General features: G+C 53.7%; 2 protein-coding genes across 4 annotated transcripts; one reads left to right on the top strand and one right to left on the bottom strand.

Moving 5' to 3' along the window:
• The first annotated feature begins 11,234 nt into the window (after positions 1-11,234).
• LOC133362908 (alkaline ceramidase 3-like) lies at positions 11,235-56,715 on the top strand. Of its 3 annotated transcripts, XR_009757545.1 has the most exons (12): positions 11,235-11,367; positions 26,655-26,765; positions 26,938-26,990; positions 30,446-30,498; positions 34,703-34,784; positions 37,595-37,630; positions 41,092-41,150; positions 49,686-49,787; positions 51,247-51,354; positions 54,592-54,637; positions 55,350-56,311; positions 56,388-56,715. XR_009757545.1 is itself a non-coding variant. In XM_061581877.1 (11 exons), the coding sequence occupies exons 1-11, from the start codon at positions 11,277-11,279 to the stop codon at positions 55,401-55,403; spliced, it is 795 nt and encodes a 264-aa protein (XP_061437861.1). In that variant the 5' UTR covers positions 11,235-11,276; the 3' UTR covers positions 55,404-56,715. The 3 variants fall into 3 exon arrangements, 2 of the variants coding, with proteins under 2 accessions (XP_061437861.1, XP_061437860.1); XM_061581877.1 differs by having other exon boundaries at positions 55,350-56,715; XM_061581876.1 differs by lacking the exons at positions 51,247-51,354; positions 54,592-54,637; positions 55,350-56,311; positions 56,388-56,715 and having other exon boundaries at positions 49,686-51,235.
• A 240-nt stretch (positions 56,716-56,955) lies between these two features.
• TRAPPC1 (trafficking protein particle complex subunit 1) lies at positions 56,956-68,834 on the bottom strand. Its single transcript, XM_061581910.1, has 3 exons — positions 68,658-68,834; positions 67,926-68,064; positions 56,956-57,508 (listed from the first exon to the last, which is right to left on the bottom strand). The coding sequence occupies exons 1-3, from the start codon at positions 68,714-68,716 to the stop codon at positions 57,380-57,382; spliced, it is 327 nt and encodes a 108-aa protein (XP_061437894.1). The 5' UTR covers positions 68,717-68,834; the 3' UTR covers positions 56,956-57,379.
• Positions 68,835-69,770: the final 936 nt, after the last annotated feature.

Genomic DNA, 69,770 nt, shown 5'->3' with positions numbered 1-69,770 from the left:
TGGGGGGGGGGGGGGGAACCACGTGGGGGGTGGGGGCCACGTGGGGGTGGGGGATATGTGAGGGGGTTTGAGCACGTGGGGGTGGTTGAGCATGTCGGGGGGGGGGGGCACGTGGGGGGGGTTGAGCATGTCGGGGGGGGGGGGCACGTGGGGGTGGTTGAGCATGTCGGGGGGGGGGGGCACGTGGGGGGGGGGGGGAGCACGTGGGGGTGGTTGAGCATGTCGGGGGGGGGGGCACGTGGGGGGGGTTGAGCATGTCGGGGGGGGGGCACGTGGGGGGGGGGGAGCACGTGGGGGTGGTTGAGCATGTGGGGGGGGGGGGCACGTGTGGGGGGGGGGGGAGCACGTGGGGGTGGTTGAGCATGTCGGGGGGGGGCACGTGGGGGGGGGGGCACGGGGGGCGGGGGAGTACGGGGGAGAGGGGTCACGTGGGAGGGGTCGAGCACCTGGGGCGGGATCACGGGGGGGGGAGCACGTGGGGGGGGGGCACGTGGGGGGGGGGGGGAACCACGTGGGGGGTGGGGGCCACGTGGGGGTGGGGGATATGTGAGGGGGTTTGAGCACGTGGGGGTGGTTGAGCATGTCGGGGGGGGGGGGCACGTGGGGGGGGTTTGAGCATGTCGGGGGGGGGGGCACGTGGGGGTGGTTGAGCATGTCGGGGGGGGGGGGCACGTGGGGGGGGGGGGAGCACGTGGGGGTGGTTGAGCATGTCGGGGGGGGGGGGCACGTGGGGGGGGTTTGAGCATGTCGGGGGGGGGGGGCACGTGGGGGGGGGGGGAGCACGTGGGGGTGGTTGAGCATGTGGGGGGGGGCACGTGTGGGGGGGGGGGAGCACGTGGGGTGGTTGAGCATGTCGGGGGGGGGGGCACGTGGGGGGGGGGGGCACGTGGGGGGGGTTGAGCATGTGGGGGGGGGGGGCACGTGGGGGGGGGGGGGGAGCACGTGGGGGTGGTTGAGCATGTGGGGGGGGGGGGCACGTGGGGGGGGGGGCACGTGGGGGGGGTTGAGCATGTCGGGGGGGGGGCACGTGGGGGTGGTTGAGCATGTCGGGGGGGGGGGGGCACGTGGGGGGGGGGGGGAGCACGTGGGGGTGGTTGAGCATGTCGGGGGGGGGCACGTGGGGGGGGGTTGAGCATGTCGGGGGGGGGGCACGTGGGGGGGGGGGGGAGCACGTGGGGGTGGTTGAGCATGTCGGGGGGGGGGGCACGTGGGGGTGGTTGAGCATGTCGGGGGGGGGCACGTGGGGGGGGGGGGCAAGTGGGGATGGTTGAGCATGTCGGGGGGGGGCACGTGGGGGGGGGGGGGGAGCACGTGGGGGTGGTTGAGCATGTGGGGGGGGGGGCACGTGGGGGTGGTTGAGCATGTCGGGTGGGGGGCACGTGGGGTGGTTGAGCATGTCGGGGGGGGGGGGCACGTGGGGGTGGTTGAGCATGTCGGGGGGAAGGGCACGTGGGGGGGGGGGAGCACGTGGGGGTGGTTTGAGCATGTCGGGGGGGGGGCACGTGGGGGGGGGGAGCACGTGGGGGTGGTTGAGCATGTCGGGGGGGGGGCACGTGGGGGGGGGGGGAGCACGTGGGGGTGGTTGAGCATGTCGGGGGGGGGCACGTGGGGGGGGGGGGAGCACGTGGGGGTGGTTGAGCATGGTCGGGGGGGGGGGCACGTGGGGGGGGGGGGGAGCACGTGGGGGTGGTTGAGCATGTCGGGGGGGGCCGGGGTTGGGGGCACGTGGGGGGGGGGGGGAGGCACGTGGGGGTGGTTGAGCATGTCGGGGGGGGGGCACGTGGGGGTGGTTGAGCATGTCGGGGGGGGGGCACGTGGGGGGGGGGGGGGGGAGCACGTGGGGGTGGTTGAGCCTGTCGGGGGGGGGGCACGTGGGGGGGGGGGGAGCACGTGGGGGTGGTTGAGCATGCGGGGGGGGGGGCACGTGGGGGTGGTTGAGCATGTCGGGGGGGGGGGGCACGTGGGGGGGGGGAGCACGTGGGGGTGGTTGAGCATGTCGGGGGGGGGGGGCACGTGGGGGGGGGGGAGCACGTGGGGGTGGTTGAGCATGTCGGGGGGGGGGCACGTGGGGGGGGGGGAGCACGTGGGGGTGGTTGAGCATGTCGGGGGGGGGCACGTGGGGGGGGGGGGGAGCCGTGGGGGTGGTTTGAGCATGTCGGGGGGGGGGGCACGTGGGGGGGGGGGGGGCACGTGGGGGTGGTTGAGCATGTCGGGGGGGGGGCACGTGGGGGGGGGGGGAGCACGTGGGGGTGGTTGAGCATGTCGGGGGGGGGGGCACGTGGGGGGGGGGAGCACGTGGGGGTGGTTGAGCATGTCGGGGGGGGGGGCACGTGGGGGTGGTTGAGCATGTCGGGGGGGGGGCACGTGGGGGGGGGGAGCACGTGGGGGTGGTTGAGCATGTCGGGGGGGGGGGCACGTGGGGGGGGGGGAGCACGTGGGGGTGGTTGAGCATGTCGGGGGGGGGGGGCACGTGGGGGGGGGGGCACGTGGGGTGGTTGAGCATGTCGGGGGGGGGGCACGTGGGGGGGGGGGGGGAGCACGTGGGGGTGGTTGAGCATGTCGGGGGGGGGGCACGTGGGGGGGGGGGGGAGCACGTGGGGGTGGTTGAGCATGTCGGGGGGGGGGCACGTGGGGGGGGGGGGGCACGTGGGGGTGGTTGAGCATGTCGGGGGGGGGGGCACGTGGGGGTGGTTGAGCATGTCGGGGGGGGGCACGTGGGGGGGGGGAGCACGTGGGGGTGGTTGAGCATGTCGGGGGGGGGGCACGTGGGGGGGGGGGGCACGTGGGGGTGGTTGAGCATGTCGGGGGGGGGGCACGTGGGGGGGGGGGCACGTGGGGGTGGTTGAGCATGTCGGGGGGGGGGGCACGTGGGGGTGGTTGAGCATGTCGGGGGGGGGGGCACGTGGGGGTGGTTGAGCATGTCGGGGGGGGGGGGCACGTGGGGGGGGGGGAGCACGTGGGGGTGGTGAGCATGTCGGGGGGGGGGGCACGTGGGGGGGGGGCACTTGGGGGGTGGTTGAGCATGTCGGGGGGGGGGGCACGTGGGGGGGGGGGCACGTGGGGGTGGTTGAGCATGTCGGGGGGGGGGGCACGTGGGGGTGGTTGAGCATGTCGGGGGGGGGCACGTGGGGGGGGGGGAGCACGTGGGGGTGGTTGAGCATGTCGGGGGGGGGGCACGTGGGGGGGGGGGGAGCACGTGGGAGTGGTTGAGCATGTGGGGGGGGGCACGTGGGTGGGGGGTAGCACGTGGGGGTGGTTGAGCATGTCGGGGGGGGGGGCACGTGGGGGTGGTTGAGCACGTGGGGGGGGGGGGCACGTGGGGGGGGGGGGAGCACGTGGGGGTGGTTGAGCATGTGGGGGGGGGGGGGCACGTGGGGGTGCTGTATATTTGGAGTCTGCGTTTCTCTTCTCCGTGGGCGCGTGGATTTTCCTCCGGGTCCTCCGTTTTTCCCTCCATATTTAGAATCAACATCACCACGCGTCTTTAGAGTGATGTGGCGGCTACTGTAAATTTCATGTGATGATGATGATGCTTTGGTTGAGCTGCTATCATTTGTGGTGGCCAGGTCGCTTCTGAACAAGAGATACACAGCTCAGTGGGGCCTTTTAAAGTGGTAAAAAAAATTAACCCGTAAAAACAAAGTTTTTCACTATAAATCCTTTATATGCGTGGCGGCGAGAGTCCTCTCGTCCTCTGGCTTGAGATGGCTGCCACCTATGGGTCAGATGATTGCCTGCCACCATTAAGCAATTGGTAATTAAATATTTAAAAAATCCTAAAAAGGGTAAAAATTTGGAAAAAATGTTTCACGAACATTAATTGTCTCGCACAACGAGTCTGTGTGCATAATGTCAGCTCGATTGGATCACGGGAAGTGGGTTAAAAAACGACCGAAAGATTTGCACGGTCGTAAGCGCGCAAGCAAGCAAGCAAGTGAACTTAATATAAAGGATTTAATAAAACAATGTTACTCGTCGTTTCAGTTGAATAGTTTTGCGCAGACTAAGGCTGATCAGAGATTCTGGTTTTTCTGTCGTACGGCTGCTAATGTTAGATGCAGAGACGACAGAGCGATAACAGAGGTTTGTTGGGTTAGATCGTGTAAAAATATAAATGTGTCGTTAAACCCGCCACCACCTGACACAGCCAATTAGTAAGGGTTGTCACGTAAACACAACAAGCCAATTCAGTTCGGTTCATTTCAGTTCATTTATTTGTTATAGCCCTGTGAGTCATTCGGCTCTTGAATCGGGTGCAATCTTCAAGTTACTAAGCGTCCCAGTGGGATGCAAGTCAAACAATAACAACCGTAAGACAATTTATATTAAAGTTATCAGTCTAACTCTGTACTACAACAAACAAATATGGCTAATCCAAAACGTTTTCGAAATCACCAAAATAAAGCCATAAAAACAATGTAACAGTGATCATAGGAACTGTGAATCAAATCTAACAATAAACGATATACAGTGAGGGAAAAAAGTATTTTATCCCCTGCTGATTTTGTACGTTTGCTCACTGACAAAAAAATTATCAGTCTATAATTTTAAAGGTAGGTTTATTTGAACAGTGAGAGACAGAATAACAATTTAAAAAATCCAGAAAAACGCATGTCAAAAATGTTATAAATTGATTTGCATTTTAATGAGGGAAATAAGTATTTGACCCCCTCTCAATCAGAAAGATTTCTGGCTCCCAGGTGTCTTTTATACAGGTAACGAGCTGAGATTAGGAGCACACTCTTAAAGGGAGTGCTACTAATCTCAGCTTGTTACCTGTGTAGAAGTGTTACGTACCGGGGTGTAGCAAGCCATTACGTTACGGTGTCTACATCACGGTCCGTGCGTGGGGTGTCTACATCAACGTCCGCATACAGCCCCGCCCCTCGGGGGGCAGTTGGCTATATAAGGCGGTGCGCGAGAGAGCTCGAGGCAGTCGTTGGAGCAGAAGAACCAGTGAAGACTGAAGACCAGCTAGCAAGCCCTGGGACTACCCTGACTCGCTACTCTGATAAGAGCCGAGCAGGGCAAGCCAGGGGCGACCTCAGAGCAGCGAGGTCTGTGTCCTTGTGAGGGCCGGGCTCGTGTGGCTGAGGGTCGGACCTGAGCCGAAGCTGGGCCAGGTGAGTTAGCCTCTAGTAGGATGGTCTGGGTTAGAGGAGTGTAGGAGCTAACGGGGAAACGTTAGCCGAGGGACACTGCCTCGGACAGACCGGGTTGAAGGGGCCGGTACCCCTCCTGTGTTAGGGTGCGCTACGTATTGTATAGTACCCATTTCCATTTAAAGCTTTCGTGACTGCAGGGATTCATCTTCTTGGTTCTTTCGGTAAAGTCACGTAGAAGGGAAGTAATAAAATAATAAAAATAAAACATAATAAAATAATTCTCACGACGTTTCGGCCACAACGCAAGCAGCCGTCCTCAGGTGAAGAACAGGTCTGTCGAGAAGACAGCGTCTGAATGACAACCCCAGGCTTGGAGCGTCTTTTTAAGCTGGGTTGGAGGGGGGGAAGAGCGCCTTGACAAAAGAATTTGCATATCAAGAGGAATGTAGCATATTTATGGGAAATGCGTAGGAGGTGGGCTGGGGGGTTTCAAAGTCATATTATGCCCGTGCATTATGCAGGATTAGCAGCATCAAAGGGAGGGGGTAGGGGGTAGCATTAACAAAGGGAGGGAATGTTAATAGTATGTAGAAGCAGGAGACCCGCAGCGGAGCAAATAATGCATTCCCTGTGGAGAACACAAGATACACAGTCAATGCCAGTGAGTGGACTGCGGTCTGAAAGTCACCGTAAACGTGAACAACAATCAGTTAAGATCCGAAATGGTTTATTACGTCCTTCCAATGATTGCTAAGCCAGAATCCATCTTCTCGGTTGAAATTGTCTCTGTGTTTGTATATATGGATCGCCTCATGAATGAATCTCTCATGATAGCCAGATGGCTTGCAGAGAACCTCCGTCTTGGAGAAGTCAATGTCATGTGAGCCCACTGCTGACTGCATGAGTCACTCCATAACAGCAGGAGTATCAGTAGGAGTATCACAAATTTTCAATGCACCTTTTAAGATCAGCACACTATAATCAAAACTCAAGATCATACTTTGCAGCGGTCATCCGGGGCGATACATTTGATTTCAGGCCACTCTGAATAGCAGTGGCAGCTAGCGGTGTCCAGCTCCTCTAGAGCAGTTTTGAGTGAAGATCTCACAGGTAGCGATCCAAGTTGCAGTTGATTGGCGATAGCATTCCAGACCCTGGGGGCATCGACAACAAAATACCTTCCTCCAGTATTTGTACGGCAATAGGGAATGTGAAGCTGGTAAATGAGCGAAGACCTGAGGTCACATTGGTTCGAAACAGAGAAGTGATCCAGCAGGTAGTCTGCGGATTTTTTTGTAAGTACATCGTGAATTCGTCACTAGTGCAGCACACCGGTGTATTGGAGAGCCAAGCCACAACATTTACACTCTTAAGCACGACACTTCCCCAGTCATCACAACGAGCTTCACCAGGCGACAGTCAGATGTGTTGCTGTCGCCTGGTGAGCCTGTGTGTCTTAAACCGACTCGAGAACTAGAGGCCGAACGATATTCGGTTTCGGCCTCTCCAAAGAACGACTCCAAGTTCACTTTGAGGCGGTCCAGACACGGGGACTAGCCACGCGAGCAGCAGTCGCGACGTCGCGTTTGTGGATCGGGCATCATCGCTCCTTCTTGCACACAACGATGCACTTGCCACAAATAAACCGCGCAGATCCCCTTTGGGGCCGTCCATAAATGACGTCACGCACCTGGGGGGGGGGGTCAGACATGTGTGACGATGTGTGACGAGGGGTTGAGAAATGTGACGTCACATCAAAATGCGCAACTTTAAATAAATATAGACAACACGTTCTACTTAATTAAATTGACTTCTTAATAACCTAGATTTGAAGCTTTCGTGACTGCAAGGATTTATACTCTTAGGTTTTTTCAGTAAAGTCACGTAAGTAAAAAAAATAAATGAAAATAAATCAATTAAATCACGACGTTTCGGAGGCGACACAAGCTTCCTTCACAGCAAAATAACTGTAGTTACATCTCTAGTGGGCGTGGTTACACCTCTAGTGGGCGTGGCTGCATCTCTAGTGGGCGTGGTTACATCTCTAGTGGGCGTGGTTACACCTCTAGTGGGCGTGGTTACATCTCTAGTGGGCGTGGTTACACCTCTAGTGGGCGTGGTTACACCTCTAGTGGGCGTGGTTACATCTCTAGTGGGCGTGGTTACACCTCTAGTGGGCGTGGCTACATCTCTAGTGGGCGTGGTTACACCTCTAGTGGGCGTGGCTACACCTCTAGTGGGCGTGGTTACATCTCTAGTGGGCGTGGCTACACCTCTAGTGGGCGTGGTTACATCTTTAGTGGGCGTGGTTACACCTCTAGTGGGCGTGGCTACACATCTAGTGGGCGTGGCTACATCTCTAGTGGGCGTGGCTACACCTCTAGTGGGCGTGGTTACACCTCTAGTGGGCGTGGTTACACCTCTAGTGGGCGTGGTTACACCTCTAGTGGGCATGGCTACACCTCTAGTGGGCGTGGCTACACCTCTAGTGGGCGTGGTTACATGTTAGTGGGCGTGGCTACACCTCTAGTGGGCGTGGCTACATCTCTAGGGGCGTGGCTACACCTCTAGTGGACGTGGCTACACTCTAGTGGGCGTGGCTACACCTCTAGCGGGCGTGGTTCATCTCTAGTGGGCGTGGCTACACCTCTAGGGCGTGGCTACACTCTAGTGGCGTGGCTACATATCTAGTGGCGTGGTTACACCTCTAGTGGGCGTGGCTACACCTCTAGTGGGCGTGGCTACACCTCTAGTGGGCGTGGCTACATCTCTAGTGGGCGTGGTTACATCTCTAGTGGGCGTGGCTACACCTCTAGTGGGCGTGGCTACATCTCTAGTGGGCGTGGTTACACCTCTAGTGGGCGTGGCTACACCTCTGGTGGGCGTGGCTACACCTCTAGTGGGCGTGGTTACATCTCTAGTGGGCGTGGCTACATCTCTAGTGGGCGTGGCTACACCTCTAGTGGGCGTGGCTACACCTCTAGTGGGCGTGGCTACACCTCTAGTGGGCGTGGCTACACCTTTAGTGGGCGTGGTTACATCTCTAGTGGGCGTGGCTACACCTCTAGTGGGCGTGGCTACATCTCTAGTGGGCGTGGCTACACCTCTAGTGGGCGTGGCTACACCTCTAGTGGGCGTGGCTACACCTCTAGTGGGCGTGGCTACATCTCTAGTGGGCGTGGCTACATCTCTAGTGGGCGTGGCACACCTCTAGTGGCGTGGCTACACCTCTAGTGGGCGTGGCTACATCTCTAGTGGGCGTGGCTACACCTCTAGTGGGCGTGGTTACATCTCTAGTGGGCGTGGCTACATCTCTAGTGGGCGTGGCTACATCTCAAGTGGGCGTGGTTACATCTCTAGTGGGCGTGGCTACACCTCTAGTGGGCGTGGCTACACCTCTAGTGGGCGTGGCTACATCTCTAGTGGGCGTGGTTACATCTCTAGTGGGCGTGGCTACACCTCTAGTGGGCGTGGCTACACCTCTAGTGGGCGTAATTACACCTCTAGTGGGCGTGGCTACATCTCTAGTGGGCGTGGTTACATCTCTAGTGGGCGTGGCTACACCTCTAGTGGGCGTGGCTACACCTCTAGTGGGCGTGGTTACACCTCTAGCGGGCGTGGTTACATCTCTAGTGGGCGTGGCTACATCTCTAGTGGGCGTGGCTACACCTCTAGTGGGCGTGGCTACACCTCTAGTGGGCGTGGTTACACCCTCTAATGGGCGTGGTTAATCTCTAGTGGGCGTGGTTACACCTCTAGTGGGCGTGGCTACACCTCTAGTGGGCGTGGCTACATCTCTAGTGGCGTGGTTACATCTCTAGTGGGCGTGGCTACACCTCTAGTGGGCGTGGTTACACCTCTAGTGGGCGTGGTTACACCTCTAGTGGGCGTGGTTACATCTCTAGTGGGCGTGGTTACATCTCTAGTGGGCGTGGTTACACCTCTAGTGGGCGTGGTTACACCTCTAGTGGGCGTGGTTACACCTCTAGTGGGCGTGGTTACACCTCTAGTGGGCGTGGCTACACCTCTAGTGGGCGTGGTTACACCTCTAGTGGGCGTGGTTACATCTCTAGTGGGCGTGGCTACACCTCTAGTGGGCGTGGCTACACCTCTAATGGGCGTGGTTACACCTCCAGTGGGCGTGGCTACACCTCTAGTGGGCGTGGCTACACCTCTAGTGGGCGTGGTTACACCTCTAGTGGGCGTGGGTACACCTCTAGTGGGCGTGGCTACACCTCTAGTGGGCGTGGCTACACCTCTAGTGGGCGTGGCTACACCTCTAGGAGCGTGGCTACACCTCTAGTGGGCGTGGTTTACACCTCTAGTGGGCGTGGTTACACCTCTAGTGGGCGTGGTTACACCTCTAGTGGGCGTGGTTACACCTCTAGTGGGCGTGGCTACATCTCTAGTGGGCGTGGCTACATCTCTAGTGGGCGTGGCTACATCTCTAGTGGGCGTGGCTACACCTCTAGTGGGCGTGGTTACACCTCTAGTGGGCGTGGTTACATCTCTAGTGGGCGTGGTTACACCTCTAGTGGGCGTGGTTACATCTCTAGTGGGCGTGGTTACACCTCTAGTGGGCGTGGTTACATCTCTAGTGGGCGTGGTTTACACCTCTAGTGGGTGTGGTTACACCTCTAGTGGGCGTGGCTACACCTCTAGTGGGCGTGGCTACATCTCTAGTGGGCGTGGCTACACCTCTAGTGGGCGTGGCTACATCTCTAGTGGGCGTGGCTACACCTCTAGTGGGCGTGGTTACACCTCTAGTGGGCGTGGTTACATCTCTAGTGGGCGTGGTTACACCTCTAGTGGGCGTGGTTACACCTCTAGTGGGCGTGGCTACATCTCTAGTGGGCGTGGCTACATCTCTAGTGGGCGTGGCTACGCCTCTAGTGGGTGTGGTTACACCTCTAGTGAGCGTGGTTACACCTCTAGTGGGCGTGGCTACACCTCTAGTGGGCGTGGTTACACCTCTAGTGGGCGTGGCTACATCTCTAGTGGACGTGGCTACACCTCTAGTGGGCGTGGTTACACCTCTAGTGGGCGTGGCTACACCTCTAATGGGCGTGGCTACACCTATAGTGGGCGTGGCTACATCTCTAGTGGGCGTGGTTACACCTCTAGTGGGCGTGGCCACACCTCTAGCGGGCGTGGTTACACCTCTAGTGGGCGTGGCTACACCTCTAGTGGGCGTGGCTACATCTCTAGTGGGCGTGGCTACTCCTCTAATGGGCGTGGCTACACCTCTAGTGGGCGTGGTTACACCTCTAGTGGGCGTGGCTACATCTCTAGTGGGCGTGGCTACACCTCTAGTGGGCGTGGCTACACCTCTGGTGGGCGTGGTTACACCTCTAGTGGGCGTGGCTACACCTCTAGTGGGCGTGGCTACACCTCTAGTGGGCGTGGTTACACCTCTAGTGGGCATGGCTACACCTCTAGTGGGCGTGGCTACATCTCTAGTGGGCGTGGCTACACCTCTAGTGGGCGTGGCTACACCTCTAGTGGGCGTGGTTACATCTCTAGTGGGCGTGATTACACCTCTAGTGGGCGTGGTTACACCTCTAGTGGGCGTGGCTACACCTCTAGTGGGCGTGGCTACATCTCTAGTGGGCGTGGTTACATCTCTAGTGGGCGTGGTTACACCTCTAGTGGGCGTGGCTACACCTCTAGTGGGCGTGGTTACATCTCTAGTGAGCGTGGTTACACCTCTAGTGGGCGTGGTTACACCTCTAGTGGGCGTGGCTACACCTCTAGTGGGCGTGGTTACATCTCTAGTGGGCGTGGTTACATCTCTAGTGGGCGTGGTTACACCTCTAGTGGGCGTGGTTACACCTCTAGTGGGCGTGGCTACACCTCTAGTGGGCGTGGCTACATCTCTAGTGGGCGTGGTCACACCTCTAGTGGGCGTGGTTACATCTCTAGTGGGCGTGGTTACACCTCTAGTGGGCGTGGCTACACCTCTAGTGGGCGTGGCTACACCTCTAGTGGGCGTGGCTACACCTCTAGTGGGCGTGGCTACACCTCTAGTGGGCGTGGCTACCTGGCTAGTGGGCGTGGCTACCTGGCTAGTGGGCGTGGCTACCTGGCTAGTGGGCGTGGGGAGCTCTCATCCCACGCGGCCAGCTGAGTTCGACTCCTGCTGCTGCTGCTGCAGCTCCAGCCCGGCTCCCCATGGCGCCTCTCGGCTACTGGGGGCCCCCCACTGCCACCCTGGACTGGTGCGAGGACAACTACGACCACTCGCCCTTCGTAGCCGAGTTCTGTGAGTCACTCACGGGGGGTGACTGACTCTGTGGGTCACTCCTCACACGGGGGGTGACTTGTGCGGGTGACTGACTGCCTCTGTGAGTCACTCACGGGGGTTGACTGACTGACTCTGTGAGTCACTCACGGGGGTTGACTGACTGACTCTGTGAGTCACCCACGGGGGGTGACTGACTCTGTGGGTCACTCCTCACACGGGGGGTGACTTGTGGGGGTGACTGACTGCCTCTGTGAGTCACTCACGGGGGTTGAATGACTGACTCTGTGAGTCACTCACGGGGGTTGACTGACTGATTCTGTGAGTCACCCACGGGGGGTGACTGACTCTGTGGGTCACTCCTCACACGGGGGGTGACTTGTGGGGGTGACTGACTGCCTCTGTGAGTCACTCACGGGGGTTGACTGACTGACTCTGTGAGTCACTCACGGGGGGTTGACTGACTGCCTCTGTGAGTCACCCACGGGGGGTGACTGACTCTGTGGGTCACTCCTCACACGGGGGGTGACTTGTGGGGGTGACTGACTGCCTCTGTGAGTCACTCACGGGGGTTGACTGACTGACTCTGTGAGTCACTCACGGGGGTTGACTGACTGACTCTGTGAGTCACCCACGGGGGGTGACTGACTCTGTGGGTCACTCCTCACACGGGGGGTGACTTGTGGGGGTGACTGACTGCCTCTGTGAGTCACTCACGGGGGTTGACTGACTGACTCTGTGAGTCACTCACGGGGGTTGACTGACTGACTCTGTGAGTCACCCACGGGGGGTGACTGACTCTGTGGGTCACTCCTCACACGGGGGATGACTTGTGGGGGTGACTGACTGCCTCTGTGAGTCACTCACGGGGGTTGAATGACTGACTCTGTGAGTCACTCACGGGGGTTGACTGACTGATTCTGTGAGTCACCCACGGGGGGTGACTGACTCTGTGGGTCACTCCTCACACGGGGGGTGACTTGTGGGGGTGACTGACTGCCTCTGTGAGTCACTCACGGGGGTTGAATGACTGACTCTGTGAGTCACTCACGGGGGTTGACTGACTGATTCTGTGAGTCACCCACGGGGGGTGACTGACTCTGTGGGTCACTCCTCACACGGGGGGTGACTTGTGGGGGTGACTGACTGCCTCTGTGAGTCACTCACGGGGGTTGACTGACTGACTCTGTGAGTCACCCACGGGGGTGACTGACTGAGTAGTCACACGTGGGGGGTGACTGCAGGGTGAGTTTCAGGCTGTGAGAGGTGGAGGTGGGGAGTGGTGGCGCAGCGGTTAGCACCCCGCTCACGACCACCACCAACGGTGACGATCCTCTGAACCGGTGCTGGGCCTCCCCTAGGTCGACTCGGCCTCAAATGAGCACTTGCCCCAGCAGCACTTGCCGCAACGGCACTTGCCGCTCCGGCACTGAGGGAGGGCCTCTTTGTCGTGTTGTCGAATGGAGGCTCTGAGCGTGACAGATTTATTCCGATTTGAAGCTTTCGTGACTGCAGGGATTCACATTCTTGGTTCTTTCGGTAAAGTCACGTAGAAGAGAAATAAGAAAATAACAATAAAACAATAAAATTCTCACGACGTTTCGATTGCAACACGAGCAATCTTTTTTCAAATGTTCTTGCTGTGGTTTTCCCACCTGATGATTGCTTGTGTTGCAGTCGAAACGTCGTGAGTTAATTTATTTTATACCTACGTGACTTTACCGAAAGAACCAGTTTCAGTTGTATTTATTAGGTATAGCCCTGTGAGCCATTCGGCTCTTGAATCGGGTGCAACCGCAACAAACAAAAACATGAACAAGATAACATCTCAAAGTGACTACGCGCAAAAGAAAAATCCAGGAAAAAACTGCAAAGTCTTCCAGAAAAAAAGCACCGCACACCAACGCTGTGCAAACATCCCAGTGGGATGCAAGTCAAACAACAACAACAACCACAAGACAACTTAGATTAAAGCCATCATTCTAACTCCGTACTACAACAAACAAACATGGCCAAACCAAAACAACTTTTCGAAATCACCAAAATAAAACCATAAAAGCAATGTAACAGTGATCATAGGAACTGTGACCGAAATTTCACAATAAACGTCAAACAACATGTGCCACCAAAGGCTGCCGCCATGGCTGCTGCGGGAGTCACTCCAGAGAGGATTCATCCCGAGCAGAAGAGCGCGGGGAGCGGTGGGGGAGCGCTTAGCGCACTACGGCGAACGAGCGGAGAGAGCGCGGGTTCGATTCCCGCTCGCCACCACAGCCAGCGGTGAAGGCGAATGTCTGAACCGGTAACCGGCCCTCCCTTGGGTTGACTCGGCCCTCCCCTGGGTTGACTCGGCCATAAATCAGATCCGGTGCGGTCGTAGACGTGGGCACGACGGGAGACAAAGGCGGCCGGGCGCGCGGTGGATTTGGCAGCTGCGCTTGCCCTGCAACCTGCACAGGCTACACGGGCCACCTTTGTCTGTGTGCGGCTCTGTCGGATTTGGCCCCCAATGCGCAACCAGCTTCGGCGAGGCGAACCGGTTTCTGGATCCGGAGAAACCAGTTTCTCCTCCACTCTCTACGCCGTGGGTAGGGTGGCGCGTGTGGGGTGGCGCGTGTGGGGTGGCGCGTGTGGGGTGGAGCGTGTGGGGTGGAGCGTGTGGGGGTGGAGCGTGTGGGGTGGAGCGTGTGGGGTGGCGCGTGGGGGGTGGAGCGTGTGGGGGTGGAGCGTGTGGGGGTGGAGCGTGTGGGGGTGGAGCGTGTGGGGGTGGAGCGTGTGGGGGTGGAGCGTGTGGGGGTGGAGCGTGTGGGGGTGGAGCGTGTGGGGGTGGAGCGTGTGGGGGTGGAGCGTGTGGGGGTGGAGCGTGTGGGGGTGACTACCTCGCCTGGTCTACAGGAGGTCGTAGGTTCGATCCCCGACCGTGACGATTGGAGTCTGCGTCTTTCTCTCATTATCATCACGGTGGTTAGGATATGTTAACTACCTCGCCTGGTTTACAGGAGGTCGCGGGTTTACTCTCCAACGCATACATTGTCACGTTTTGTTTACGTGACAAACCTCCCTCATTGGCTGTGTCGGGTGGTGGCGGGTTTGACGACCCATTTATATTTTCGCAATCTAACCCAAAAATATATTTTCACAGTCCATATCGTGTCTCTCCCTCTCCCCGTGGTCGCGTGGATCTTTATCTGGCTCTCCCCTCCACGTTTAGAATCGAGGCCACGCGTATCTGGCTACTGCTATACATTGCCACGTGCATGATGATGACGACGACGTGAAAGCCGCTACTTCGTTGAGCTATCGTCTGTGATGGCCAGGTTGCTTCTGAAAAAGAGCCACACAGCTCAGTGGTGGGCCGTACCTGGTTACGTAAAAAATAAGTAACCTTTAAAAATACTTATTGAAAAACACGCTTTAATGAACCGTACGAGTAATGGCAGAACTCCACGACTCCAGCAAGTGGCCCCGAAGCTTGCCATCACGTAAGGCAGCGGTCGGGAACCTATGGCTCGCGAGACATATATGGCTCTTCTGGTGACGGCATATGGCTCTCAGGCAATTTTGAGTTGAAAATAATAATAATAAAATTAAAATAAAATCAGTTTGGAACTGATTTTAAAATACTTGTGATATTGCTTAATAATACTGTGTCATTTTAAAGTAAACAGAAATTAGTTTTGAAGATAAAATTTCTCGGGTCACGGGTCCCGTGACCAGAAGTCGCATTAAAAGTAAGACATTTAATTTATTATACGTAAAAAATACTATATGGCTCTCAATGAAATATATTTAGAAATATTGGCTTTTATGGCTCTCCCAGTCAAAAAGATTCCCGACCCCTGACGTAAGGGGACCGTGGCCAATTATAGCCAACGTCAGTTGAGCGTGGACAATTAGAACCAAGCCAAAACATAAAATATAGAAAAGATTGTTTAAAAAAAATAATGATAGAATATAGTATTGTCATCAGTATGACATAAGTATACAAAGTTTGCAGTCGATAGCACATTGAGTTACAAGATTTGAGGATACAACAGACAGAGTGAGTTAAATAAAAGCGAGTAGTTTAGTTTTTAGTCCAGCCCGGCACAGACGAGTAGTGGGGGGGGGGGGGGGCTTCTTTCGGCTCCAGTCGAGCGAGCGGACACTTGCAGGGCTGCGCCTGGACCCCACCGTGACCCCACCGTGACCCCACCGTGACCCCACCACGGCGAACACGTGAACTTCAGGATCTGTATTCATAGACCGCAGGAGGAATCCGATGAGCTATGAAGCTTTTTGTTGTCACAGATGTCCCAGTAGGGGCATGGGCTCAGAACGTTACAACAGACACGGTGGGCGTTGCAAAGTATAGGCAAGGTAAACAATAACTTTAAATACCAATAGACAACATGAAAACAATGACATCTTCACTATGTGTTTCCCATCTGACGAGGTAAGGCCCCTACTGAGCTGTGTAGCACTTTTTCAGAAGCGACCTCGCCATCACAAATGACCACTCAAAGAATTTAGTTGGAACCGCATTTCTTTCCCACCGTACCTAAGCAGCCATGCGATATTAATCATTGGTAAAGGTCAATGACTGTAGGGGCAAGTGCTGTTAGTAGCGAGCAGCAGCAGCACCTATGAAGGTAGACACAGACAAATATCCCCCGTGTAGCCTCTAACAGACTGTAGGGGCAAGTGCTGTTAGTAGCGAGCAGCAGCGCCTATGAAGGTAGACAGATAAAGGTCCCCCGTGTAGCCTCTAACAGACTGTAGGGGCAAGTGCTGTTAGGAGCGAGTAGCAGGAGCACCTCATGAAGGGCTGCACTGTGACACACGATGGGGGTTGAGTTGCCAACAGCAGGCCCGGCTGACTTCGTCTCCCAAGTGCTGACGGTTACTACACTAAACTAAAACTATTCAAAACTAAACTTCTTAAAAATGTTACCAGCAAAGTCCCACTGAGCTATTATGTAGAGCGATGTGTTTTTTCCAACGCGCCCTGGCCATCACAGATGCTGGCTGAACGGAGTGGCTGGTATCATCTTCATCATCATCACGTGGACATTTCTCGCAGAAGCCAAATACTCGAAAGGCGCTTGGTAATGTTGAGTCTCAATGTGGGGCGGGGAAACCCGGAGGAGCCGGAGAAAAATCCACGCGAGCTCAGGGAGAGAGATGCAGACTCCAAATATACAGCACGAGCAACAGGCATCGTCAGGGTCGTGGATCGAATCCACGACCTCGTGTAGACCAGGCGAGGGCCACCGCGGCAACCGTCGGGTACTCATTTGAGGCCGAGTCGACTTAGGGGACGCCTAGAACCGGTTCAGAGATGGCCGTCGCTGACGCTGGTGGCCGTGAGCGGGAGTCAAACCCCGACCCAGGTCCCGGGTTCGTGGTGCAGGGCGCTAACCGCTCCGCCACCGCTCCTCACATTCCTGCACGGACGCAGCACGTGGTGAAGATAGGTGGGGGGGGGGGGTGGGGAGTGGTGGGGGGGTGGGGAGTGGTGGGGGGTGGGGAGTGGTGGGGAGTGGTGGGGGGGGGTGGGGAGTGGTGGGGAGTGGTGGGGGGGGGTGGGGGGTGGTGGGGAGTGGTTGGGGGGGTGGGGAGTGGTTGGGGGAGTGGGGAGTGGTGGGGGGGTGGGGGGTGGTGGGGAGAGGCCGCTCACCTGAAACCCCCCCCCCCGAGCTCGACTCCCCGGCCACGGCAAACATCGACGGCAATCGGTGACGACTCGAGACGATTATGGTGTGGGCCTCCCCTAGGTCGACTCAGCCCTAAATGAGCTCCCGGTGCGGGGAGTGGTGGGGGGGTGGGGAGTGGTGGGGGGGTGGGGAGTGGGCAGTGGGGGGGCATCTGCCGGTCAGCTCGGTCGGTGAAGCCGTGGCACCTGGGTGTGTCCCGTGACCTCCTCCTCGTGCACCTAGCCTGGCACAGCAGTCAACCTGTGGCACCTGGGTGTGTCCCGTGACCTCCTCCTCGTGCACCTAGCCTGGCACAGCAGTCAACCTGTGGCACCTGGGTGTGTCCCGTGACCTCCTCCTCGTGCACCTAGCCTGGCACAGCAGTCAACCTGTGGCACCTGGGTGTGTCCCGTGACCTCCTCCTCGTGCACCTAGCCTGGCACAGCAGTCAACCTGTGGCACCTGGGTGTGTCCCGTGACCTCCTCCTCGTGCACCTAGCCTGGCACAGCAGTCAACCTGTGGCACCTGGGTGTGTCCCGTGACCTCCTCCTCGTGCACCTAGCCTGGCACAGCAGTCAACCTGTGGCACCTGGGTCTATCCCGTGACCTCCTCCTCGTGCACCTAGCCTGGCACAGCAGTCAACCTGTGGCACCTGGGTGTGTCCCGTGACCTCCTCCTCGTACACCTAGCCTGGCACAGCAGTCAACCTGTGGCACCTGGGTGTGTCCCGTGACCTCCTCCTCGTACACCTAGCCTGGCACAGCAGTCAACCTGTGGCACCTGGGTCTATCCCGTGACCTCCTCCTCGTGCACCTAGCCTGGCACAGAAGTCAACCTGTGGCACCTGGGTCTATCCCGTGACCTCCTCCTCGTGCACCTAGCCTGGCACAGCAGTCAACCTGTGGCACCTGGGTGTGTCCCGTGACCTCCTCCTCGTACACCTAGCCTGGCACAGAAGTCAACCTGTGGCACCTGGGTCTATCCCGTGACCTCCTCCTCGTACACCTAGCCTGGCACAGCAGTCAACCTGTGACACCTGGGTGTGTCCCGTGACCTCCTCCTCGTACACCTAGCCTGGCACAGAAGTCAACCTGTGGCACCTGGGTCTGTCCCGTGACCTCCTCCTCGTGCACCTAGCCTGGCACAGCAGTCAACCTGTGGCACCTGGGTGTGTCCCGTGACCTCCTCCTCGTACACCTAGCCTGGCACAGCAGTCAACCTGTGGCACCTGGGTCTATCCCGTGACCTCCTCCTCGTGCACCTAGCCTGGCACAGAAGTCAACCTGTGGCACCTGGGTCTATCCCGTGACCTCCTCCTCGTGCACCTAGCCTGGCACAGCAGTCAACCTGTGGCACCTGGGTGTGTCCCGTGACCTCCTCCTCGTACACCTAGCCTGGCACAGAAGTCAACCTGTGGCACCTGGGTCTATCCCGTGACCTCCTCCTCGTACACCTAGCCTGGCACAGCAGTCAACCTGTGACACCTGGGTGTGTCCCGTGACCTCCTCCTCGTACACCTAGCCTGGCACAGAAGTCAACCTGTGGCACCTGGGTCTGTCCCGTGACCTCCTCCTCGTGCACCTAGCCTGGCACAGCAGTCAACCTGTGGCACCTGGGTGTGTCGCGTGACCTCCTACTCGTACACCTAGCCTGGCACAGCAGTCAACCTGTGGCACCTGGGTGTGTCGCGTGACCTCCTACTCGTACACCTAGCCTGGCACAGCAGTCAACCTGTGGCACCTGGGTGTGTCGCGTGACCTCCTACTCGTACACCTAGCCTGGCACAGCAGTCAACCTGTGGCACCTGGGTGTGTCGCGTGACCTCCTACTCGTACACCTAGCCTGGGACAATGGTCAACCTGTGGCACCTGGGTCTGTCCTGTGACCTCCTGCCAGCAGCGAGAGCCTTCTACGCTTCACGTGGCGGCCTCGAGGTACACCTAGCCTGGCACCAAGCGACGTAGTGACGTCACCGAATGTCGGCGGCTGTTGTCGAAATTGCTGAGCCGTGACGATGCTGGATGCTGTTAAAGCCGGGTGGAGCGATCGACACGCCACGGTGGCTAGACGATGTTAACAACCTCGCCTGGTCTACAGGAGGTCGTGGGTTCGTTCCCGACCCTGACGATGCCTGCTGCTGCTCTATATTTGGAGTCTGCGTCTCTCTCTCTTCATCACGGCGACTAGGAGATGTTAACTACCTCGCCTGGTCTACAGGAGGTCGTGGGTTCGACCCTGACCCAGACGATATCTGCTGCTCTATATTTGGAGTCTGCGTCTCTCTCTCTGTTGTCGCGTGGTTTTTTCTCCGGGTTCTCCGTTTTTAAATCCTTTATATTAATTATTATTTGGTTCTTTCGGTTAAGTCACGTCTAAAGATAAAATAATAAATTAAATTAAATAATAGCATACGACGTTTCGATTGCAACACAAGCAATCATCATCAGGTATAATGAAATAGCGACATAAAATCTAACCAGAAAACTATAGACAGACATATTAGCAGACAGATATCACCAAGATACATAGAGAGAGCAACACAGGTAACAAAGAGGAGTGATCATCTCTGTGGGGTGGCCTTAAATAGACAGAGGGGGGAGGAGGCAGAGAGAGGGAGGGGGCCAGAGAAAACATTTGCATATCAATGAGTGGACAACAAAACAAGGTTCTTCAAGTGCGATGACACGGCAAGCAAGCCTGAAAATCAGAAGGACAAACTAAAATTCAATAACCTAGTAAAATATCGAAATGTAATGTAAAACAACACAGAGGGTCGGTCAACACACAATTAACGCATAGCCTGGTTGATTACGTATTTCAAAGATTGCTAAGTTAGAATTTAAGTGTGAACATTCCAAAGAGAGGACACAGGCAGAGAGAGTTCACTTGCTTGCTTGCTTGCGCGCTTACGACCGTGCAAATCTTTTGGTCGTTTTTTAACCCACTTCCCGTGATCCAATTAAGCTGACATTTTGTACACAGACTCGTTGTGCATGACAATTTATTTGCGTGAATTTTTTTTCTCCAAAATTTTCAACATTTTAGGATTTTTTTTTATATTTAATTACCAATTGCTTAATGGTGGCAGGCAATCATCTGACCCATAGGTGGCAGCCATCTCAAGCCAGAGGACGAGAGGACTCTAGCCGCCACGCATATAAAGGATTTATAGTGAAAAACTTTGTTTTTACGGGTAAATTTTTTTCCGTTTTTTTCCTCCACATTTAGAATCAACATCACGCGCATTTTTTGAGCGATCATTTGCGATGGCCACGTGAGATGTTAAATGCCTCGCCTGGTGTGCAGGATGTCGTGGACTCGATCCCAACCCTGAGGATGCCTGTTGCTGTGTATTTGGAGTCTGTATCTTGCTCTTTCATCATCATCACAGTGGCTAGGAGATGTTAATTTCGTTGCCTGGTGTGCTGCAGGAGGTCGTCGGTTCAATCCCGGCCCAGACGATGGCTGATGCTGTATGTTTGGCATCTGCGTCTTTCTCTTTCTCTCGCCATGGTGAGATGTGTTCTCCCTCGCCTGGTATGCAGGAGTTCATGGGTTCGATCCCGACCCCTGACGATGCCTGCTGCTGTATATTTAGAGTCCGTGTCTCTCTCCCCCCGTGGTGGTCACTGCGTGGATTTCCCTCCGAGTCCTCAAGTTTTTTCCCCTTGACATTTCGAATCAACGTCGCCGCGCGTTCAGATTATTTGGCGACTGCAATAAAAAAATGAATCCCTGCGTGATGATGATGATGTTAATGATAAGCCACTTCGTTTAGCCGCTATTATTTGCGCAGGTAGCCCACTGTGGCGGCCTGCGCTCCTTGAACAGAGGAGGAACAGCCACACGACATGCACTGTCTCTCTGCTGAAGCCCTCTATCTGTCATGGCCAGCAGCAGCAGCAGACATCAACCACTGCCATTTATCCGCTGCACACACGCACAGCGTCATCGGGAGACACTGAAACGACACCAGCGAAGAGCGATTGCCAGGACACATGGCAGGCAAAGTCCAGGGGGCAGCAGCAGCAGCAACAGACTTCCCATGGACGAGGAGATTTCGTTCAGCCCACAGGACAGTGCGGGGACTTCTGTGCTTGCTAGCTTGTGTTGGAGTACGCTACATCATGGGGGATATAGCATGGGACATTTTTGCCGGTATCAATATCAAAGTATGAAAAGTAAGAATACGTTTCGTGCCCTTTCTGGAAATAAAACGGGTGTTAAGATTTTCAAACACAAAATATATATTTTTTTCAAGGAATCAAGTTACTGCATTAACTACACACAGTGCTTTTGGTGAACGTGCAAACAGACATGCTCTGATTATAATATTACGCATTGTCTTTGAAGCTGGTTATTCCTACACCGGAGAGGGTAGCCTTCTTTATGGCTTTGTCTCACTATCAACTCTTGGATCTCATGATTCTTGGTAGAGACTCCAAGTGTTAATGGTGGTGGACTTAAGGACATCCCAAGCGCCGCCCACATACTCCTAGTGTTGGCGATTCAACTTTGACAGTTTTTCAATGAGGCATTGGCGGAAGAGGTCTCGCTTAATCGAGTCCTTCAGACCTTCGACGTTGATCTTTCGTCGGCATCTCTTCCGCTGCAGCCATCACTTGGGAGCGAGTTTTCTGGACATAATTGAACAGTTGAGTCGATGATCAGTCCAGCAATCATCAGCTGCGAGCACAGCCTGAGTGATGTGGATATCTTGCCGAATTCGGGCATGGACAATGGCATAATCAATAAAGTGCCAGTGCTTAGATGGTGGATGTTGCCATGATGTTTTGTATTTTCTTTTCTAGCGGAACACGGTGTTGGCGACAATGAGTCCACGTTCCGTGCATTTAGTCAAGAGGAGGATGTCGTTGGAATTGACTTCTCCCACTCCTCCCTTGCTGATGGTTCCATTCCAGAGGCTTAAGTCCCTTCCAACTCTGGCATTAAAATCACCGAGAAGAACCAGTTTGTCTCCCAGCGGAACGGTCGTAAAGACCCGGTAAAGGTTGGCGTAAAATTCTTCCTTGGTTTCATCATCGGAGTCAAGAGTCGGGGCATATGCGCTGATGGCAGTGGCACTATTGGCTTCCCACCAGTTTGAGGCATAGTCACGAAGCGCTCACTGATTCTGATAAGTAACTCGTCAAGCTGATTGATGAGTTCACTCTTGATGGTGAAACCAACTCTGCGCAGCCTCCGTTGTTGTTCTTGCTGGCTGCCTTTCCAGAAGAGGGGAGCATAGCCACCTCCTGTTTCCTTGAGCTTTCCCTGCTCGCCGAGTCTCACTGAGGGCAGCCCCACGTCAATGTTGTGTCGTCTTGAGTTCCTGGGCCACGATTGCGGTGTGGCGTTCTGGGCATTCACTTTTAGGGTTGTCCATGAGGCTCCTGACATTCCAGGTCCCAAATTATATCGTCTGACTTAAATTTTTGTTTCCACCGCAGCAACGGTGGTCCCTCTGGACGCGGTCATCCAGTCGGGAAGCGCCGAGACAGATTTTGTTTAGGGAACATTTTCTCGCGCCCTTCCCCACGTGGGGTGAGCAAAGTGGATCCTAAAAAGGACTGTTCGGTCGCAATTGCAGCTGTCCAAATGCACTCTCGTCTCCGCCGAGTGTTGGACGACTGTCTTGTAGCTGCCGCCGCCACGCCAGTTTGTAGCTAGAAGCTTCAAGACTTCACAATCCTGTTCCAATCGTCACTAGCCGGATGCCCAAGGACTTGATTTGAACGTGCCGGAAGATGTTTGTCCCTTTCATGAAAGACGCCTGTGCACGATTTCTTTTATTGTGGAGAAGCGGTTGCAGAGCAGCCTCCACACAATTCTTGACGGAACGGGACCATGAATCCGATAGCAAGGAAACCAAGGACGATTGGGCATATCATTCTGCTGCAGCCTTCGTCCGGCTTCACAGCCGTTGAGATGTTCACATCTTCTTCCGCCGGCGCTGCCGTTGAGGACTTGTTAACCATAGCTGTGGGCTTATTGTAATGGCGGCCTATACTTGCCATGTCTCAGCAGCATCAACGGGTACATGTGGCGTTTCAAGAGGAAAAGCACTGCACTCTGGGGTCCTAACCACACCCTGGTGGTGCTATCGCTGTTTGGTCCACGACTGCGTATTCATCAGGCCCCTGCTTATTTAGCACATAATCTTCACGGAAGGTCGATCCACTATCCCGCTACCTGCGGACGCGCTGGGCAGCAGTGCAGCACCGCTGAGTAGTCGCCTGCCCGTGGTGCTGCCCCTGTCTCTCTGTGTGTAGGGAACACGCTGAGTAGTCACCTGCCCGTGGTGCTGCCCCTGTCTCTCTGTGTGTGTAGGGAACACGCTGAGTAGTCGCCTGCCCGTGGTGCTGCCCCTGTCTCTCTGTGTGTGTAGGGAACACGCTGAGTAGTCGCCTGCCCGTGGTGCTGCCCCTGTCTCTCTGTGTGTAGGGAACACGCTGAGTAGTCACCTGCCCGTGGTGGCTGCCCCTGTCTCTCTGTGTGTAGGGAACACGCTGAGTAGTCGCCTGCCCGTGGTGCTGCCCCTGTCTCTCTCTGTGTGTAGGGAACACGCTGAGTAGTCGCCTGCCCGTGGTGGCTGCCCCTGTCTCTCTGTGTGTAGGGAACACGCTGAGTAGTCGCCTGCCCGTGCTGCTGCCCCTGTCTCTCTCTGTGTGTAGGGAACACGCTGAGTAGTCGCCTGCCCGTGCTGCTGCCCCTGTCTCTCTGTGTGTGTGTAGGGAACACGCTGAGTAGTCGCCTGCCCGTGGTGGCTGCCCCTGTCTCTCTGTGTGTAGGGAACACGCTGAGTAGTCGCCTGCCCGTGCTGCTGCCCCTGTCTCTCTCTGTGTGTAGGGAACACGCTGAGTAGTCGCCTGCCCGTGCTGCTGCCCCTGTCTCTCTGTGTGTGTGTAGGGAACACGCTGAGTAGTCGCCTGCCCGTGGAGGCTGCCCCTGTCTCTCTGTGTGTGTGTAGGGAACACGCTGAGTGAGTCGCCTGCCTGTGCTGCTGCCCCTCTCTGTGTGTAGGGAACACGCTGAGTAGTCGCCTGCCCGTGCTGCTGTCTCTCTCTGTGTGTAGGGAACACGCTGAGTAGTCGCCTGCCCGTGCTGCTGTCCCTCTCTGTGTGTAGGGAACACGCTGAGTAGTCGCCTGCCCGTGCTGCTGTCCCTCTCTGTGTGTAGGGAACACGCTGAGTAGTCGCCTGCCTGTGCTGCTGCCCCTGTCTCTCTGTGTGTAGGGAACACGCTGAGTAGTCGCCTGTCTGTGCTGCTGTCTCTCTCTGTGTGTAGGGAACACGCTGAGTAGTCGCCTGCCTGTGCTGCTGTCTCTCTCTGTGTGTAGGGAACACGCTGAGTAGTCGCCTGCCCGTGCTGCTGTCTCTCTCTGTGTGTAGGGAACACGCTGAGTGAGTCGCCTGCCTGTGCTGCTGTCTCTCTCTGTGTGTAGGGAACACGCTGAGTAGTCGCCTGCCCGTGCTGCTGTCTCTCTCTGTGTGTAGGGAACACGCTGAGTGAGTCGCCTGCCCGTGCTGCTGTCTCTCTCTGTGTGTAGGGAACACGCTGAGTAGTCGCCTGCCCGTGGTGCTGCCCCTGTCTCTCTGTGTGTAGGGAACACGCTGAGTAGTCACCTGCCCGTGGTGCTGCCCCTGTCTCTCTGTGTGTGTAGGGAACACGCTGAGTAGTCGCCTGCCCGTGGTGCTGCCCCTGTCTCTCTGTGTGTGTAGGGAACACGCTGAGTAGTCGCCTGCCCGTGGTGCTGCCCCTGTCTCTCTGTGTGTAGGGAACACGCTGAGTAGTCACCTGCCCGTGGTGGCTGCCCCTGTCTCTCTGTGTGTAGGGAACACGCTGAGTAGTCGCCTGCCCGTGGTGCTGCCCCTGTCTCTCTCTGTGTGTAGGGAACACGCTGAGTAGTCGCCTGCCCGTGGTGGCTGCCCCTGTCTCTCTGTGTGTAGGGAACACGCTGAGTAGTCGCCTGCCCGTGCTGCTGCCCCTGTCTCTCTCTGTGTGTAGGGAACACGCTGAGTAGTCGCCTGCCCGTGCTGCTGCCCCTGTCTCTCTGTGTGTGTGTAGGGAACACGCTGAGTAGTCGCCTGCCCGTGGTGGCTGCCCCTGTCTCTCTGTGTGTAGGGAACACGCTGAGTAGTCGCCTGCCCGTGCTGCTGCCCCTGTCTCTCTCTGTGTGTAGGGAACACGCTGAGTAGTCGCCTGCCCGTGCTGCTGCCCCTGTCTCTCTGTGTGTGTGTAGGGAACACGCTGAGTAGTCGCCTGCCCGTGGAGGCTGCCCCTGTCTCTCTGTGTGTGTGTAGGGAACACGCTGAGTGAGTCGCCTGCCTGTGCTGCTGCCCCTCTCTGTGTGTAGGGAACACGCTGAGTAGTCGCCTGCCCGTGCTGCTGTCTCTCTCTGTGTGTAGGGAACACGCTGAGTAGTCGCCTGCCCGTGCTGCTGTCCCTCTCTGTGTGTAGGGAACACGCTGAGTAGTCGCCTGCCCGTGCTGCTGTCCCTCTCTGTGTGTAGGGAACACGCTGAGTAGTCGCCTGCCTGTGCTGCTGCCCCTGTCTCTCTGTGTGTAGGGAACACGCTGAGTAGTCGCCTGTCTGTGCTGCTGTCTCTCTCTGTGTGTAGGGAACACGCTGAGTAGTCGCCTGCCCGTGCTGCTGTCTCTCTCTGTGTGTAGGGAACACGCTGAGTGAGTCGCCTGCCTGTGCTGCTGTCTCTCTCTGTGTGTAGGGAACACGCTGAGTAGTCGCCTGCCTGTGCTGCTGTCTCTCTCTGTGTGTAGGGAACACGCTGAGTAGTCGCCTGCCCGTGCTGCTGTCTCTCTCTGTGTGTAGGGAACACGCTGAGTGAGTCGCCTGCCTGTGCTGCTGTCTCTCTCTGTGTGTAGGGAACACGCTGAGTAGTCGCCTGCCCGTGCTGCTGTCTCTCTCTGTGTGTAGGGAACACGCTGAGTGAGTCGCCTGCCCGTGCTGCTGTCTCTCTCTGTGTGTAGGGAACACGCTGAGTAGTCGCCTGCCAGTGCTGCTGTCCCTCTCTGTGTGTAGGGAACACGCTGAGTAGTCGCCTGCCCGTGCTGCTGCCCCTCTCTGTGTGTAGGGAACACGCTGAATAGTCGCCTGCCCGTGCTGCTGTCTCTCTCTGTGTGTAGGGAACACGCTGAGTAGTCGCCTGCCCGTGCTGCTGTCCCTCTCTGTGTGTAGGGAACACGCTGAATAGTCGCCTGCCCGTGCTGCTGTCTCTCTCTGTGTGTAGGGAACACGCTGAGTAGTCGCCTGCCCGTGCTGTTGCCCCTCTCTGTGTGTAGGGAACACGCTGAGTAGTCGCCTGCCTGTGCTGCTGTCTCTCTCTGTGTGTAGGGAACACGCTGAGTAGTCGCCTGCCTGTGCTGCTGCCCCTGTGTCTCTCTGTGTGTAGGGAACACGCTGAGTAGTCGCCTGCCTGTGCTGCTGTCTCTCTCTGTGTGTAGGGAACACGCTGAGTGAGTCGCCTGCCTGTGCTGCTGCCCCTGTGTCTCTCTGTGTGTAGGGAACACGCTGAGTAGTCGCCTGCCTGTGCTGTTGCCCCTCTCTGTGTGTAGGGAACACGCTGAGTGAGTCGCCTGCCTGTGCTGCTGCCCCTGTGTCTCTCTGTGTGTAGGGAACACGCTGAGTAACCTGCCCATGGTGGCTGCCCCTCTTCTCTCCGCGCCATTCTGCGCTCGAGCCCACGTGGAGTGGAGATACCTGTTGGCGCTTGTGGGGATCTCAGGTACCCACAGAGACACGGGAAGGACACAGAGAGACATGGGGGGGGGGGGGGGGCAGACAAAGACACGACGTTGGTGACAATGGTGATGATGTTATGACGATGACGGTGATGATGTTGTAACGATGATGGTGAAGGATGTTGTGATGATGGTGATGATGTTCTGTTGCTGTAGTGGTCGGGATCGGCTCGTGGTTTTTCCACATGACCCTTCTGTACGAGATGCAGGTGAGACTCGCTCACCTATACACTCACCCATTCACCCGCTCAGATTCACTTACTCATTCACCTATTCACTCACCTATTCATTTACCCACTCATTCACTTTCTCATACGCACTCTCACCTATTCACTCACCTTTGCATACACTCACCTTTGCATTCACTCCCTCACAGTCATGCACTCTCTCACCTATTCACTCACCTATTCATTTACCTACCCATTCACTAGCTCAGAGTTCCAGATCCGACGCGCGGATAGCCAACATCGCGGATGGCCGGTTCGTGACTAACGAGACAATATAATATCAGTGTTTATTTGGTGTCTGACCATCTTAACGCCTCCTCTATGTATGCCAGAGCGGGTGAAGCCACGTTATTTTTGTATCGTTCATTGCATCTGTTAGTTGTGCACAAAGCAGAAGAAGCAGCAGCATCATCATTGTCCGTGTAGAGATACCGCCTTGCTGTGAAAGAGCCAACGGCAGAAATATGTCTGGGGTTTGATCTTCACTGAGGCTGCTCATTCTAGATTTGAAGTTTTCAGGACTGCAGGGATCCATACTCTTTGGTTCTTTCGGTAAAGTCACGTAGGTAGAAAATACAATTAATTAAATGACGACATTTCGATAGCAACACAAGCAATCATCAGGTGGGAAAACCACATCAAAAACATTTCTTGCTGTGGTTTTCCCACCTGGTGATGATTGCTTGTGTTGCCATCGAAACGTCGTGATTTATTTTATTTTATACCTACATGACTTTACCGAAAAAACCAAAGAGTATGAGGCTGCTCGTGGTCCACCCTAACCCACGCATCGTCCACTGCACAAACCACGACAGCAGCAGCAGATGCAGATGGGGATTCTAGATTCGCGATGTTGTATTTGACCCAGGTGAGAAGGCCCCGCTGAGCTGCTGTGTAGCGACCCGGCCCATCACAAATGCTAGCAGCTCGACCAAGTGGCTTATCGTCATTGTCCCGTGAACATGCATTGCAGCCAAATACTCTAAACGCATAGGGATACATAGAGACCCATAGATATGCATAGAGACACAGACATATAGAGATCCTTAGAGACAAGTGACCCATATAGACATACATAGTGACCCATAGTCATACATAGAGACACATAGATATGCATAGAGACAAAGACATATAGAGATCCTTAGAGACACAGTGACCCATATAGACATACATAGTGACCCATAGTCATACATAGAGACACATAGAAATACATAGAGACACATAGACATATAGAGATCCTTAGAGACACAGTGACCCATATAGACATACATAGTGACCCATAGTCATACATAGAGACACATAGAGATACATAGAGACACATAGACATATAGAGATCCTTCGAGACACAGTGACCCATAGACATACATAGTGACCCATAGACATACATAGATACCCATAGTCATTCCTAGAGAGACGGAGACCCATAAGCAAAAATATTTTGTATTTTACGAGGTAGTAAGGCCCCACTGAGCTGTGAGGCTCTTTCAGAAGCGACCTGGCCCATCGCAAATGATAGCAGCTCTACCAAGTCGCTTATCGTCATCGTCATCGTCATCCCGCGGGAACATTTCTAGGAGTAGCCAGATACTCTCAATCGAATGCACAAACGGGAAACTAAAAACGCTCCAGGAGTGGTGGTGATGCGACTGTGGCCATCCAGAACAGAGACCGTATGACACAGATTGACACATCGTAGGAGACTTTCGTGACCACAATGTTATCCTTGGTATAGGTGGTTTGTGGGTTAGATCGTGTTAATATAACATGTGTCGTCAAACCCTCCGCCACCCAACACGGCCGACGAGTAACGTTTGTCACGTAAACAAAAACGTGCAAACTAGTTACTAGCACAGCACTGACCGGTGTGTTGGAGAGTAAAACCACGACAGCATTTACAATTCGAGTACTGTGACGTTTCACCGGTAATTACAACAACCAGCCTCACCAGGCGAAATCCAGATGAGGCTGTCACTCTCCAACACACCGGTTAGTGCTGAATTATTAACGAATTGGCACGTTTTGTTTACGCGACAAACCTTACAAAAATTGGCGGTGGTGGGTGGTGGCAGGTTTAACGGCACATTTATATTTAGTCGATCTAACCCAAACACCTCTATTACCGTACATCGCGCAATTACGCCTGATCCACAAATACGACGGGTGATGTTCATGGTGATCATGATGTTCATGGTGATGTTCATGGTGATGTTCATGGTGATGTTCATGGTGATCATGATGTTCATGGTGATGTTCATGGTGATGTTCATGGTGATGTTCATGGTGATCATGATGTTCATGGTGATGTTCATGGTGATGTTCATGGTGATGTTCATGGTGATCATGATGTTCATGGTGATGTTCATGGTGATGTTCATGGTGATGTTCATGGTGATCATGATGTTCATGGTGATGTTCATGGTGATGATCATGATGTTCATGGTGATGTTCATGGTGATGTTCATGGTGATCATGATGTTCATGGTGATGTTCATGGTGATGTTCATGGTGATGTTCATGGTGATCATGATGTTCATGGTGATTCATGGTGATGTTCATGGTGTTCATGGTGATTCATGGTGATGTTCATGGTGATCATGATGTTCATGGTGATATTCATGGTGATATTCATGGTGATGTTCATGGTGATCATGATGTTCATGGTGATGTTCATGGTGATGTTCATGGTGATGTTCATGGTGATCATGATGTTCATGGTGATGTTCATGGTGATGTTCATGGTGATGTTCATGGTGATATTCATGGTGATGTTCATGGTGATCATGATGTTCATGGTGATATTCATGGTGATATTCATGGTGATGTTCATGGTGATCATGATGTTCATGGTGATGTTCATGGTGATGTTCATGGTGATCATGATGTTCATGGTGATATTCATGGTGATATTCATGGTGATGTTCATGGTGATCATGATGTTCATGGTGATGTTCATGGTGATATTCATGGTGATGTTCATGGTGATCATGATGTTCATGGTGATATTCATGGTGATATTCATGGTGATGTTCATGGTGATCATGATGTTCATGGTGATATTCATGGTGATGTTCATGGTGATGTTCATGGTGATCATGATGTTCATGGTGATATTCATGGTGATATTCATGGTGATGTTCATGGTGATCATGATGTTCATGGTGATATTCATGGTGATATTCATGGTGATGTTCATGGTGATCATGATGTTCATGGTGATATTCATGGTGATATTCATGGTGATGTTCATGGTGATCATGATGTTCATGGTGATATTCATGGTGATATTCATGGTGATGTTCATGGTGATCATGATGTTCATGGTGATATTCATGGTGATGTTCATGGTGATCATGATGTTCATGATTATGGTCATGGTGATGATGTTGATGATGTGAATGGTGATGTTGATGATGTTGATGTCGGTCATGTTCTCTTAGCTGCTGGATGAGCTACCCATGATCTACACATGCTGCGTCTTCGTGTACTGCCTGTGAGTACTGGATACACCGCACAAGCTGCACCGGAGCACTGTATATACTGTACAACCCACACACGGGGAACTGTACACACTGCACAAAGTGACCGCGGGGCACTGTACATACTGTACAAACTACAGCTGGATACTCTATACTGTACAAACTGCCTCTCGGTACTGTGCACTACCCGTGAGCATCGTATATACTGTACAACACTGTACGTGAGTACTGTACCAACATTGCTCTTGAAGACATGGGGGTGACGGTAATTTCAAATCCCAGTCTCGTGCTGCGCAAAATGGCGCTAACGACGATTATTATTGTTGATTGTTCGCCCACGTCATCGCACAAACATCGCGCAGAGGGACCGCAAGCGACCGGACATCGCGCCATGCTCCGTCAGGAGATCTGGTGTTCGTCATTGCCGCTATCGTCGTCGTCGTCATCGTTGGCGCGGGGGCATCGGTGGCATTGGCGGCCATTAGCATCGGCGTGTCTAAAACCCGCATCGACGATCCATTCATTCTGCAGCTCAGTTGGGAAAAATGACATCGCTGCTGTTTCTCTTTTCCACGAACTCGCGCCCAATCCGAGCGACAAGCACAAACAAAGAGAATGGCAAAAGCGGCGCAGTTGCAGCAGCCGCCACTGGCAGGCAATCGCTGCTTAGCAGACACACGGAGGAGGGAGGGGGAGGAGGAGGGAGGAAGGGGGAAGAAGGGGGAGGGAGGGGGAGGGGGTATGAGGGGGAGGTAGGGATGGAGGGAGGGGGGAGAGAGGGGGAGGGAGGGGAGGGAGGGGAGGAAGGAGGAGGAGCAAGTTGGAGGGAGGAGAAGGAGGAGGGAGGAGCAAGGAGGGAGGGGGAGGAGGAGGAGGTTGGAGGGAGGGAGGGAGAAGTTGGAGGGAGGGAGGAGACACAGGAGGAGGTTGTGGGAGTGCCGAGACACCTCGCCTGCAGACCCACCGCTGTAGATCTGCCGACTGACCATGTTGCCGAGCCGTCTGGCCAGGATTACTCCATACACGGCTCTTAGTTGTCAAAGAATGACATCGGCAGCCATGTTTTCGAGAGCAATGCCCAAAGAGCAGCGGCCTCACACCACGACGCCATTGCCACAACACAGTAACGCAACGGCCACAACACGTGCCTCCCCCCAACCACTGCACTCTGAGTCGGCTCGCGACCCCCGCCTCCCCCTGTGCCTCCGTGGCGCATCGTGAAGGGTTCCACTGCACTCTGACCACCCATCAACCGATCAACCTGGGGTCTGTGCACGGCTCTCGCGACGTTCTTCACCAATTTAAAGCGTGAAGATCGAGGCGGTGGTTTCTCACTTGAGGGAGGCAACGGCATTCTCCCGGCCTGCTCTCTGAGTTTTTATCAACCTGGGGCCCGGATGCGACGTCGGTTGCAGGAGGCGGGGCGTCGATGTTCATCGCCACGGCTGCCAAATGAAGACGCCGCCACTCGACCGCATCCACGCTGTCCATTCTGATTGTCCACGTGGCAAAATCTTTAGTTGAGCGAGGGGTTTGCTTCCCCCAGACCTGTGTCGAAATGGAGGAGTTAACACTGCTCCCGAAAAAAAGTTGCCCTGAGTCAATGTAAATATACATATAGTGAGACCCCACCAACTATCGTCCCCAATCTCAAACCTGAGTACGACATCAGTGGTCACGGAGCGCCTGCGTCTGAAGCGGTCGCTACGTCCCCACATTGCTGCAATGGTCAGATTCAACTCCATTTCAGTCTGTACCAGAGGTGCCCCAAGCACTAAGACAGCTCTACTGAAGATCACCGGTGACCTCTACAAAATCACCGATGACCTCTACAAGATTACGAATGACTTCTGCAAAGTCACAGATGACTTCTAGAAAATCACAGATGACCTTTAGAAGATCATTGATGACCTCTACAAGATCACTGACTACCTCTACAAGATCACGGATGACTTCTACAAGATCACGAATGACTTCTACAAGATCACAAATGACTTCTGCAAAGTCACCGATAATCTCTACAACATCACCAATGACCTCAAAAAATGACCGATGACCTATACAAGATTACCGATGACCTGTACAAGATTACCGATGATCTCTACAACATCACCGATGACTTCTACAAGATCACCACTGACATATACAAGATCACCTATGATCTCTACAAAATTACCGATAACCTATACAGTGAGGGAAAAAAGTATTTGATCCCCTGCTGATTTTGTACGTTTGCCCACTGACAAAGAAATGATCAGTCTATAATTTTAATGGTAGCTGTATTTGAACAGTGACAGACAGAATAACAACAACAAAATCCGGAAAAACGCATGTCAAAAATGTTATAAATTGATTGCATTTTAATGAAGGAAATAAGTATTTGACCCTCTGCAAAACATAACTTAGTACTTGGTAGTAAAACCCTTGTTGACAATCACAGAGGTCAGACGTTTTTTGTAGTTGGCCACCAGGTTTGCACACATCTCAGGAGGGATTTTGTCCCACTCCTCTTTGCAGATCTTCTCCAAGGCATTAAGGTTTCGAGGCTGACGTTTGGCAACTCGAACCTTCAGCTCTCTCCACAGATTTTCTATGGGATTAAGGTCTGGAGACTGGCTAGGCCACTCCAGGACCTTAATGTGCTTCTTCTTGAGCCACTCCTTTGTTGCCTTGGCCGTGTGTTTTGGGTCATTGTCATTCTGGAATACCCATCCATGACCCATTTTCAATGCCCTGGCTGAGGGAAGGAGGTTCTCACCCAAGATTTGACGGTACATGGCCCCGTTCATCGTCCCTTTGATGTGGTGAAGTTGTTCTGTCCCCTTAGCAGAAAAACACCCCCAAAGCATAATGTTTCCACCTCCATGTTTGACGGTGGGGATGGTGTTCTTGGGGTCATAAGCAGCATTCCTCCTCTTCCAAACACGGCGAGTTGAGTTGATGCCAAAGAGCTCCATTTTGGTCTCATTTGACCGCAACACTTTCACCCAGTTGTCCTCTGAATCATTCAGATGTTCATTGGCAAACTTCAGACGGGCATGTATATGTGCTTTCTTGAGAAGGGGGACCTTGCGGGTGCTGCAGGATTTCAGTCCTTCACGGCGTAGAGTGTTACCAACTGTTTTCTTGGTGACTATGGCCCCAGCTGCCCTGAGATCATTGACAAGATCCTCCCGTGTAGTTCTGGGCTGATTCCTCACCGTTCTCATGATCATTGCAACTCCACGAGGTGAGATCTTGCATGGAGCCCCAGGCTGAGGGAGATTGATAGTTCTTTTGTGTTTCTTCCATTTGCGAAATAATCGCACCAACTGTTGTCACCTTCTCACCAAGCTGCTTGGCGATGGTCTTATAGCCCATCCCAGCCTTGTGTAGGTCTACAATTTTGTCCCTGACATCCTTGAAGAGCTCTTTGGTCTTGGCCATGGTGGAGAGTTTGGAATCTGATTGATTTCTTCTGTCAACAGGTGTCTTTTATACAGGTAACAAAGCTTTGATTAGGAGCACTCCCTTTAAGAGTGTGCTCCTAATCTCAGCTCGTTACCTGTATAAAAGACACCTGGGAGCCAGAAATCTTTCTGATTGAGAGGGGGTCAAATACGGATTTCCCTCATTAAAATGCAAATCAATAAAAAAAAAATTGACGTGCGTTTTTCTGGATTTTTGTTGTTGTTATTCTGTCTCTCACTGTTCAAATAAACCTACCATTAAAATTATAGACTGATCATTTCTTTGTCAGTGGGCAAACGTACAAAATCAGCAGGGGATCAAATACTTTTTTCTCTCATTGTACAAGATCACCTATGATCTCTACAACATCACCGATGACCTATACAAGATCACCTATGATCTCTACAACATCACCGATGATCTCTACAAGATCACCACTGACCCTATACAAGATTACCGATGATCTCTACAACATCACCGATGACTTCTACAAGATCACCGCTGACCTTTACAAGATTACCGATGATCTCTACAACATCACGGATGACTTCTACAAGATCACTGATGACCACTAGAAGATCACTAATGACCTCCACCACATTACGGATGACCTCTACAAGATCACCGATGACCTCTGACCTCTACAACATCACGGATGACCTCTACATCACAGATGACTGGTGTACTGTGTACTCTGCCTGTGAGTGCTTGATGATGATGATGTTGATGTTGTTGATATTGTTGATCATGATGTTGTTGATGTTGCAGGTTTCTCAGCTTTGAGAAGCCAAACTTCATGAATGTTCCGTTCATCCTCACTCTGGTGGCATTCAGCTGCCTCGTCACAGGGGTGAGGGCATCACTAACATCAACATCACTAACATCAACATCATTAACATAAACATCACTAACATCAATATCAGCACCATCAACACCGCCATCCACATCACGAACATCGCCATCAATATTGGCATCAACATCGCCATCACCATCAACAACATCACCATTGACATCGCCATCAACATTGCCATCAACATCGCCATCAATTTTACCATCAGTATCGCCATCAATATCACCATCGGCATCACCATAAAAATTACCATCAATATTGCCCTCAACATCACCATCAACATCACCATCAACATCGCCGTCACTTTCCAGCTTCAGCAGCAGGCGCATCTTACAGATGACAAGTCGATGGTCAGTGGGCAGATCAGCTCCACGGTAGGTCCTGTTATCAAGGACATGGGCTTACATCCGCTGTTTCGTCACTATGTAGTCCAGCAGATGTTCCTGCTTGGACCCGGCATGCATCCATGATGTTGTGTGGATGCGCCGATGCCGAAACAGTGTGTTGGTAATTACAAGCCAATGGGCTGCACAGAAGTTTAGCAGCCTCGTAGCATTGTGTTTGAGCTGATCTGGCCCATGCCTTCCAATCACTCCAGACCAGGTGCCAGCATCAGAACCTGCTCGGGCATTAAAGTCACCCAACAGGATGACTCTATCCTAAGGGGCGTAAGCTACCACTACCACTCCTCGCCTCTGGTTGATGGGAAGGTAAGCCCACAGTAGCCTGGGGCTTACAGCTTCCCACAAATCACCGCCATGCTTCCACACCCCTTCATTATATTGTTCAGAAGAAGAGCCACTCCTATTGTTTGGCAGTCTCCTGCCCCAAGTCGAGGACTGTCCACCCCTCATCTGACTGGAGCCAGAGCCCGTCCACTGGACCCCCCTGTATTCCACACATAGATTCAGGCAGTACCGGTCCAGCTCCTGAAGAGGAGTGGCGACCTCTCCTCCACACTGAGCGTTTGGACATTCCACGTGGCCACCCACCGTGGTTTCCTGCTGTCTCTGGAAGAATCCCGAGGGGAGGGGTATAGTCTGGCTCCACCAAATGGGGTTTGGCCAGAAGATGCTTGTCCCATACATACGTACATATGTACGTCCACTCAGGGAATCCGGGACAAGCTTATTATAGTATGTTCACCGTGATTAATTGGTAAGGTGATTCTAAAATGGCGGGGTTACCAGCCCTTTGCATACTGTAATGGAGACATGCATACACACAAATTAACACAGTGACACATAGCCACACGCAGAGACACACAGGCAATCTCTTTGAAACACTTAACAGCAATTGAAACACCACACATACTTCTACAGACGTATACATTACTCACCTCACCCTAACTGACATAAATTAACTTAACACTTAGACACCGCCACCTCCTCAGCTGCTTAAATATAACCACAAGACAAAGACAAGTGTTGTCATCACATCTACCCCTCTATTTAAGGAACGAAACAGGTGGACTTCTCCACAAATCTGGCTGTCGCCTGATGATGCTAGTTGTAATTGCTGGCGAAACGTCGTACTCAGATTGTAAATGTTGTGGCTTGGCTCTCCAACACACCGGTACGCTAGTAACGAATTGGCACGTTCTGTTTACGTGACAAACCTTACAAATTGGCTGTGTCGGGTGGTGGCGGGTTTAACGACACATTTATATTTTTAAGTGGTAGAATCCAAAATACCTGTATTGTGGATGATATTGGTCGCGAAAGCCTACTTGTTAAATATCCTTCGTAGCCGTAACTGTGCGGCAAGAGCTGTTAGCGAGCACCACTGCAGGCCGGCACGGCACACGAGGGGCTGGGTGGCCAGCACCACAGCAGTAGCGATGCTTACCCACTGCACCAGGTACTGATTTGGGACGTAGACGACCTAGGGGAGGCCCAGGATTCGCCACTGGGTTGATGGCCTTGAGCGGGAATCGAACTCGGGTCGCCGGGTTTGTGGTGGAGCGCGGCACTAATCCGCTGCCCTACATCACCACAGACACTCACCACACTCATTGTAACCAACTCTTGTTCAGAAGCGACCTGGCCATGACAAATGAGAGCTCAAACAAGTGACTGCTTATTATCATCATCGTCGTAGTGACGTGGGAATTTATAGCAGAAGCCAAACAACTCTAAAACACGTGGTGGAGACGTTGATTCTAAACATGGAGGGGAAAACCAGAGGACCCGGAGAAAAATCCACGCGACCATGGGGAAAGAGATGCAGACTCCAAATATACAGCAGCAGGCATCGTCAGGGTCGGGATCGAACCCACGACCTCCTGTAGACCAGGCGAGGTAGTTAACATCTCCTAGCCACCGTGATGATGAACGAGAAACGCAGACTCCAAATATACAGCAGCAGGCATCGTCAGGGTCAAGGATCGAACCCACGACCTCCTGTAGACTAGGCGAGGTAGTTAACATCTCCTAGCCACCGTGATGATGAACGAGAAACGCAGACTCCAAATATACAGCAGCAGGCATCGTCAGGGTCAAGGATCGAACCCACGACCTCCTGTAGACCAGGCGAGGTAGTTAACATCTCCTAGCCACCGTGATGATGAACGAGAAACGCAGACTCCAAATATACAGCAGCAGGCATCGTCAGGGTCAAGGATCGAACCCACGACCTCCTGTAGACCAGGCGAGGTAGCTAACATCTCCTAGCCACCGTGATGCCCCAAAACACACACTCATCGCTCACCACACTCACTCATCGCTCACCACACTCACTCATCGCTCACCACACTCACTCATCGCTCACCACTTACCTCACCACTCACGCAGCCGTCTGTGTCTCTGCAGATTTACCTCCTCTTGAAGGAGCCAGTGTTCCATCAGGTGAGGACGATCACACAGCTGATGGTGCACCTAGCCTGGCACTGGGGATAACACTGATTTTATTGATCTTGATGACTTCAAGGGTGATGTCCATGGTGCTAGTGTTGGTGATGTTAATGATTGCGGTGATGTTGCTGTAGTTCATGTTGATGGTGGTGATGTTGTTGATCATGATCCTGATGATGATGATGTTGTTGACATTGGCGATATTGATGGTGGTGGTGATGTTTCTGTAGGTCATGTTGATGGTGGTGATGCTGTTGGTGATGTAGTTGGTGGTGGTGGTGGTGATGTTCGTGGTGATGATGTTGGTGGTGATGTTGGTAGTGATAATGTTGATGATATTACTGTAGATGGTAATGTTGATGGTGGTGGTGATGTTGGTGATATTTGTGATCTTGATGGTCGTGATGTTGATGATGGTGTCGGTGGTGACGATGATGACGATATTGATAGTGGTGATGTTTATTTTGGTGATGTTGATGTTGTTGATATTGGTGATTTTGATGTGTGGTTATGTTGGTGAGCATGATCCTGGTGATGAAGTTGTTGATATTGGCGATATTGATGGTGGTGGTGATGTTAATGCTGGTTATGATGATCATGATGCTGATGTTAATGGTGATGTTTTCGGGTGAGCTGAGAGAAACGGGCGGCCCACTCCCAGTGTCCACGCGTAAGCAGGCTTCTCTTGGAGGTTCAGAGAGCCGTGCGGTTCTCTGAATTGGGTACACGGTCCAGACCTTCCTTCCCCACCTCCCCCCCTCCCGAGACCCTGGCTGATGGAGGAGGTGTTCCGGTTGACTGCGAAAGAGCGATAGGCTCACTCCCACCGTCTGCACCGCATCCCACGTCAAAAAATGAGGAGGCTTACCACAACCTTCGCTCGGAGGTTCGGAGAGCCGTGTGGCACTGCAAGGATGGGTGGTGGTCGCGGGTCGCTGAGGAGATGGAAAATACCTCGTTAGCCCACGATCACAAATCACTCTTTCATTCCATCACAAACGTAACTTGCAGCACCAAACTGATCAACATCCTTAAGGGAAAGAACGGTGATCCGATCTCCGACCCCTGAGGGGAAATCCCTCGGTTCAAAAGATACCATTGGACAGGGTGGGGATGACCCTGCCGGGGCTGCTGTGCCTCAAATATTGGAGGAAGTAGCCCCCCCATTATGAGTGGCTGGTTGGCATCCCATCTTCTGAGAAAGTACAAGGGGTGATCCAGAGTCTGAGACCATGAAAAGCGCCAGGCAGAGATGATTTCCCAAGCACAATGCTGAGGGAAGGTGGCATCTGTGTGCAGACTGCCCTACATGATATCATCACAACTGTCTGGACCACTGGACGGGTTCCACAGGATGGGAAGGATGCCCTGGTGGTCCCCCTCTTTAAGAAAGGGGACCGCACAGACTGTAACAACTACAGGGGCATCTCACTCCTCAGTGTGCCGGGTAAGGTCCTGGCAAGGATTATTCACCATCGCCTTGCCAGACACGCTGAGGAGAGGCTTGCGGAGCCCCAATGTGCTTTTATACTGAGGCGGTCCTGCACAGATGCCATATTCTCTGTTCGTCTGCTACAGCAGAGGTGTAGGGAATTCCCACAGGACCTACATCTCTGCTTTATTGACCTGGTCGTGACCTATGATACCATCAACAGGGCATGGATCTGGGTTGGTCTTCGTGCTTTCTAATTCCCTGACTCTCTGCTCACAATAATTAAGGACCTTCATGATGGTGGGCAGCCCTGGCTAAATCTACGTGGCCGGGAATCGGAGCCATTCCCTGTTCACCTTGGGATGTCCTCTGGCCACTACACTCTTTTATACATTTTCGACCAGTTAATTTGAGAAGCTTTCAATGGCTGTACGAGTAGAATTTCCATCTGGTACAGATACAATGGGAGACGGATTGATGCCTAGGTGCGGTCGAGGGATGGCTCCCAATTGGTCAACCATGTTGCGTATGCTAATGAGCTGGTGATTGCTGCTCACTCAGAAGAGGAGTTGGAGGCTCTGCTGCTGAACATGGAGCATGGCACTCAGAGGTGGGGTCTTACCGTCAGCACCACGAAAACGAAGCACCTGCTTGGGTATTTTATGTTATCAAACGCTCCACCCCCTCCACTCCTCATGAGTGATGGAGCAGTTGCAGAGAGAGTGGAGAGGTTTCCATACCTGAGCAGAATGCTTATGACCAGCTCCGGTTTGGCAGCAGAGGTCTCGCTGTGAATCAGCCGAGCGGCATTATCCTTTTCATCAGCTGCATAACTCTGTGTGGAAGCTACCTGGTCTGTCACTCCGCACAAAGCTTCGGATCATCTCGACCACAGTCATGCCCTCCCTTCTATATACTTGTGAAACGTGGATCTCTCTAATTGAACATCTGCGCCGGTTTGAAACATTTCGGCTGGTCTGCCTCCGATCCATCCTGGGTTTAACCAGGCTGGATTGTGTGAGGAACTCAAAAATCCTTGAAAGATCTGGACACAGTCTCATCAGTGAACTCCTCCGGCAAGCAAGGCTGCACTGGCTGGGTCATATAGCCTGCATCCCCAGCCACTACATGCCCAAGCAGCTTCTGTTTGGCTGGATAGAGGGGCCTAAACGGGCACCACATGGACTAAAGAGGAAATGGACTGATGCAGTACAGGAGGATGTGAGCTGAGTGGACTTGCTGATGACTGGTACCAGCGGTGTCAAAATCGGCCGAGGCTCGTAAAGGAGGCTCTTGGACAGTTGGAGGAAGTCGCCATCCAACAACAACAGAGAGCAGAGGAGCGACGCTAACAACAACGAGTGGAGCACTGGGCAAGCTAAAACACAGCAAGTTGCCACAGTAGGGGGCACAGGTGGTGGTTCATCTGCCAGTCATCTCAGTCAGCCAACCCATGACACCTGGGTCTGTCCCATGACCTCCTGTCAGCGAGCCTTCGAAACTTCACGTGGCCACAAAGTGCCCCTGGCCTGGCACAAGCGCCGTGGTGACTTCACCGCTATTTGGTGGCCAACAGTGGTGGTTTTTGTTTGATGTTGATGGGGGTGGTGATGAAGTTGCTGTAGGTGACGTTGCACTTGGTGATGTTGATGGTGGTGGCGATGCTGTAGGTGATGGGTGTTATGTTGATTGTGATGGTGGTGATGTTGCTGTACATTATCGTGGTTAAGTTGATTGCAATGTTGATGGTGGTGATGGTGATTTTGGTAAATGGTGATGGTGGTGATGATGTTGCTGTAGGTGATGGTGGTGAAGTTGATTGCGATGATGACATTGATGGTGATGTTGATGATGGTGACGATGTTGGTGTTGATGGTGATGGTGGCGATGTTGGTGTTGATGCTCATTGATGTTGATGATGGTGATGTTGATGGTGATCATGTTGCTGTAGGTGACTTTGCACTAGGTGATCATTGTGGTGATGTTGATGATGTTGATGATGTTGATGATGCTGCTGCTGCAGGTGATGTACGGGATGCTCGTCTGCTTCCTCGTCGTCCGTGGAGTCTACATCGCGTTCTGGTACCGAGTGCTCGTGATGCCTTTCGTGGTGGTGGTAGTGGTTGTTGTGGTTGTGGTGGGAGTGGTGTGGAGAGTCGGTTTAACACGGAGGCTTTCACGACCAGTATTATTCATAATAAAGGTTTTTGGGTTAGATTTTGTGTCATAACCCTCCACCACCCGACACGGCCACTCAGTAAAAAAAGTGTCACGTTGACAAAAGAGAAAATAGTTCACTACTTTAGCCCACCGGTGTGTTGAAGAGTGAATCCACAACATTTACAACTTGAGTATGGGGCAGTCCATAAATGACGTCACGCTATTTTGGACGATTTTTGACCCCCCCCCTTCCTTCGTCACACGACGTCACGAAAAGTCAGCCCCCCCCCCCCTCAAATATGACGTCACAAAAGCTCTGTCCCCCGCCCCCCCCCGTGACGTCACATTTATCAAACCCCCTACCCCCCCTTCATCACATATCGTCACAAATGTCTGACCCCAACCCCCCCCCCCCTAGGTGTGTGACGTCATTTATGGACGGCCCCTATGACGTTTCGCTGGAAATTACATCCAGCATCTTCGGCCGATCTGCACTTTTTCAAACCGGGAGCAAGTGGAGGGCTTCACGATTCGGGCAAATCGCCCGATGAAGCTGGATGTAATTTCCAGCGAAACGTCGTACTACTCAAGAATTGTAAATGTCGTGGATTCACTCTTCAACACACCGGCGGGCTAAAGTAGTGAACTATTTTGTCTTTTGTCAACGTGACACAAGTTTTTACTGATTGGCCGTGTCGGGTGGTGGAGGGTTGCGACACATTTATAAATAACGCGATCTAAGCCAAAAACCTTTATTATGGCGTGGAGAGTGGTTGTGGTTGCAGTGGTGTTGAGTGTGGTTGTGGTGGGAGTGGTGTTGATTGGTTGTGGTTGGAGCAGTCTTGGGTGGTTGTGGTGGGACTGGTTGTGGTTAGAGGGGTGTTGAGAGTGGTTGTGGTTAGAGTGGTGTTGGGTGGTTGTGGTTGGAGTGGTGTTGGGTGGTTGTGGTTGAAGTGGTGTTGGGTGGTTGTGGTTGGAGTGGTGTTGGGTGGTTGTGGTTGGAGTGGTGTTGGGTGGTTGTGGTTGGAGTGGTGTTGGGTGGTTGTGGTTGGAGTGGTGTTGGGTGGTTGTGGTTGGAGTGGTGTTGGGTGGTTGTGGTTGAAGTGGTGTTGGGTGGTTGTGGTTGGAGTGGTGTTGAGTGGTTGTGGTTGAAGTGGTGTTGGGTGGTTGTGGTTGGAGTGGTGTTGAGTGGTTGTGGTTGAAGTGGTGTTGGGTGGTTGTGGTTGGAGTGGTGTTGGGTGGTTGTGGTTGGAGTGGTGTTGGGTGGTTGTGGTTGGAGTGGTGTTGGGTGGTTGTGGTTGGAGTGGTGTTGGGTGGTTGTGGTTGGAGTGGTGTTGGGTGGTTGTGGTTGGAGTGGTGTTGGGTGGTTGGAGTGGTGTTGGGTGGTTGTGGTTGGAGTGGTGTTGGGTGGTTGTGGTTGGAGTGGTGTTGGGTGGTTGTGGTTGGAGTGGTGTTGGGTGGCTGTGGTGGTTCTATTGTTGCGCTTGACGGCGATGTGGTTCAGGAGCTCGATGCTCAATGTGGAGGTCCTGCAGCAGCTGCTGCTGCTGCTGTCTCTGCTGCTGCTGTCTCTGCTGCTGTCTCTGCTGCTGCTGTCTCTGCTGCTGCTGCTGTCTCTGCTGCTGCTGCTGTCTCTGCTGCTGCTGTCTCTGCTGCTGCTGTCTCTGCTGCTGCTGCTGTCTCTGCTGCTGCTGTCTCTGCTGCTGCTGTCTCTGCTGCTGCTGTCTCTGCTGCTGCTGCTGTCTCTGCTGCTGCTGTCTCTGCTGCTGCTGTCTGCTGCTGCTGCTGCTCTGCTGCTGCGGTCTCTGCTGCTGCTGTCTCTCTGCTGCTGCTGTCTCTCTGCTGCTGCTGTCTCTGCTGCTGCTGTCTCTGCTGCTGCTGCTGTCTCTCTGCTGCTGCTGTCTCTGCTGCTGCTGTTGCTGCTGCTGTCTCTGCTGCTGCTGTCTCTGCTGCTGTCTCTGCTGCTGCTGTCTCTGCTGCTGCTGCTGTCTCTGCTGCTGCTGTCTCTGCTGCTGCTGCTGTCTCTGCTGCTGCTGTCTCTCTGCTGCTGCTGTCTCTGCTGCTGCTGCTGTCTCTGCTGCTGCTGTCCTCTGCTGCTGCTGTCTCTCTGCTGCTGCTGTCTCTGCTGCTGCTGCTGCTGCTGCTGTCTCTGCTGTCTCTGCTGCTGCTGTCTCTGCTGCTGCTGTCTCTGCTGCTGTCTCTGCTGCTGCTGTCTCTGCTGCTGCTGTCTCTGCTGCTGCTGTCTCTGCTGCTGCTGTCTCTGCTGCTGCTGCTGTCTCTGCTGCTGTCTCTGCTGCTGCTGTCTCTGCTGCTGCTGCTGTCTCTGCTGCTGTCTCTGCTACTGCTGCTGTCTCTGCTACTGCTGCTGTCTCTGCTGCTGTCTCTGCTGCTGTCTCTGCTGCTGTCTCTGCTACTGCTGCTGTCTCTGCTGCTGCTGCTGTCTCTGCTGCTGTCTCTGCTGCTGTCTCTGCTGCTGTCTCTGCTGCTGCTGCTGTCTCTGCTGCTGTCTCTGCTACTGCTGCTGTCTCTGCTACTGCTGCTGTCTCTGCTGCTGCTGCTGTCCTCTGCTACTGCTGCTGCTGCTGGTGTCTCTGCTACTGCTGCTGCTGCTGATGTCTCTGCTACTGCTGCTGTCTCTGCTACTGCTGCTGTCTCTGCTACTGCTGCTGTCTCTGCTACTGCTGCTGCTGCTGATGTCTCTGCTGCTGCTGCTGTCCTCTGCTACTGCTGCTGTCTCTGCTACTGCTGCTGTCTCTGCTACTGCTGCTGCTGCTGATGTCTCTGCTACTGCTGCTGTCTCTGCTACTGCTGCTGTCTCTGCTACTGCTGCTGTCTCTGCTGCTGCTGCTGTCTCTGCTACTGCTGCTGCTGCTGGTGTCTCTGCTACTGCTGCTGCTGCTGATGTCTCTGCTACTGCTGCTGTCTCTGCTACTGCTGCTGTCTCTGCTACTGCTGCTGCTGCTGCTGTCTCTGCTACTGCTGCTGTCTCTGCTACTGCTGCTGTCTCTGCTGCTGCTGCTGTCTCTGCTACTGCTGCTGCTGCTGTCTCTGCTACTGCTGCTGTCTCTGCTGCTACTGCTGCTGTCTCTGCTGCTGCTGCTGTCTCTGCTACTGCTACTGCTGCTGTCTCTGCTACTGCTGTCTCTGCTACTGCTGCTGTCTCTGCTACTGCTGCTGTCTCTGCTACTGCTGCTGCTGCTGCTGCTGCTGTCTCTGCTACTGCTGCTGCTACTGCTGCTGCTGCTGTCTCTGCTGCTGCTGTCTCTGCTGCTGCTGCTGTCTCTGATACTGCTGCTGCTGCTGTCTCTGATACTGCTGCTGCTGCTGTCTCTGCTACTGCTGCTGTCTCTCTGCTACTGCTGCTGCTGCTGTCTCTGCTACTGCTGCTGTCTCTGCTACTGCTGCTGTCTCTGCTACTGCTGCTGCTGCTGTCTCTGCTGCTGCTGCTGTCTCTGCTACTGCTGCTGTCTCTGCTGCTGCTGTCTCTGCTACTGCTGCTGCTGCTGCTACTGCTACTGCTGCTACTGCTGCTGTCTCTGCTACTGCTGCTGTCTCTGCTACTGCTGCTGCTGCTGTCTCTGCTACTGCTGCTGTCTCTGCTACTGCTGCTGTCTCTGCTGCTGCTGTCTCTGCTACTTCTGCTGCTGCTGCTACTGCTGCTGTCTCTGCTACTGCTGCTGTCTCTGCTGCTGCTGTCTTGCTGCTGCTGCTGTCTCTGCTGCTGCTGTCTCTGCTACTGCTGCTGTCTCTGCTACTGCTGCTGCTGCTGTCTCTGCTGCTGCTGCTGCTGTCGATGCGACTGCTACTGCTGCTGCTGCTGTCTCTGCTACTGCTGCTGTCTCTGCTGTTGCTGTCTCTGCTACTGCTGCTGCTGCTGTCTCTGCTGCTGCTGCTGTCTCTGCTGCTGCTGCTGTCTTTGCTGCTGCTGCTTGCTGCTGCTACTGCTGCTGCTGCTGTCTCTGCTGCTGCTGCTGTCTCTGCTACTGCTACTGCTGCTGCTGCCCTCTCTGCTGCTGCTGCTGTCTCTGCTACTGCTGCTGTCTCTGCTACTGCTGCTGTCTCTGCTACTCTGCTGCTGCTGCTGTCTCTGCTACTGCTGCTGTCTCTGCTACTGCTGCTGTCTCTGCTGCTGCTGTCTCTGCTACTGCTGCTGCTGCTGCTGCTGTCTCTGCTACTGCTGCTGTCTCTGCTGCTGCTGCTGCTGCTGCTACTGCTGCTGCTACTGCTGCTGCTGCTACTGCTGCTGTCTCTGCTGCTGCTGCTGTCTCTGCTACTGCTGCTGTCTCTGCTACTGCTGCTGCTGCTGCTACTGCTGCTGCTGCTACTGCTGCTGCTGCTACTGCTGCTGCTGTCTCTGCTACTGCTGCTGCTGTCTCTGCTACTGCTGCTGTCTCTGCTGCTGTTGCTGCTGCTGCTACTGCTGCTGCTACTGCTGCTGTCTCTGCTGCTGTTGCTACTGCTGCTGCTGCTGCTGCTACTGCTGCTGTCTCTGCTGCTGTTGCTGCTGCTGCTGCTGTCTCTGCTACTGCTGCTGCTGTCTCTGTTACTGCTGCTGCTGCAGCTGCTGCTGTCTCTGCTACTGCTGCTGTTGCAGCTGTCTGTGCTGCTGCTGCTGTTGCTGTTGCTGCTGCTGCTGTCTCTGCTACTGCTGCTGTCTCTGCTGCTGCTGTTGCTGCTGCTGTCTCTGCTACTGCTGCTGTTGCTGCTGCTGTCTCTGCTACTGCTGCTGTTGCTGCTGCTGCTGTTTCTGCTGCTGCTGTCTCTGCTACTGCTGCTGTCTCTGCTGCTGCTGCTGTTGCTGCTGCTGCTGTCTATGCTACTGCTGCTGTCTCTGCTACTGCTGCTGTTTCTGCTACTGCTGCTGTTTCTGCTACTGCTGCTGTCTCTGCTACTGCTGCTGTTGCAGCTGTTGCTGTCTCTGCTACTGCTGCTGTTGCAGCTGTCTGTGCTGCTGCTGCTGTTGCTGCTGCTGTCTCTGCTACTGCTGCTGTCTCTGCTGCTGCTGTTGCTGCTGCTGCTGTCTCTGCTACTGCTGCTGTTGCTGCTGCTGCTGCTGTCTCTGCTACTGCTGCTGTCTCTGCTGCTGCTGCTGTTGCTGCTGCTGCTGTCTCTGCTACTGCTGCTGTCTCTGCTACTGCTGCTGTTTCTGCTACTGCTGCTGTCTCTGCTACTGCTGCTGGTGCAGCTGCTGCTGTCTCTGCTACTGCTGCTGTTGCTGCTGTTTCTGCTACTGCTGCTGTTGCAGCTGCTGCTATCTCTGCTACTGCTGCTGTCTCTGCTGCTGCTGTTGCTGCTGCTGCTGCTGTCTCTGCTACTGCTTGCTGTCTCTGCTACTGCTGCTGTCTCTGCTGCTGCTGTCTCTGCTACTGCTGCTGCTGCTACTGCTGCTGCTGCTGTCTCTGCTGCTGCTGTCTCTGCTACTGCTGCTGTCTCTGCTGCTGCTGCTGCTGCTGCTACTGCTGCTGCTGCTACTGCTGCTGCTGCTACTGCTGCTGTCTCTGCTACTGCTGCTGCTGTCTCTGCTACTGCTGCTGTCTCTGCTACTGCTGCTGCTGTCTCTGCTGCTGCTGTCTCTGCTACTGCTGCTGTCTCTGCTACTGCTGCTGCTGCTACTGCTGCTGTCTCTGCTGCTGCTGTCTCTGCTACTGTTGCTGTCTCTGCTACTGCTGCTGTCTCTGCTGCTGCTGCTGCTACTGCTGTCTCTGCTACTGCTGCTGTCTCTGCTACTGCTGCTGCTGTCTCTGCTGCTGCTGTCTCTGCTACTGCTGCTGTCTCTGCTGCTGCTGCTGTCTCTGCTACTGCTGCTGTCTCTGCTACTGCTGCTGCTGCTGCTACTGCTGCTGCTACTGCTGCTGCTGTCTCTGCTACTGCTGCTGCTGCTGTCTCTGCTACTGCTGCTGTCTCTGCTACTGCTGCTGTCTCTGCTGCTGCTGCTGCTGCTGCTACTTGCTGCTGCTACTGCTGCTGCTGTCTCTGCTACTGCTGCTGCTGTCTCTGCTACTGCTGCTGCTGTCTCTGTTACTGCTGCTGTCTCTGCTACTGCTGCTGTTGCAGCTGCTGCTGTCTCTGCTACTGCTGCTGTTGCAGCTGTTGCTGTCTCTGCTACTGTTGCTGTCTCTGCTACTGCTGCAGTTGCAGCTGTCTCTGCTGCTGCTGCTGTTGCTGCTGCGGCTGTCTCTGCTACTGCTGCTGTCTCTGCTGCTGCTGCTGTCTCTGCTACTGCTGCTGTTTCTGCTACTGCTGCTGTTGCTGCTGCTGTCTCTGCTACTGCTGCTGTCTCTGCTGCTGCTGCTGCTGTTGCTGCTGCTGCTGTCTCTGCTACTGCTGCTGTCTCTGCTACTGCTGCTGTTGCTGTCTCTGCTACTGCTACTGTTTATGCTACTGCTGCTGTCTCTGCTACTGCTGCTGTTGCAGCTGCTGCTGTCTCTGCTACTGCTGCTGTTGCTGCTGTTTCTGCTACTGCTGCTGTTGCAGCTGCTGCTATCTCTGCTGCTGCTGTTGCTGCTGCTGCTGTCTCTGCTACTGCTGCTGTTGCTGCTGCTGCTGTCTCTGCTACTGCTGCTGTCTCTGCTGCTGCTGCTGTGTCTGCTACTGCTGCTGTCTCTGCTGCTGCTGTCTCTGCTACTGCTACTGTCTCTGCTACTGCTGCTTTCTCTGCTGCTGCTGTTTCTGCTGCTGTCTCTGCTACTGCTGCTGCTGCTTCTGCTGCTGTTTCTGCTGCTGTTGTTGTTGCTGCTACTGCAGCTGTTGTTGATGCTGCTTCTGCTGCTGTTTCTGCTGCTGTTGTTGTTGCTGCTACTGTTGCTGTTGTTGCTCCTGCTGGTGCTGCTTCCGTTGCTGTTGCAGCTGTTTCTGCTTCTGATGCTGCTGTTGCTGCTGTTGCTGCTTCTGCTGCCGATGTTGCTGTTGCTGCTGCTGTTGCTGCTGCTGCTTAATCAGAGACAGTTTGTGGAGTTTTTGCCATTCCTCCTTCTCTTTTTCCTCCGTCTAAGGCAGGGGTCGGCAACCAAAATAACAAGAAGAGCCATTTCTTTCCAATTCGGTACAAAATTCAGTATTTCAAGAGCCGCAATGCATCTGAGTACATACTGTACATACGTACTCATCGTCAAGAAGCAGCCTGTAAAGAGCCGCATGCGGCTCCGGAGCCGCATGCGGCTCCGGAGCCGCAGGTTGCCGACCCCTGGTCTAAGGAGTTCAGAATACAGTGGTGTAGCTTGTGTGGCCTTCGTGTGTCTCCACGAGACTCTACGGATCTTAATGAGTCTCTATGTGTCTCCATGAGTCTTTGTGTGCCTCCATGGATTTCCATGAGACTCTGGATCTCTCTGAGTCTCTATGTGTCTCCATGTGTCTCCATGTGTCTCCATGAGTCTCGATGTGTCTCCATGAGTCTCTATAGATTTATCTGAGTCTCTGTGTCTCCATTCGTCTCTATGGATCTCTCTGACTCTCTGTCTCCATGAGTCTCTATGGATCTCTCGGAGTCTCGATGTGTCTCCATGAGTCTCTATAGATTTATCTGAGTCTCTGTGTCTCCGTGAGTCTATGGATCTCTCTGACTCTCTGTCTCCATGAGTCTCTATTGATCTCTCTGAGTCTCGATGTGTCTCCATGAGTCTCTATAGATTTATCTGAGTCTCTGTGTCTCCATGAGTCTATGGATCTCTCTGACGCTGTGTCTCCATGAGTCTCTTGATCTCTCTGACTCTGTCTCCATGAGTCTCTATGGATTTCTCTGAGTCTCGATGTATCTCCATGAGTCTCTATGGATCTATCTGTGTCTCTGTGTCTCCATGCATCTCTATGGATCTCTCTGAGTCTCTATGCGTCTCCATGAGTCTCTATGGAACTGTCTGAGTGTACTGCCTAGTCTAATTGTTTTGGCTGCATGCCCACCGTTGCACGACTGTGGCAGTGTCTTTAATTTTTCATTCATGAAGGAGATGTGTGCATCCGCCTGGTGCTGGTCTGATGTGGTTGATGGTCACCCCAGTGGTGAATGGGTGGGTAAGTGGATGGGTGAGTGGGTGAATGAGTGGGTGAGTGAGTGGGTGGGTTGGTGAGTGAGTGGGTGGGTTGGTAAGTGAGTGGCATGTCTTTCAGGATGAGGAATCTCAAAGCCAGGAGGTTGCGGTGATGTTTCGGTCTCAAATGAGGTGTTTCTTTTGGATGTCCGTGTTATTCCACTCTGTTCGCCGCGTTCTTCCAGGTCTGGGTGAGATTCTAAGATGGCGACAGCAATCCCAGCTACTATACCAGGCTGGAGCATAGTGACTGACAATGAGTGGATCAGTGATGGTTGTGGTGGTTGCTGTGGTTGTAGTCGTTGTGGTTGTTCCTGCTGTGGTGGTAGGAGTAATTGTGGTGATGGTTGTGGTTGCTGTGGTTGCAGCGGTGGTGGTTGCTATGATTGTGGTTGCTATGATGATGGTTGCTATGGTGATGGTGGTGCAGGGTCCTCCCGTGCCTGCAGCCCCTCATGTTCTCCTCGCTCGCCTCCTTCCTCCTCGGCTTCATCCTCTGGAACCTCGACAACAACTTCTGCCCCACGTGGAGGTTAGGGGTCACCGGGTCACGACGGTCTTGGGGTCACGAGATGTTAACTACCTCGCCTGGTATGCAGAAGATTGTGGGTTCGATCCCGACTCTGACGCCTCTGTATATCGGGAGTTTGTATGCTGTTCTCTCTCTCTCACCGTGGTCGCGTGGATTTTTCTCCGGGCCCTCCGGTTGTCCCCTCCACATGTATAATCAACATCACCACACGTATAGAGTATTTGGCTGATGCTATAAATGTCCACGTGGTAAAATAAAAACATAGTTTAGTTGAGGGTGACGGGTTGCTAAGTTACAGCTCACAGGGTCCGCACAGAGGTCAGACTGACATGGGGAATATTGAAGATGACGCTGATGTTGATGATGTGGGCGATGGGATACAGGTGATGGTGGTTGTTGATTGTTGATGTCTTAATCTTTGGAAGAACGTAATCATCCAGGCTATGCGATAACTCCTCTGGCCGCTATGGGCAGGAATTCCACACAACTCTCTCATTGTTCTCTACCCCAATTCCCCCCCCCTCTCTATTTAAGGCCTCGACACAGAGGCGTTGTCTTTCTGTTTGTCTATGTGTGTGTCTCTCTCTGTCTCTGGGTGTGTCTCTCTCTGTGTCTCTCTCTGCTTGTGTCTATGTGTCTCCGTGTCTGTGTTTTGTCTCTCAAATTTAGCAATCTTTGGAAGAACGTAATCAGTCAGATAGGGTGTTGACTGTTGTGTTAGCCGACTCTGTGTTGTATTGCATTATATTTCTAAGTTTACTTCATTCTTACCTGATGATGGTTGCTTGTGTTGCAATCGAAACGTCGTATTCCATTATTATTTAATTTATTTTCTTTCTACGTGACTTGCCCAAAATAACCAAAGAGTAATTCCTGCAGTCACGAGAGCTTCGAATCTAGTTTGAAACGTCGTGATTTATTTTATTTTATACCTACGTGACTTTACTGAAAGAACCAAAGAGTATAGTTTGAGCTTTTATTTGGCCGGATAGAGGGGGCTGAACAGGCGCAGCACGGGCTAGAGAAGAGATGGAGTGATGTGGTACAGGAGGACGTGAAGCTGAGTGGACTTGTCGATGACTGGGACCAGCGGTGTCAAGATCGGCCTCTGTGGAGGAGGCTCGTGAAGGACGCTACTGGGCAGTTAGAGGCAACGGAGGGAAGAGCAGAGCGCTTTGCGGTTAAAACACAGCAAGTTGGCACAGTAGGGGGCACAGGTGGTGGTGCATCTGCAGGTCGTCTCAGTCAGTCGACCCATGCAAACCTGCAGGGTCTGTCCGGTGACCTGCCAACGGGCATTTGATACTTCATGTGGCCTTAAAGTGCACTTAGCATGGCACAAGCGCCATTGTGACATCACCGCTACCTAGTGACGAATGGCTGTTGTGTGCATGACGAGGTGAGTGACGAGGTGAGTGTGATGAGGTGAGTGACGAGGTGAGTGTGACGAGGTGTGCAGGAGGGTGAGGGTCTCCATGCTGCCCACGTCTCTGGGCGCCGTGTCGCAGCTCCACGCATGGTGGCACCTCCTGTCGGGCCTCGGCTCGTACCTGCACATCCTGTTCAGGTGGCGTCACCATCACCAACATCACCGCAGCCATCGGCAACATCACCGTCACCAACATTGTAATCACGATCACCATCGCCAACATCACGGTCACCAACATTATAATCATCATCGCCAACATAATCAAAATCACCAAACGCATCATCGCTAACATCCTCACCATCATCAATATCCCCAACATTATCAACATCATCATCAACAGCCACGATTCGACACTTAAGTGTCAGTGACATCACCACGGCGCCTGTGCCAGGCCAGGTGCACGTTGAGGCCACGTTAAGTGTCGAAGACTCGCTGACAGGAGGTCATGGGACAGATCCAGCAGGTGCCATGGGTTGACTGACCGAGATGGCTGGCAGATGCACCATCTGTGCCCCCTACTGTGCCAACTTCCTGAAATTTTTCCGCCTGACTCTCGGATCATTGTTGTGAGTGTCACTCCTCTGCCCTCTGTTGTTGTTGGAGGGCGACTGCCTCCAAATGCCCAGTAGCGTCCTTCATGAGTCTTCTCCACAGAGGCCGATGTTGACATCGCTGATACCAGTCTTTGGCAAGTCCACGCAACTCCACATCCTCCCATACCGCATCAACCCATCTCTTCTCCAGCCCGTGCCATGCCCGTTTAGCCCTCTCTCTCCGGCCAAACAGAATCCACTTGGGCATGCGGTGGCTGGACATGCGGGCTACATGACCCACTCAACTCAGTCTTGCCTGCTGAAGGAGCGCACTGATGGGACTGTGTCCAGATATTTCAAGAATGTGTGAGCTCCTCACACAATTTAGCCTGGTTAAACCCAGGGTGGGTTGTAGGTAGGCCAGCCTGAATGTTTCTAACCAGCGCCGATGTTCCATTAGAGGAGGGGTCCACGTTTCACAAGCATAGAAAAGAGAGGGAATTACTGTGGCTGAAAAGACCCGAAGCTGACAGGCCAGGTAAATTCCACGCAGCTTTATGCAGCCGAGGAAAAGACAATGCCACCTGACTGATTCGGAGTGAGACCTCTGCTGTGAAATTGGAGCTGGTCATAAGTACATTGCCCAGGTATGCAAAACGCTCCACTCTATACAAACCTGCTCCATCACCAATGGCGAGTTGAGGGGATGGAGCGTTTGACGGTACAAAATACCCATGCAGGTGCTTAGTTTTGGTGGTGCAGATGGTAAGACCTCACCTCTTAGTGGCACACTCTGGATTTAGCAGCAGCACCTACAACTTCTCCTCTTAGTGAGCAGCATTCACCAGACCATCAGCAAGCCTCTCCACAGCGTGCCTGGCAAGGCGATTTTGAATAATCCTTGCCAGAACATTTCCCTACACACTGAGGAGAGAGATGTCCCGGTAGTTGTTACAATCAAGGGCACCCTTCCAATTCTGTGGAACCCATCCTATGGTCTACACAATTGTGCACACACATGCCACCTTCCCTCAGCATTTCGCTTGGGAGATCCTCTCTGCCCGGCACTTTTCCTGGTCTCAAACTCTGGATCGTCTCTTGTGCTTCCTCGACAGATGGTATCTCAGCCAAACACTCAGAAGGGGTGGCTACTTCTGCCAATATTTGAGGCACAGCAGCCCCAGCAGGGTCGTCCCCACCTTGCCCCATTTTATTGTCTTTGCTGAGGGAATTATCCTCGACAGACCTGATAGAAATGCTCTGCAAACTTGCATTTAGTTCCTGGGGGTCAGAGATCAGATTATCGTTCTTTCCGTTAAGGATGGTGATAGGTGAGGTACTGCAAGTATCTTTTTGGATGGATTTAAAGATGGATTTGTGATCGCGGGCTACTGAGGCAGACTCCATCTCCTCAGCAATCCGCAACCACCACCCATTCTTGCAGCGCCGCACGGCTCTCCGAACCTCCGAGCGAAGGCTGTGGTAAGCCTCCTCATTCTTCGACGTGGGATGCTGTAGATGCTGGAAGTGTGGGTCTATCGTTTTTTCTCAACTAGCCAGAGCACCTCCTTCAGCCAAGGCATCTAGGGAGGTCTGGACCGCATACCCAATGCAACCATTGCAGCTGCATGAGCCACAGCCCATTTCCCCTCAGCATCAGGAGGGGGAACGATGCCAACCCCAGCTGGAAGCAATGTTGAAATTCCTGCTTGAAATTATCCTCAGCTAGCTCAGACCAGACTCATGTGAGTTTTAATGGAGCCCTACATGGACACCTACCACCGGAGTGGAAGCATGTCAGGTGCATCTTAAAGATGACAAGCTGATAGTCAGTGGGCAGATCAGCTCCATGGTTAGTCCTGGTGTCAAGGACATGGGCCGCATCCACTGGGCCATCCATTATATAGTCCAGCAGATGTTCTTGCTTGGAACCCGCGTGCATCCATGATATTTAGTGGATGCGCCGATGCCTGAACATCGTGTTGATAATTACAAGGCCATGGGCTGCACAGAAGTCAAGCAGCCTTCTACCGTTATTAATGAGCTCATCTGGCCCATGCCTTCCAATCACTCCGATCCAGGTGTCTGCGTCATGACCCACTTAGGCATTAAAGTCACCCAACAGGATGACTCTCAATTTAGCTAGCACTTGGGACCGGAGGTTAAAGAAGGCATCTGACTCATTGGCCTTGCCTGCATCCCTCCACTGATGTTAATCTTCGGTGGGGGCGTAAGCAACTACCACCACCATTCCTCACCTTGTTGAGGCCCACAGCAACCTGGGACCTCACCGCCATGCTCACGCACCCCCTTCATTCGTTTGTTCAAAACAAGAGCCCACACCATGTTGTTTGGTAGTTTCCTTCACCGAGTGGAGAACTGTTCACCGCTCATGAAGACTGGATCCAGAACTGGTCCACCGGACCTCCTGTGTTTCACAGAGATCCCAGGTGGTACCGGTCCATCTCCCGACAGAGGAGTGACAGTCTCGCCTTCAAAACGAGAGTCTGAACATTCCACGTAGCCAATGGCAGTGTGTTCTCCTGTTCCTGGAGGGAACCCCGAGGTGGGGGTGGGGTTCAGTCTGGCTCTGCCAGATGGAGTTTGGCCAGAAGGCATCATAAAGGCCTGTCCCCATGGGGCCTCCAGCACGAGCTTATTGCAGTGTTTCCATCGTGATGCTTGGTAGAAGTACCAGGTGCAGGGGGTTACCAGCCCCACGCACACCCATTTTACTGCCAAATGTCACCAACATCGTCACCTTCACCAGCATCAATACCATCACCAGCAAAGAGGCCTCAGACGCGTCCTCTTGTCTCTCCCCCCTCCATTGTGTTTGCAGCCTCAGCGCGCGTCTCTTGTATCTGAAGAAACGACCCCGAGTCACGGTGAGGGTACTCAGTGGCTCCATGCTCCCGTGTAGGACGAGGGGACGGTGGGTGGGTGGATAAATGGGTGGGTGAGGGGATACGTGGATGGGTTAGTGGATGGGTGGGTGCCTATTCAAGGCATCGCGTGTTGATTAACTGTGGTTTGCCCATCTGGAAATATGCACTGAATATTTTCAGATTCCTACAATCCATTGTGATTTCTATAACAATAAACCCCCCTCTGGTCATTGCACCTGATAGGCGTGATGACGTCACACCATTGCTCTATTTAAGACCGGAAGCAGGAAGACTTCACAATTCTGGCAAATCGCCTGAAGCTGCTACTTTCAATCACCGGCGAAACATCAAAGTACTCAAATTGTAAATGTTGTCGTGGGTTTACTCTCAAACACCGGTGTGCTGAAGTAGCAACGAATTGACACGTTTTGTTTAAGTGACAAACCTTACTGGTCACGTGGTGGTGGGTTACACAATCTAACCCAAAAACCTTTATTATGAATATTGGTCGCCAAAGCCGACGTGTTAAATTTAGTGTTTATCACCGAGGCTTGCTGAGCCAGACGAAGGCTCCTGTGGGGTTCTGTGTTAATCTGAGGCTCACCGAGCCAGGTTCAGGCTAGCGTAGGGTGCGGTGTTAATCACCGAGGCTCACTGAGGCTCACCGAGCCAGGCTCAGGCTGCTACAACATGAATACACGTCTCTCTGCAGTGGCTGCTGGGGTTCTGGCCGGTGCTGTGCGTGGATGGGAAGATCGATGCCTGAAACCCCCCACCCCCCACCCATGGAGTGGAGCGATCCACGTGCCTGGGACAAGACTTTGCTCGGGAGAAACCAACTCGGCGCCTGGGGGGTGGCAGCGGTGGGAATAAAACTACACTATTTTATTTTTTAGGTAAAGCCCACTGAGATATGTCGATCTTTTTCAGAAGTCATCTGGTTATCACAAACGATCGCTCAATGAAATAGCTTATCGCGTGGAAATTTATAGCAGCAGCCAAACACTCTAAACGCATGACCTTGATTCTAAATGTGGAAGGAAAAACCAGAGGACCCGGAGAAAAATATACGCGACCTCGGAGAGAGACACAGACTCCAAAAATACACAGCAAGCGTCAGGGTCAGGATCCACGACCTCCTGCAAGCCAGGCGAGGGAGATAACATCTCATCGCCACCGTGAACGCGTGGGATCTGCAAATTAATCAATTGGAGGCCACGCTCAATCCACTGCTGAATGAGGGCCACCTCGTGCCCGTGTCCGGCCACGGAGGGTTTTCCCCTCTCACCATACGCTGGGTGTGGTGTGCCTGGTGGGTAGTGAAGTGTCACGATGGGTGTGGAGTGAAGTGGCACACTGGGTGTGGTGTGCTGGGTACGGAGTGAAGTGTCACGCTAGGTGTGGTGTGCCTGGTGGGTAGTGAAGTGTCACACTGGGTGTGGTGTGCTGGGTACGGAGTGAAGTGTCACACTGGGTGTGGTGTGCCTGGTGGGTAGTGAAGTGGCACACTGGGTGTGGTGTGCTGGGTACGGAGTGAAGTGTCACGGTGGGTGTGGTGTGCCGAGTGGGTAGTGAAGTAGCATGCTGGGTGTGGAGTGAAGTGGCACGTTGGGTACTGAGTGAAGTGGCACACTGGGTGTGGTGTGCTGGGTACGGAGTGAAGTGTCACGCTAGGTGTGGTGTGCCTGGTGGGTAGTGGAGTGGCACACTGGGTGTGGTGTGCTGGGTACGGAGTGAAGTGTCACGCTAGGTGTGGTGTGCTGGGTACGGAGTGAAGTGTCACGCTAGGTGTGGTGTGCCTGGTGGGTAGTGAAGTGTCACGCTGGGTGTGGTGTGCTGGGTACGTTGTGAAGTGTCACGCTGGGTGTGGTGTCTGGTGGGTAGTGAAGTGGCACGCTGGGTGTGATGCCTCGTCCACTAGCCCTGGCCGACAGCCATTATGAACCTCCTGTGCCTGGCACAATAACTCGGTCCTGGGCCTTCCGTAGGTCAACTCAGCCTTGACCCAGTAACGTGGAGGCGGCCCCGGCCGTGGTTCGGTGTTGCTGACCAACGCCACAATAAACGGATTCCCCGAATCGCGCCGCTGTTGCTCGTCATTCACGTGAATAACACGACGGCTACGAAAGCTCTCGACAAGTCTCAGTTGACCAGCTAAGGCGGCACCGCTGAGTTACTACAACGCGGCTCTTGTTGAGAAGCGACCTCGCCATCACAAACGATAGCCCAAGGAAGTGGATTATCATCACGTGTAAATTTATCGAAGCAGCCAAATGCATAGACACAGACACACAGAGACGCATAGCTATATACTCAACTAAAATGTAACTGCTGTATTTTATTTGACCAGGTAAGGCCCCTACTGAGCTGCTTGTGTAGCTCTTTTTCAGAAGCGACCTGGGCATCACAAACGATAGCAGCTGAACGAACTGGATTATCACCATCATCATGCACGTGGGAATCTACAGCAGCAGCCAAATGCTCTGAACGCGTGAGCTTGAGTCTAAATGAGAGTTAAAACCGGAGGAAGGGAGAAATGCAGAATCCAAATATACATCAGCAGGCATAGTCAGGGTTGGGATCGAACCCACGACCTCCTGTATACCAGGCGATGGCATTAACATCTCCTAGCCACCACGTTGCTCACGATTCACAGTCACGATTCACATCGTCGCTGTTTATTCCAGGGTAGGTGGGGAGGGGAGTGGTGGTGGTGCTGGTGGGTTGTCCACTGCTGGATGGTTATGCTGGGCGTGGTGCAAAGAAGGGAAGCCCGCGGATGAAGCTGTCCAGCTTCTGCTTGAAGAGTTCACTCCTCACCACGTCCCGCTGGCTCACCAGAGGGTTCCTCACCACCAGCTCCACCACAAACTACTCACCACCACCACACACACAATACAAAACTACTCACCACCACACACTACTCACCACCACCACCTACACACAATACAAAACTACTCACCACCACACACTATTCACCACCACCACACACTACAAACTACTCACCACCACCACCTACACACTACAAACTACTCACCACCACCACCTACACACAATACAAAACTACTCACCACCACACACCAAACTACTCACCACCACCACAAACTACTTGCCACCACCACCACACACTACAAACTACTCACGACCACCTATGATGGCCGGCACGGCACACAAAGGGGGTGGGTGGCCAGCACCGACCACCTTTGTCTCCCCAGTGGCGATGCTTACACACCACATCAGGTACTCATTTGAGGCCGAGTCGACCTAGGGAAGGCCCAGGACCAGTTCAGATAATTATCACTGGTGTTGGCTGTTAGTGGGAATCGAACTCGGGCCGCCGGATTTGTAGCGCTAACTGCTGCACTACCGCTCATCCTACTAGACTACTCACCACAATTTCGATTTACCTGAAGACGGCTGCTTGCGTTGTAGCCGAAACGTCGTGAGAATTATTTAATTTTATTATGTTTTATTTTTATTATTTTATTACTTCCCTTCTACGTGACTTTACCGAAAGAACCAAGAAGATACCACAAGGTGCACTTTGAGGCCTAGTTAAGTGTCGAAGGCTCACTGCTGCCAGGAGATAATGGCATAGTCCCAGCAGGTGCTGCCGTGGGTTGACTGACAGATGACTGGCTGATGCACCACCTGTGCCCCCCCATACTGTGCCAACTTGCTACGTTCTATCCGCCCGGCGCTCCGCTCTTTGTGAGCGTCGCTCCTCTGCCCTCCGTTGCTGCTGGAGGGCGACCGCCTCCAACTGCCCAGTAGCAGCGTCCTTCACGAGCCTCCTCCACAGAGGCTGATCATGACACCGCCGGTACCAGTAATTAGCAAGTCCACTCAGCTCCACATCCTCTTGTACCACATCACTCCATCTCTTCTCTAGCCCGTGCCGCGCCCGTTTATCTCCCTCGATCCGGCCGAACAGAAGCTGCTTGGGCACCCGGTGGCTGGACATGCGGGCTACATGATCCAGCCAACGTAGCCTTGCTTGCCGGAGTAGCTCACTGATGGGACTGTGTCCTGGTTCAACCCAGGATGAATAGTAGGCAGGGCCAGTCTGAATATTTCTAACTGGCGCAGATGTTCCAAGCACAGGGACGGGAGGGCATGACTGTGGCCGAGAAGACCCAAACTTCGTGTGGAGCGACAGACCAGGTAGCTTCCACATGGCGTTACGCAGCCGATGTAATGCCACCCGACTGATTTGGATTAGGAACTCTGATGGGACTGTGTCCCGATCTTTTACAAATCTGAACTCACACGGTAATCCATCCTGGGTTTAACCCAGGCTGATATCGTAGGCAGGGTCGGCCTCAATGTTTCAAACTGGAGCTGATGTTCCATTCGGGGAATCTGGTGGTGTAAACGGTGGTGAATCTGGCGGTGTAAACGGTGGTGAATCTGGTGGTGTAAACGGTGGTGAATCTGGTGGTGTAAGTGGTGGTGAATCTGGTGGAGTAAACGATGGTGAATCTGGTGGTGTAAACGGTGGTGAATCTGGTGGTGTAAACAATGGTGAATCTGGCGGTGTAAGCGGTGGTGAATCTGGCGGTGTAAGCGGTGGTAAATCTGGCGGTGTAAACGATGGTAAATCTGGTGGTGTAAACGATGGTGAATCTTGTGGTGTAAGCGGTGGTGAATCTGGTGGTGTAAGCTAAAGTGAATCTGGCGGTATAAATGGGGGTGAATCTGGCGGTGTAAGCGATGGTGAATCTGGCGGTGTAAACGATGGTAAATCTGGTGGTGTAAACGATGGTGAATCTTGTGGTGTAAGCGGTGGTGAATCTGGTGGTGTAAGCTAAAGTGAATCTGGCGGTATAAATGGTGGTGAATCTGGCGGTGTAAGCGATGGTGAATCTGGTGGTGTAAGTGATGGTGAATCTGGTGGTGTAAGCTAAAGTGAATCTGGCAGTATAAATGGTGGTGAATCTGGCGGTGTAAGCGGTGGTGAATCTGGCGGTGTAAGCGGTGGTGAATCTGGTGGTGTAAACGGTGGTGAATCTGGTGGTGTAAGTGATGGTGAATCTGGTGGTGTAAACGGTGGTGAATCTGGTGGTGTAAACGGTGGTGAATCTGGTGGTGTAAACGGTGGTGAATCTGGTGGTGTAAACGGTGGTGAATCTTGTGGTGTAAGCGGTGGTGAATCTGGTGGTGTAAGCGGTGGTGAATCTGGTGGTGTAAGCGGTGGTGAATCTGGCGGTGTAAACAGTGGTGAATCTGGCGGTGTAAGCGGTGGTGAATCTGGCGGTGTAAGCGGTGGTAAATCTGGTGGTGTAAGTGGTGGTGAATCTGGTGGTGTAAACGATGGTGAATCTGGTGGTGTAAACGGTGGTGAATCTGGCGGTGTAAGCGGTGGTGAATCTGGCGGTGTAAGCGGTGGTGAATCTGGTGGTGTAAACGATGGTGAATCTTGTGGTGTAAGCGGTGGTGAATCTGGTGGTGTAAGCGGTGGTGAATCTGGCGGTGTAAACGGTGGTGAATTTGGCGGTGTAAGCGGTGGTGAATCTGGCGGTGTAAGCGGTGGTAAATCTGGTGGTGTAAACGGTGGTGAATCTGGTGGTGTAAGTGGTGGTGAATCTGGCGGTGTAAGCGGTGGTGAATCTGGCGGTGTAAACGGTGGTGAATCTGGCGGTGTAAGCGGTGGTGAATCTGGCAGTGTAAGCGGTGGTGAATATGGCGGTGTAAGCGGTGGTGAATCTGGTGGTGTAAGCGGTGGTGAATATGGCGGTGTAAGCGGTGGTGAATCTGGCGGTGTAAGCGGTGGTGAATCTGGCGGTGTAAGCGGTGGTGAATATGGCGGTGTAAACGGTGGTAAATCTGGTGGTGTAAACGGTGGTGAATCTGGCGGTGTAAGCGGTGGTGAATATGGCGGTTTAAGCGGTGGTGAATCTGCGGTGTAAACGGTGGTGAATCTGGTGGTGTAAGCGGTGGTGAATCTGGTGGTGTAAACGGTGGTGAATCTGGCGGTGTAAACGATGGTGAATCTGGTGGTGTAAACGGTGGTGAATCTGGTGGTGTAAGCGGTGGTGAATCTGGCGGTGTAAACGGTGGTGAATCTGGCGGTGTAAGCGGTGGTGAATTTGTGGTGTAAACGGTGGTGAATCTAGCGGTGTAAACGGTGGTGAATCTGGTGGTGTAAACGGTGGTGAATCTGGTGGTGTAAACGGTGGTGAATCTGGCGGTGTAAGCGGTGGTGAATCTGGTGGTGTAAGTGGTGGTGAATCTGGTGGTGTAAGCGGTGGTGAATCTGGCGGTGTAAGCGGTGGTGAATCTGGTGGTGTAAACGGTGGTGAATCTGGTGGTGTAAGCGGTGGTGAATCTGGTGGTGTAAACGGTGGTGAATCTGGTGGTGTAAGCGGTGGTGAATCTGGCGGTGTAAGCGGTGGTGAATCTGGTGGTGTAAGCGGTGGTGAATCTGGTGGTGTAAGTGGTGGTGAATCTGGTGATGTACACGGTGGTGAATCTGGTGGTGTAAACGGTGGTGAATTTGGTGGTGTAAGTGGTGGTGAATCTGGTGGTGTAAGTGGTGGTGAATCTGGTGGTGTAAGTGGTGGTGAATCTGGTGGTGTAAGCGGTGATGAATCTGGCGGTGTAAACGGTGGTGAATCTGGTGGTGTAAGCGGTGGTGAATCTGGTGGTGTAAGCGGTGGTGAATCTGGTGGTGTAAGCGGTGGTGAATCTGGTGGTGTAAGCGGTGGTGAATCTGGTGGTGTAAGCGGTGGTGAATTTGGCGGTGTAAGCGGTGGTGAATCTGGTGGTGTAAGCGGTGGTGAATCTGGTGGTGTAAGCGGTGGTGAATCTGGCGGTGTAAGCGATGGTGAATCTGGTGGTGTAAACGGTGGTGAATCTGGCGGTGTGGCGATGGTGAATCTGGCGGTGTAAGTGGTAGTGAATCTGGTGGTGTAAGCGGTGGTGAATCTGGTGGTGTAAGCGGTGGTGAATCTGGTGGTGTAAGCGGTGGTGAATTTGGCGGTGTAAGCGGTGGTGAATCTGGTGGTGTAAGCGGTGGTGAATCTGGCGGTGTAAGCGGTGGTGAATCTGGCGGTGTAAGCGATGGTGAATCTGGTGGTGTAAACGGTGGTGAATCTGGCGGTGTGGCGATGGTGAATCTGGCGGTGTAAGTGGTAGTGAATCTGGCGGTGTAAGCGGTGGTGAATCTGGTGGTGTAAGCGGTAGTGAATCTGGCGGTGTAAGCGGTGGTGAATCTGGTGGTGGAAACGGTGGTGAATCTGGTGGTGTAAGCGGTGGTGAATTTGGTGGTGTAAGCGGTAGTGAATCTGGCGGTGTAAGCGGTAGTGAATCTGGCGGTGTAAGCGGTGGTGAATCTGGTGGTGTAAGCGGTAGTGAATCTGGCGGTGTAAGCGGTGGTGAATCTGGTGGTGTAAACGGTGGTGAATCTGGTGGTGTAAGCGGTGGTGAATCTGGTGGTGTAAGCGGTAGTGAATCTGGCGGTGTAAGCGGTAGTGAATCTGGCGGTGTAAGCGGTGGTGAATCTGGTGGTGTAAGCGGTAGTGAATCTGGCGGTGTAAGCGGTGGTGAATCTGGTGGTGTAAACGGTGGTGAATCTGGTGGTGTAAGCGGTGGTGAATCTGGTGGTGTAAGCGGTAGTGAATCTGGCGGTGTAAGCGGTAGTGAATCTGGCGGTGTAAGCGGTGGTGAATCTGGTGGTGTAAACGGTGGTGAATCTGGTGGTGTAAGCGGTGGTGAATCTGGTGGTGTAAGCGGTGGTGAATCTGGTGGTGTAAGCGGTGATGAATCTGGCGGTGTAAACGGTGGTGAATCTGGTGGTGTAAGCGGTGGTGAATCTGGTGGTGTAAACGGTGGTGAATCTGGCGGTGTAAGCAGTGGTGAATCTGGCGGTGTAAGCGGTGGTGAATCTGGTGGTGTAAGCGGTGGTGAATCTGGTGGTGTAAGCGGTGGTGAATCTGGTGGTGTACACGGTGGTGAATCTGGCGGTGTAAGCGGTGGTGAATCTGGCGGTGTAAACGGTGGTGAATCTGGTGGTGTAAGCGGTGGTGAATCTGGTGGTGTAAGCGGTGGTGAATCTGGCGGTGTAAGCGGTGATGAATTTGGCGGTGTAAACGGTGGTGAATCTGGTGGTGTAAGCGGTGGTGAATCTGGTGGTGTAAGCAGTGGTGAATCTGGTGGTGTAAGCGGTGATGAATCTGGCGGTGTAAACGGTGGTGAATCTGGCGGTGTAAGTGGTAGTGAATCTGGCGGTGTAAGCGGTGGTGAATCTGGTGGTGTAAGCGGTAGTGAATCTGGCGGTGTAAGCGGTAGTGAATCTGGCGGTGTAAGCGGTGGTGAATCTGGTGGTGTAAGCGGTAGTGAATCTGGCGGTGTAAGCGGTGGTGAATCTGGTGGTGTAAACGGTGGTGAATCTGGTGGTGTAAGCGGTGGTGAATCTGGTGGTGTAAGCGGTAGTGAATCTGGTGGTGTAAGTGGTGGTGAATCTGGTGGTGTAAGTGGTGGTGAATCTGGTGGTGTAAGCGGTGATGAATCTGGCGGTGTAAACGGTGGTGAATCTGGTGGTGTAAGCGGTAGTGAATCTGGCGGTGTAAGCGGTGGTGAATCTGGTGGTGTAAACGGTGGTGAATCTGGTGGTGTAAGCGGTGGTGAATCTGGTGGTGTAAGCGGTGGTGAATTTGGCGGTGTAAGCGGTGGTGAATCTGGTGGTGTAAGCGGTGGTGAATCTGGTGGTGTAAGCGGTGGTGAATCTGGCGGTGTAAGCGATGGTGAATCTGGTGGTGTAAACGGTGGTGAATCTGGCGGTGTGGCGATGGTGAATCTGGCGGTGTAAGTGGTAGTGAATCTGGTGGTGTAAGCGGTGGTGAATCTGGTGGTGTAAGCGGTGGTGAATCTGGTGGTGTAAGCGGTGGTGAATTTGGCGGTGTAAGCGGTGGTGAATCTGGTGGTGTAAGCGGTGGTGAATCTGGCGGTGTAAGCGGTGGTGAATCTGGCGGTGTAAGCGATGGTGAATCTGGTGGTGTAAACGGTGGTGAATCTGGCGGTGTGGCGATGGTGAATCTGGCGGTGTAAGTGGTAGTGAATCTGGCGGTGTAAGCGGTGGTGAATCTGGTGGTGTAAGCGGTAGTGAATCTGGCGGTGTAAGCGGGGGTGAATCTGGTGGTGTAAACGGTGGTGAATCTGGTGGTGTAAGCGGTGGTGAATTTGGTGGTGTAAGCGGTAGTGAATCTGGCGGTGTAAGCGGTAGTGAATCTGGCGGTGTAAGCGGTGGTGAATCTGGTGGTGTAAGCGGTAGTGAATCTGGCGGTGTAAGCGGTGGTGAATCTGGTGGTGTAAACGGTGGTGAATCTGGTGGTGTAAGCGGTGGTGAATCTGGTGGTGTAAGCGGTAGTGAATCTGGCGGTGTAAGCGGTAGTGAATCTGGCGGTGTAAGCGGTGGTGAATCTGGTGGTGTAAGCGGTAGTGAATCTGGCGGTGTAAGCGGTGGTGAATCTGGTGGTGTAAACGGTGGTGAATCTGGTGGTGTAAGCGGTGGTGAATCTGGTGGTGTAAGCGGTAGTGAATCTGGCGGTGTAAGCGGTAGTGAATCTGGCGGTGTAAGCGGTGGTGAATCTGGTGGTGTAAACGGTGGTGAATCTGGTGGTGTAAGCGGTGGTGAATCTGGTGGTGTAAACGGTGGTGAATCTGGTGGTGTAAACGGTGGTGAATCTGGTGGTGTAAGCGGTGGTGAATCTGGTGGTGTAAGCGGTGATGAATCTGGCGGTGTAAACGGTGGTGAATCTGGTGGTGTAAGCGGTGGTGAATCTGGTGGTGTAAACGGTGGTGAATCTGGCGGTGTAAGCAGTGGTGAATCTGGCGGTGTAAGCGGTGGTGAATCTGGTGGTGTAAGCGGTGGTGAATCTGGTGGTGTAAGCGGTGGTGAATCTGGTGGTGTACACGGTGGTGAATCTGGCGGTGTAAGCGGTGGTGAATCTGGCGGTGTAAATGGTGGTGAATCTGGTGGTGTAAGCGGTGGTGAATCTGGTGGTGTAAGCGGTGGTGAATCTGGCGGTGTAAGCGGTGATGAATTTGGCGGTGTAAACGGTGGTGAATCTGGTGGTGTAAGCGGTGGTGAATCTGGTGGTGTAAGCAGTGGTGAATCTGGTGGTGTAAGCGGTGATGAATCTGGCGGTGTAAACGGTGGTGAATCTGGCGGTGTAAGTGGTAGTGAATCTGGCGGTGTAAGCGGTGGTGAATCTGGTGGTGTAAGCGGTAGTGAATCTGGCGGTGTAAGCGGTAGTGAATCTGGCGGTGTAAGCGGTGGTGAATCTGGTGGTGTAAGCGGTAGTGAATCTGGCGGTGTAAGCGGTGGTGAATCTGGTGGTGTAAACGGTGGTGAATCTGGTGGTGTAAGCGGTGGTGAATCTGGTGGTGTAAGCGGTAGTGAATTTGGCGGTGTAAGCGGTGGTGAATCTGGTGGTGTAAGCTGTGGTGAATCTGGTGGTGTAAGCGGTGGTGAATCTGGCGGTGTAAGCAATGGTGAATCTGGTGGTGTAAGCGGTAGTGAATCTGGCGGTGTAAGCGGTGGTGAATCTGGTGGTGTAAACGGTGGTGAATCTGGTGGTGTAAGCGGTGGTGAATCTGGTGGTGTAAGCGGTAGTGAATCTGGCGGTGTAAGCGGTAGTGAATCTGGCGGTGTAAGCGGTGGTGAATCTGGTGGTGTAAGCTGTGGTGAATCTGGTGGTGTAAACGGTGGTGAATCTGGTGGTGTAAGCGGTGGTGAATCTGGTGGTGTAAACGGTGGTGAATCTGGTGGTGTAAACGGTGGTGAATCTGGTGGTGTAAGCGGTGGTGAATCTGGTGGTGTAAGCGGTGGTGAATCTGGCGGTGTAAGCGGTGGTGAATCTGGTGGTGTAAGCGGTGGTGAATCTGGTGGTGTAAACGGTGGTGAATCTGGCGGTGTAAACGGTGGTGAATCTGGTGGTGTAAACGGTGGTGAATCTGGCGGTGTAAACGGTGGTGAATCTGGTGGTGTAAGCGGTGGTGAATCTGGTGGTGTAAGCGGTGGTGAATCTGGCGGTGTAAGCGGTGGTGAATCTGGTGGTGTAAGCGGTGGTGAATCTGGTGGTGTAAGCGGTGGTGAATCTGGTGGTGTACACGGTGGTGAATCTGGTGGTGTAAACGGTGGTGAATCTGGCGGTGTAAGTGGTGGTGAATCTGGTGGTGTAAGCGGTGGTGAATCTGGCGGTGTAAACGGTGGTGAATCTGGTGGTGTAAGCGGTGGTGAATCTGGTGGTGTAAGCGGTGGTGAATCTGGCGGTGTAAACGGTGGTGAATCTGGCGGTGTAAACGGTGGTGAATCTGGTGGTGTAAGCGGTGGTGAATCTGGCGGTGTAAACGGTGGTGAATCTGGCGGTGTAAGCGGTGGTGAATCTGGCGGTGTAAACGGTGTTGAATCTGGTGGTGTAAGCGGTGGTGAATCTGGCGGTGTAAGCGGTGGTGAATCTGGTGGTGTAAACGGTGGTGAATCTGGCGGTGTAAGCGGTAGTGAATCTGGTGGTGTAAATGGTGGTGAATGTGGTGGTGTAGACGGTGGTGAATCTGGTGGTGTAAACGCTGGTGAATCTGGCGGTGTAAGCGGTAGTGAATCTGGTGGTGTAAACGGTGGTGAATCTGGCGGTGTAAGCAGTAGTGAATCTGGTGGTGTAAGCGGTGGTGAATCTGGTGGTGTAAGCGGTGGTGAATCTGGCGGTGTAAGTGGTGGTGAATCTGGTGGTGTAAGCGGTGGTGAATCTGGCGGTGTAAGCGGTGGTGAATCTGGTGGTGTAAGCCGTGGTGAATCTGGCGGTGTAAGCGGTGGTGAATCTGGCGGTGTAAGCGGTGGTGAATCTGGCGGTGTAAACGGTGGTGAATCTGGCGGTGTAAGCGGTGGTGAATCTGGTGGTGTAAACGGTGGTGAATCTGGCGGTGTAAGCGGTGGTGAATCTGGTGGTGTAAGCGGTGGTGAATTTGGCGGTGTAAGCGGTGGTGAATCTGGTGGTGTAAACGGTGGTGAATCTGGCGGTGTAAGCGGTGGTGAATCTGGCGGTGTAAGCGGTGGTGAATTTGGCGGTGTAAGCGGTGGTGAATCTGGCGGTGTAAACGGTGGTGAATCTGGCGGTGTAAGCGGTGGTGAATCTGGCGGTGTAAGCGGTGGTGAATCTGGCGGTGTAGACGGTGGTGAATCTGGTGGTGTAAGCGGTGGTGAATCTGGCGGTGTAAGCGGTAGTGAATCTGGTGGTGTAAACGGTGGTGAATCTGGCGGTGTAAGCGGTGGTGAATCTGGTGGTGTAAGCGGTGGTGAATCTGGCGGTGTAAGCGGTGGTGAATCTGGCGGTGTAAGCGGTGGTGAATCTGGCGGTGTAAGCGGTGGTGAATCTGGCGGTGTAAGCGGTGGTGAATCTGGCGGTGTAAGCGGTGGTGAATCTGGCGGTGTAAGCGGTGGTGAATCTGGCGGTGTAAGCGGTGGTGAATCTGGCGGTGTAAGCGGTGGTGAATCTGGCGGTGTAAGCGGTGGTGAATCTGGCGGGTGTAAGCGGTGGTGAATCTGGCGGTGTAAGCGGTGGTGAATCTGGCGGTGTAAGCGGTGGTGAATCTGGCGGTGTAAGCGGTGGTGAATCTGGCGGTGTAAGCGGTGGTGAATCTGGCGGTGTAAGCGGTGGTGAATCTGGCGGTGTAAGCGGTGGTGAATCTGGCGGTGTAAACGGTGGTGAATCTGGCGGTGTAAGCGGTGGTGAATCTGCGGTGTAAGCGGGGTGACTCTGGCAGGTGTAAGCGGTGGAATCTGGCGGTGTAAGCGGTGGTGAATCTGGCGGTGTACAGCGGTGGTGAATCTGGCGGTGTAAGCGGTGGTGAATCTGGCGGTGTAAACGGTGGTGAATCTGGCGGTGTAAGCGTGGTGAATCTGGCGGTGTAAGCGGTGGTGAATCTGGCGGTGTAACGGTGTTGAACTGGCGGTGTAAGCGGTGGTGAATCTGGCGGTGTAACGGTGTTGAATCTGGCGGTGTAAGCGGTGGTGAATCTGGCGGTGTAACGGTGGTGATCGGGCGGTGTAAGCGGTGGTGAATCTGGCGGTGTAAACGGTGGTGAATCTGGCGGTGTAAGCGGTGGTGAAATCTGGCGGTGTAAGCGGTGGTGAATCTGGCGGTGTAAGCGGTGGTGATCTGGCGGTGTGGCGATGGTGAATCTGGCGGTGTAAGCGGTGGTGAATCTGGCGGTGTAAGCGGTGGTGAATCTGGCGGTGTGGCGATGGTGGACGTGGCGATGGTGGACGTGGCGATGGTGTAGGGCTAACCGTGCTGTAGATCTGGTGCAGGATGTCACGCAGGGAGCCCACTTGCAGGTCGGTGTTGAGCACGACGCGGACTCCGCTGGGCGTCTCGTAGTAGTGCAGCTTATAGCGGCTCGTCTGGAAGTTCAGGAAGCCATCTTTCCTGCGCACCACCCATGCTGTCAGGGATCAAACACCCCGAGCCCTGCGAACACCCGTCACGCATCCATCTGCCGGCTCATTCGCCCACCCGCTCATTCGCCCACCCACTCATTCGCACACCCGCTCGCTCTGCTCACCCGCTCGCATGTCTACCCGCTCACTCTGCTCACCCGTCCGCTCGCTCGCCCGCCCGCCCACTGTGTTCTGTGTGTGGTGAGTGTATGTGAGTGTGGTACGTATATGTTGTGTGTGTTGTGTGTGGTATGTGTGTTCTGTGTGTGGTGAGTGTATGTGAATGTTATGTGTATATGGTGTGTGTGTGTGGTGTGTGTGTTTTGTGTGTGGTGAGTGTATATGAGTGTGGTGTGTATGTGGTGTGTATGTGGTGTGTGTGTGTGCTGTGTGTGTGGTAAGTGTATGTGAGCATGGTGAGTGTGGTGAGTGTATGTGAGTGTTATGTGGTAAGTGTATGTGAGCATGGTGAGTGTGGTAAGTGTGGTGAGTGTGGGTGGTATGTGGTGTGTATGTTCTGTGTGTGGTGAGTGTATGTGCGAATGGTGTGTATGTGGGGTGTGAGTTTGATTAAAAGGATACATGTCCGTGGGAGACATTTTGCTGATGAAGGATTTGATGGAGAACAGCATCCCGTACATCAGCTTAAACTCCTACACACACATACACACGCACACAGTCACACATGCTCGGATGGACACACAACAACAACCGCCATTCGCCACGAAGTGGCGGTGACGTCACCACGATGCTTGTGCCAGGCCATGTGCACCTTGAGGCCACGTGAAGTGTCGAACGCCCGCTGGCAGGTCACGGGGCAGACCCAGGTGCCACGGGTCGACTGACTGAGATGACCGAGATGACTGGTCGATGCACCACCTGTGCCCCCTACTGTGCCAACTTGCTGTGCTTTAGCCACCCGGCGCTCCGCTCGTTGTTGTGAGCGTCGTTCCTCCGCCCTCCGTTGTTGCTGGAGGGCGACTGCCTCCAACTGCGCAGTAGCGTCCTTCACGGGCCTCCTCCACAGAGGCCGATCTTGACACCGCTGGTACCAGTCATCGGCAAGTCCACTCAACTCCACGTCCTCCTGCACCGCATCACTCCATCTCTTCTCTAGCCCGTGCCGCACCCGTTAGCCCCCTCGATCCGGCCGAACAAAAGCTGTTTAGGCATGCGGTGGCTGGGCATGCGGGCTACATGGCCCAGCCAACGCAGCCTTGCCTGCCAGAGGAGCTCACCGATGGGACAGATCTTTCAAGGATTTGTGAGCTCCTCACACAATCCAGCCTGGTTAAACCCAGGATGGATCGTAGGCAGGCCAGCCTAAATGTCTCCAACTGGCGAAGATGCTCCATTAGGGGGTTCCACGTTTCGCAAGCATAGAGAAGAGAGGGAATGACTGTGGCTGAGAAGACTTTAAGCTTCGTGCGGAGCGACAGACCAGGTAGCTTCCACACAGCGTTACGCAACCGATGAAAAGATATTGCCGCTCGACTGATTCGGAGTGAGACCTCTGCTGTTAAACTGGAGCCGGTTATAAGCACACTGCTCAGGTATGGGAAACTCTCCACTCTCTCCACTACTGCCCCATCACCGATTGGGAGTTGTGGGGGTGGAGTGTCCGATGGTACAAAATACCCAGGCAGGTGCTTAGTTTTGGCTGATAGTATGTCCCCACCTCTTAGTGGCAAGCTC

The sequence above is a fragment of the Lethenteron reissneri genome, unplaced genomic scaffold, assembly GCF_015708825.2.
Source record: "Lethenteron reissneri isolate LAM-NWPU_2019-01 unplaced genomic scaffold, ASM1570882v1 scaffold_1638, whole genome shotgun sequence".
NCBI classification, from domain to species: domain Eukaryota; kingdom Metazoa; phylum Chordata; class Hyperoartia; order Petromyzontiformes; family Petromyzontidae; genus Lethenteron; species Lethenteron reissneri.
This window is presented reverse-complemented; position numbering and strand designations above follow the sequence as displayed.

Coding starts and splice junctions, on each gene's coding strand:
- LOC133362908 (XM_061581876.1), top strand. CDS start 11,277: ATGGCGCCTCTCGGCTACTGGGGGCCCCCCACTGCCACCCTGGACTGG. Junction 30,499..34,702: donor TGCGTCTTCGTGTACTGCCT/GTGAGTACTGGA, acceptor TTGATGTTGCAG/GTTTCTCAGCTTTGAGAAGC. Junction 41,151..49,685: donor GGAGTCTACATCGCGTTCTG/GTACCGAGTGCT, acceptor ATGGTGGTGCAG/GGTCCTCCCGTGCCTGCAGC.
- TRAPPC1 (XM_061581910.1), bottom strand. CDS start 68,716: ATGTACGGGATGCTGTTCTCCATCAAATCCTTCATCAGCAAAATGTCT. Junction 68,065..68,657: donor AAAATGTCTCCCACGGACAT/GTATCCTTTTAA, acceptor GGTGGTGCGCAG/GAAAGATGGCTTCCTGAACT. Junction 57,509..67,925: donor TGCACCAGATCTACAGCACG/GTTAGCCCTACA, acceptor GGTGGTGAGTAG/TTTGTGGTGGAGCTGGTGGT.